At 48.3% G+C, this 72089-nt stretch overlaps 1 protein-coding gene across 1 annotated transcript; it reads right to left on the bottom strand.

Moving 5' to 3' along the window:
* Positions 1 to 18742: 18742 nt before the first annotated feature.
* Positions 18743 to 65890, bottom strand: ZBTB40 (zinc finger and BTB domain containing 40). The gene is made up of 18 exons (XM_069742414.1): positions 65771 to 65890; positions 58696 to 59708; positions 56285 to 56418; positions 55453 to 55660; positions 44485 to 44627; positions 44211 to 44403; positions 43588 to 43724; positions 33298 to 33496; positions 33003 to 33136; positions 31791 to 31959; positions 30218 to 30664; positions 28807 to 29013; positions 28430 to 28594; positions 28057 to 28271; positions 27797 to 27974; positions 20515 to 20601; positions 19347 to 19573; positions 18743 to 19238 (listed from the first exon to the last, which is right to left on the bottom strand). Exons 2-18 carry the CDS (start codon positions 59660 to 59662, stop codon positions 19014 to 19016), a joined length of 4035 nt encoding a protein of 1344 aa, XP_069598515.1. The 5' UTR covers positions 59663 to 59708; positions 65771 to 65890; the 3' UTR covers positions 18743 to 19013.
* Between the last annotated feature and the right edge of the window lie 6199 nt (positions 65891 to 72089).

Genomic DNA, 72089 nt, shown 5'->3' with positions numbered 1-72089 from the left:
ACTCGTCGTAAATGACTGCTAGCCAGATATGGCGAAACAGGAAAAGGCGGCCGCCTACTCTGCTGGTGTCTTCCGGACAAGGTTGCGAGTCATTTAGTTGAAGATCTTTGGGCTCTGGATCCCCTAGATCTAGACTGCATGGGGTGGCCCCTCCAGGAGTGGTTGGGCTTGTACGAGGCCTGTGGACTTTTGTCTCTGACAGCGCGACGCCCCAAACTGCGGGAACTGGCCATAGAGGACCATCCGTAATTTTTGCGAAAGGACCGAAAACAAGCCTGCGGCTGTCGGCGGATCGGTTGCCTAAATCTCTGCTGGGGAGGGGATTTACTCTTCCCTCCAGTAGCATCCAAAATCAGTTGGTCCAGCTTTTCACCGAATAAGCAGCCACTGATATAGGGAAGGGACGTTAAGGACTTTTTAGATGCAGAGTCTGCTCGCCAGTTCCTCAGGCATAGTGCCCTTCTAATCGCCACTGTGTTTGAAGTTGTAAGAGCAGAGCAATTAGCCGTGTCCAGGGAAACGTTAACTAAGTAATCACCAGCCAAAGAAATTTGATTAGCCAACTCCACTATATCGGAAGGGAGATCACTCTTCTGTAAGGCCTTATGCAGAGAATCTGCCCAAAAAGTCACAGCTTTGGCTACACAGGTAGCTGCAAAAGAGGGAAAAGTGCCAAGCCTGATGCCTCAAAAAACCGAACGGGCGAGGCTGTCAATCAGGCGATCTGTGGGATCCTTGACGGATGATCCGTCTGGCAAGGACAGAAGAGTTTTGGAGGACAAATGGGAAATGGGAGGATACACTGGAGGGGATTCTGTCCATTGTTTGCGGAGGTCAGGAAAGAAAGGATATCTTGACTCCAGAGATCTCTGACCTGCAAAGCGTTTTTCCGGACGCTCCCTATGTCACCGAACTATGTCCTGGAACTCTGGGTGATTGACAAACACCCTATAAGCACGCATGGTTCTTTTGAAGTACACCACATTATCTGTAAGGGAAGTTGCGGGTTCCTCATCGACCTGCAGTGACTGGTTAATGGCCTCATTGAAACTATCTAGAGTAGTCTGATAACCTGGCGACTCTAGATCAAGGGGCCAATCAGACTCAGGTTCAGAGTCATGGTCGCTATAGGTGCCTGAAGAGGGAGAGTGGGAAGCAGAGCTAACGGATGCCGAGGCACCGGAGGGCCTGGGGACGAGCTATGTACATGCTTCCTAGATGTCCGTTTGTGTCTTGAATGAGAACGGCCCCTGCAGGCAAATGGTTTCCCTGCTGTAGGGGAATTTTCTTGGGCAGGTGGATTAGTGGTCCTGCTCCTGGAAGGATTCTGGAGGGACTCAATCACTTTAGTCAAGGAAGCCATAGATCGCGAGAGTGACAAAACCCACTCAGGGGGACTGGTCACCGTGGGCTCGGTCATTTTTGGGTGCATTTGGGTCACAAATATGACAGAGCGGAGCAGTATGCCCGCTTGGTAGCGCAGCCTGACAGGAGGTACAAGAACTGAAAAACACTATGTGTTTTCGAAGACTTTTTGGAGGTTTTAGGTAGAGACATGTTGTACCCTGTTACATCCCTGCAGTACTTTTGGAGGTTGTCGGCTGAAAAACCAGCGGAGCACTTTGTGTGCAGCTGAAATATTAGCCGAGCAGTTTGTGTGCTGGCTGTCTCAGTGTGGCTATATAAAAGGGGGGACCTGCGGTAGTGTGGTAGAGCACTTACCCAGGCCCTGTGCTCGTGTCTCAGCGGAGCAACGCTGTCCCTGGTGTAGTGGTGTGGTCCCTTCAGCATTAGAGGGGCTGAAGATGGCTACCGAGATTAGGAGGGCGCTTCTCGCAGTGTATGAGAAGTGCCAGACCGGTGGGTGGGGCCTTGGGCGTAATGCACGCTGTGGGCAGAGTTTTTCAAACTGCGGCCTAGTTAAAGCCGAAGCCGGGGGCTAAATTAGCTGAGCCAGGCCATGAGAAGCGGCTGGGTCCGCGATGCGCTCATGAGCCCCCCACAGAGAACTCACCGCTGAAGGTGGAGAATGGAGTCCTGTCCGGCGAAGGTAATAAGCGGGGGATGGTGCAGGAACACTCGATCCACCATCCCCTTTGATGGGGAGGTGGAGAGGGACCGTCCAGGTCCATGCAGCACCACTGACGGTGGTGGTGCAGAGGGGACAGCCGGACACCATGGGAAGAGAGCCTCTGTGTAAGGGTTTGTTCCCCTAGGATTTCACAGGGCTGTGGCATCCCACATCGCAGGAGAGGGTACGGGGAGGCGACACTCGCCGTGCTTGCCTGTTGATGTTTGGGGGGAAATCGGCCCCTTGAAAAGGTCCGTCACCCCAGTCTTCTCTTGCACCAAAGGTTAAAAATATCAAAATAAAAATGAAAAGAAAAAAGTGTGGTCTGAATAACAGACCCCAGTTTGCCTCCTACGGACACTAAGCTTGAACTGGTTCTATCCGGAGCCAGTGGGTGGTGTATACTGCAGAGGAGGAGCTAGCCCTTTTTGTATTTACTTTGTGTCAGCCTCCTAGTGGCAGCAGCATACACCACTGTCCTGTATCCCCCAATGTGGCGAAGGAGAAAAAAAACTATCTCAGAATGAGTCAGAAAAAACAGAATAAAAAAGTTTTAGGTGTGCCTCCTATGCGACACTAAGCTAAAACTGGAGAAGGCTGACCCCGTCCAGGGGTGTATACTGCAGAGGAGGAGCCACGGTTAATCTTTTTCAGATTATGCATAGTGTCAGCCTCCTAGTGGACAGCAGCATAACACCCATGGTCCTGTGTCCCCCAATGAGGCCACAGAGTAAAAACAATCTCAGAATGAGTGGGATAAGTTGAAGCGTTCCAGAGCCATAACCTCATAAAATGAGGTCAGAATTGTAAAAATTGGCTTGGTCATTAAGGTCAAAATGGTCTTGGTCACTAAAGGGTTAAATACAGTATGTCATGGATCCCTTCTCCGTGGTGTCACTAATTCATCACATGCGCGCTCTCAGCACGTGACTTAGATTAACCCTTGCAGGCACAACCCATCTCCCCACTCAGTCCAGCATTCAACCTCTGTCCTATGCAGTAATGGGAGCATACATCACACACCGACCCAGGCCACACACCCACTCATACACGCTGCCACCACTCTATACTATACGGGTTTTGCATGTTTGTATTGCTTGCAGGACCTGCGATCAGATCATGTGATTTGAAGTTTTCACTGTGATTTGCTAAAGCATTGTATATATACTTCCTCTGTATTTGTGTGTAGATAGCCATGATGAAGATCTTTTAGATCGAAACGCGTTGCTATTAGCAGGTTTTTGTCGCTGTTCACATTCCCTTTTGTGCAGGGATGATTTTTTAAGGATATGGATCAATAAAGGACTTTTAATCGGAAAGGAGCTGGAACAATCTTCACATTTCTTACGTCTTCACCTGTTGCTACGTCTGGGTCAGGACGGGTTCACGTGCTCCTGTGGTCTTATGGTGAGCTGACTGGGCCTTCGGCCCCTGTATTTTTCTATTGATACATATTGACCCTTGCATATGACACACACTGCATACTTGTAATGACCTGGGGAATCATATTACCAGGTGAGTTTTACCATATAGCAAACATGGTAAATAAAATATGCCCCCAAAAATTGTGGATTTGTACTTTTTTTTTGCAATTTCAACAAACTTGGATTTTTTTTCCCCCTTTTCAGCTACGCTATGTGATAAAATGAATGGTGTCATTCAAAAGTGCAACTCATCTTGCAAAAAAAAACCAAGTCTTCATATGTCTATATGGCCAGAACAATAAAGTTATGGCTCTTGAAAGAAGGGGACGAAAAAAAGAAAATGAAAAACAAAAAAGCGGAATATTGGCAGGTACTGAAGGGGTGAAGACATTTTTGCATTTAGTTGGAAATCTTCCAGGGTATATTTTGTACATAAAGTTTAGTTAAAGAAGTTATTCAGCACTTCAATTTTTGCCAGGTAGAAGCAAGGCAAAACGTGCGTCGGGGGAGAGGGGGAGCCAGCGTGGAGTCTTTTCTTATTTACCAGCCTTGCTTGTATACACAGGTAAGATGTTTATTTTCCATAATCTTGTTGTCTGGCTGGTTTGTTTGTCCAGTACAGTATAGCTTTGAGCTAATAACCCTTTTATGGTGTTTTCCTTGCATTTAGAGAGGGATCAGGATAAAGGCCCCGTCACACATAGCGACGCTAAAGCGATCCCGACAACGATACGACCTGTCAGGGATCGTTGCTGCATCGCTATGTGGTCGCTGGTGAGATGTCAAACAGTGAGATCTCCCCAACGACGCAGCAGCGATGCGGCGACCTGTAGCGACCTGTAGAACGATGCTATTTCATGACGATTCAATGGGACCTCCTGTTAACGAGGTCGTTGATAAGGTGTCAAACACAGCGATGTGTGTTACCCAGCGGGACCTCAACGATCAAAAAATGGTCCAGGCCATTCCGACACGACCAGCGATCTCACAGCAGGGGCCTGGTCGCTGCTACGTGTCACACATAGCGAGATCGTTACTGAGATCGCTGTTGTGTCACAAAACTTGTTTATTGAATCATACTGTATTTGTTTAACTGGTAGTATTGATAATTTTATGTCTAGCTCTATTAAATATAGAGTAATGAATTTCGATAGCTGTAAGTAGATGTATGAACTATGTGAATTTTGATGATACTAATATGGATGGCACTATGTGTAGCCGTCTAAAGTATATAAGCAATCGATTTGAATGGCACTATGACATTTTGAGGGTACTAAATGCAGCTCCATGAATTATTCAGTAATCAACTTGGAAATTTCCTCTACTTCAATTACACTTTATTCAGTGTGATGTAGCGATGTCCTTGCTGTGCAGTGAATAGGCAGTGACCCATATAAAGTTCAAACAAAGTCTTGTTTATTACACAGCATACTCACAAACCGGAAAAGCAAACAAGTCCTTCGGTATGCAGCCGGGAAAAAAATAACAACAGTCCATAGTCCGCTGCCGTGAGCGTATTACACCCCCCGTGTACGCTGGGGTGTCTGGCTTTTCAGGCTCTGCCTGGCCCGTGTTTCTCCACACGGAAGGAGCTCTGCACAAGCCTCCTGCAAGGTCTGACTCCCAGACCAGACTGACACACCCAAACTCTCTTGCTGGGGTTTTTTTTTCTATCCCCCAGATTCTATGGCCATGGGCCACTATAAGATCTGGGCTGGAGGAAACGGACCGGCCCCACTACCATCCTGCAGTCCGTTTCAAAATAAAAGCCCATACCAGGTTTTCCTGAATAAATTCTGGGACAAATAACTTGACCCAGTTCACACTTACTTTTATTCTTCCCTGTGTCTCACAGGCAACCTGCTGTGAGCACAGGGCACTCCAGCGGATCTAATATGCTTCTAAGCACATCCTGGGGGACACATAGCGACCCTCGCATATGACACCGGTCACTGCCTCACATACCCCCCCCTCTGTTCAGACTTGTGGGGTTGAACATTTGTCAGCATACATGGTGCCCGTGACAGGGCATCTGCATTTCCCTGTGATTTCCCAGCCCGATGTTCCACAGAGAAGCTGAAATTTTGTAGGGACAAGAACCATCTGGTGACTCGGGCATTCCTTTCCTTTGCATTTCTCATCCAGACAAGGGGTGAATGGTCTGTTACCAACCGAAACTGACGCCTGAGCAAATAGTAGCGTAGGGACTCCAAGGCCCATTTGATCGCCAAGCACTTCTTCTCCACTACGCTATAATTTTTCTCTGCCGTGGTCAGTTTCCTGCTTAGATAGGTGACTGGATGCTCATCCCCGTTCACCTCTTGCGACAGCACCGCTCCCAAGCCTACCTCTGAGGCATCGGTTTGCACAATAAAGGTTTTCTTGAAGTCGGGGCTGATGAGGACCGGCTGTCCACACAACGCCGACTTCAGAGACTAGAACGCTTCCTCTGCTTGAGGATTCCACTTGACCATCACCGTTTTCTTCCCTTTTAACAGGTCCGTTAGGGAAGCCGATTTACCAGCAAAATTGGGTATAAACCGACGGTAATACCCAATGATGCCAAGGAATGCCCTCACTTGTTTGGAACTTAAGGGCTTGGACCAGTTTTGAATGGCCTCAATTTTGTTCACTTGAGGTTTGATAACCCCCCGGCCGATCACGTATCCCAAGTACCGGCTTCCGTGAGACCTATCGCACATTTCTTTGGGTTTGCTGTTAACCCTGCGGCTCTAAGAGACTCTAGCACTGCTTGTACCTGGGACAGATGGGTATCCCAGTCGGTACTAAAGATGACTATGTCATCCAAATAGGCCGATGCGTAATCTCTATGTGGTGCTAACACAATGTCCATCAGCCTCTGGAATGTGGCCGTAGCCCCATGTAACCCAAAAGGTAAGACAATGTATTGAAAGAGACCCTCTGGGGTTATAAAAGCAGTCTTTTCCTTCGCTGACTCTGTTAAGGGAACCTGCCAGTAACCTTTCGTGAGATCCAGTGTGGTGAAGTACTGGGCCTTCCCCAGTCTCTCAATTAGCTTGTCCACCCGTGGCATGGGATACAGGTCAAATTTTGATACTTCATTTAACTTCCTAAAGTCATTACAGAAGCATAATGACCCATCAGGTTTTGGTATTAGTACAATGGGGCTAGCCCACTCACTTTGGGACTCCTCAATGACTCCCAACTGAAGCATTTGCTTTACCTCGGCCGCGATGGCTTGCCTTCGGGCTTCTGGCACTCGGTACGGTTTCATCCGCACCTTTACCCGGGGCTCAGTGACAATGTCATGCTGAATCACTGAGGTTCGCCCCGGCAGCTCTGAGAATACATCCATATTCTGCTGTACCAAAGCTCGAGCCTCCCGCCGCTGCTGTTTTGTGAGGGCATCATTGACTTTTACCTCACACCTGGCTGTGTCCTTGGCCAGGGCCAGAGGGACCTCCGATTGTATGACCGTAGTTGCATCTGTGACCAAACATTCTCGGTCCTTCCAGGCCTTCAGCAGGTTTTCATGGTACAACTGCTCGGGTTTTCTTTTCCCGGGTTGGTACACTTTGTAATTCACTTCCCCCACCTTTCCCCGTATCTCATACGGCCCTTGCCACTTGGCCATGAGTTTACTCTCTGGGGTGGGCACTAGTACCAACACCCGGTCTCCTTCTTTAAAGGACCTGACCGTGGCCCTTTTATTATAGGTACGGCTCTGAGCGGCCTGGGCATCCAACAGATGCTCCTTTACGATGGGTTGCACGACTGCAATCCGATCCTGCATACTTGCTACATACTCGATAACACTCTTATGTGGAGTGGGCTCCTGTTCCCACGTCTCTTTGGCTACATCCAGCAGCCCCCTCGGGTGCCTGCCATACAATAGCTCAAATGGGGAGAACCCCGTGGACGCCTGCGGTACCTCGCGTATGGCGAACATTAAATATGGCAATAACATATCCCAATCCTTCCCATCCTTGGCGACCACCTTTTTGAGCATGGCCTTGAGGGTCTTATTAAACCTCTCGACCAACCTATCGGTTTGTGGATGGTACACTGACGTACGCAACTGTTTAATTTGGAGCAATTTACATAGCTCCCTAGTCACTTTAGACATAAAAGGGGTTCCCTGATCTGTAAGGATCTCCTTGGGAAGCCCAAGACGACAAAACATGGCAAACAGTTCACGGGCTATTAGTTTAGCCGAAGTGTGCCGAAGCGGTACCGCCTCTGGATACCGGGTGGCGTAGTCTACGACTACTAATATGTGCTGATGGCCCCGGGCAGATTTTACTATTGGTCCCACCAGATCCATTGCTATCCGCTCAAAGGGTACTTCTATGATGGGCAGAGGTACTAACGGACTCCGGTAGTTCGTGGTGGGTGAGGTTAGTTGACACTCAGGACATGTGTCACAGTACTTTGTAACCTCAGCGTAGACACCAGGCCAAAAGAACCTCTGTAATATGCGCTCTAACGTCTTTTTGGCCCCCAAGTGCCCCCTCAACATGTGAGTGTGAGCCATGTCGAGCACCGCCCGACGATAGGGTTGGGGCACTACCAGTTGTTCTACCACCTCATCCCGGATTTTATCAACCCTGTACAGTAACTCCTGGATGACCGCCATCCGGGGAAACTCCTTTTCTGCACCAGGTTGTTGTGCCACCCCATTTACCTCGATTACTCTTTCCCTTGCCCGGGTCAGAGTGGGATCCTGGAGCTGGGAGGTCCCAAACTTACCAGGTGACACCTCCAGCTCATGAATTGGTGGATTCTCTTCCACTTCCCCTGCCAATACCTCTAGGGGAAACCTATCGGGATCACACACTGTCCCTATCGTGGCGACCCCTACGGCAGGTATCCCTGACTCGGGATCTTCGGGTTCTGCACCCGGAATGCTTTTTACCCTGAGAGGGTTAACTCTGGTCTCCCAGAGGGACCAGAACAACGGTAAGTCTCTACCCATCACAGTCCCATACGGAAGAGTTTTTACCACTCCCACCACATGGTTTATCTCTCCACATGGGGTGGAGAACGTGACCTCCGCAGTCGGGTACTCTCGGAGGTCCCCATGTATGCACACTACCCCCACTTTCCGTCCAATAGGACTGTCCCCAGCAACCAAGGACCCGTGTACCAGGGTCACCAAGCTCCCCGAGTCCAAGAGAGCATCCGTCTGGTACCCATTAACGAGCACTCTGCACAGCTGAGGTTCGGTACCGGCAGGGTCTGTAGTGGCAATGCAGACTGGCTGGGCATACATAGACACGCGGCGGGTATACCCGCAGTCTATGGGTTCTGTTGTTAGGGGACAATTAGCAACCACATGTCCAGGTTCTTGGCACCGCCAACACGTAACGACTGTGGCACGAGGTAACCTTGGAGCCAGTTTAGGGGACACAGGTCTGTGGTCACTCTCTTTCCGAGAGAACCCCTCAGCACGGACTCGGTCCGGTCTTGTCCCAGTGGAGGGCCGTGGACTTTTCTCAGACTCCTGAGCTGGCGGAGCCTTACGTGACAGCCGAAGCGGAGCAGTGTCCCGTATAAAGTCCTGGGTGGCCTTATATCGCTCTATCAGGCCTACAACCTGGTCTAGGGTACCCGGGTCCCCTTGACCCACCCAACGCTGAATGGCCGCTGGCAGAGCCCTCACCAGTCGGTCGACCACCACCCTCTCCACTATCTGACTTGTGGATAAAGTCTCAGGTTGGAGCCACCGTTTCACAAGCTGCAATAAGTAAAAAATCTGAGACCGGGCAGGCTGGGCTTCCACAAAAGTCCAAGAAAACACCCGTTGAGCTCTCACATAAGTATTAACCCCCAGTCGGGCAAGGATCTCACCTTTTAACTTGGAATAGTCCTGGGCATCCTCCCGACTGAGGTCAAAGTAGGCCTTTAGCGCATCACCCCTCAAGAACGGAGCCACAACTTCAGCCCACTGTGCTGCTGTCAGATTCTCCCGTTCTGCCGTGCGCTCATAGACGGTGAGGAAAGCTTCCACGTCATCTTCCGGACTCAATTTCCTCAAAGCAGAGCGGACCTTGTCACGGGCATCGCGACGTACCGGGGTCGGTGCTGGAGGTGCCTCTCGCAGGGCTGTAATTTGCTGCAGCAACAGATTATTAGTTTGTTGCTGTTGTTGCTGTGTGAGGACTAGCTGCCTCAGGATCTCCTCCATTTTGTCTGTAGGCCTGAGTTGCAATGTAGCAGGCTTAATAACAGACATGCAAATGGCGTTGGGGTATGCCTTAATTCACACTGCTCCGCATTCTCCAACCAAATGTGATGTAGCGATGTCCTTGCTGTGCAGTGAATAGGCAGTGACCCATATAAAGTTCAAACAAAGTCTTGTTTATTACACAGCATACTCACAAACCGGAAAAGAAAGCAAACAAGTCCTTCGGTATGCAGCCGGGAAAAAAAATAACAACAGTCCATAGTCCGCTGCCGTGAGCGTATTACACCCCCCCCCGTGTACGCTGGGGTGTCTGGCTTTTCAGGCTCTGCCTGGCCCGTGTTTCTCCACACGGAAGGAGCTCTGCACAAGCCTCCTGCAAGGTCTGACTCCCAGACCAGACTGACACACCCAAACTCTCTTGCTGGGGTTTTTTTTTTTCTATCCTCCAGACTCTATGGCCATGGGCCACTACAGGTCCTTCTCAAAAAATTAGCATATAGTGTTAAATTTCATTATTTACCATAATGTAATGATTACAATTAAACTTTCATATATTATAGATTCATTATCCACCAACTGAAATTTGTCAGGTCTTTTATTGTTTTAATACTGATGATTTTGGCATACAACTCCTGATAACCCAAAAAACCTGTCTCAATAAATTAGCATATCAAGAAAAGGTTCTCTAAACGACCTATTACCCTAATCTTCTGAATCAACTAATTAACTCTAAACACATGCAAAAGATACCTGAGGCTTTTATAAACTCCCTGCCTGGTTCATTACTCAAAACCCCCATCATGGGTAAGACTAGCGACCTGACAGATGCCAAGAAGGCCATCATTGACACCCTCAAGCAAGAGGGTAAGACCCAGAAAGAAATTTCTCAACAAATAGGCTGTTCCCAGAGTGCTGTATCAAGGCACCTCAATGGTAAGTCTGTTGGAAGGAAACAATGTGGCAGAAAACGCTGTACAACGAGAAGAGGAGACCGGACCCTGAGGAAGATTGTGGAGAAGGACCGATTCCAGACCTTGGGGAACCTGAGGAAGCAGTGGACTGAGTCTGGTGTGGAAACATCCAGAGCCACCGTGCACAGGCGTGTGCAGGAAATGGGCTACAGGTGCCGCATTCCCCAAGTAAAGCCACTTTTGAGCTACAGAGAAGCAGCACTGGACTGTTGCTAAGTGGTCCCAAGTACTTTTTTCTGATGAAAGCAAATTTTGCATGTCATTCGGAAATCAAGGTGCCAGAGTCTGGAGGAAGACTGGGGAGAAGGAAATGCCAAAATGCCTGAAGTCCAGTGTCAAGTACCCACAGTCAGTGATGGTGTGGGGTGCCATGTCAGCTGCTGGTGTTGGTCCACTGTGTTTCATCAAGGGCAGGGTCAATGCAGCTAGCTATCAGGAGATTTTGGAGCACTTCATGCTTCCATCGGCTGAAATGCTTTATGGAGATGAAGATTTCATTTTTCAGCACGACCTGGCACCTGCTCACAGTGCCAAAACCACTGGTAAATGGTTTACTGACCATGGTAATACTGTGCTCAATTGGCCTGCCAACTCTCCTGACCTGAACCCCATAGAGAATCTGTGGGATATTGTGAAGAGAAAGTTGAGAGACGCAAGACCCAACACTCTGGATGAGCTTAAGGCCGCTATTGAAGCATCCTGGGCCTCCATAACATCTCAGCAGTGTCACAGGCTGATTGCCTCCATGCCACGCCGCATTGAAGCAGTCATTTTTGCCAAAGGATTCCCGACCAAGTATTGAGTGCATAACTGAACATTATTATTTGTTGGTTTTTTTGTTTGTTATTAAAAAACACTTTTATTTGATTGGATGGGTGAAATATGCTAATTTATTGAGACAGGTTTTTTGGGTTATCAGGAGTTGTATGCCAAAATCATCAGTATTAAAACAATAAAAGACCTGACAAATTTCAGTTGGTGGATAATGAATCTATAATATATGAAAGTTTAATTGTAATCATTACATTATGGTAAATAATGAAATTTAACACTATATGCTAATTTTTTTTAGAAGGACCTGTATAAGATCTGGGCTGGAGGAAACGGACCGGCCCCACTACCATCCTGCAGTCCGTTTCAAAATAAAAGCCCATACCAGGTTTTCCTGAATAAATTCTGGGACAAATAACTTGACCCAGTTCACACTTACTTTTATTCTTCCCTGTGTCTCACAGGCAACCTGCTGTGAGCACAGGGCACTCCAGCGGATCTAATATGCTTCTAAGCACATCCTGGGGAAACACATAGCGACCCTCGCATATGACACCGGTCACTGCCTCACATCAGCCATAACCTCTCTTTACATCTATGAGATAAAATTATCAGTAACTCAAAATTGGCAAATAATATTCAATATTTCTTAAATTCACGCCCTGCGATATCCATTATTTGAGCTGTCCAACCCTTTTGCTTTCGCTTGAGGCACCTTTTTAAAGATTCATCCTGTATGGTTTTATATGCTTAAAACAATAAATTATTGATTTTAAATAATATTGTTTAAGCACGTCTTGATGGCTACGTGTTACCCTCTCCAGGTTTGAGAGATGGCTTTGTGTTGTATGCTCAAAGTGTGCGGGCCATCTCGCACCATATTTCCCTATGACTACAGTAGATGACGTCGTAGAGGGGGGAAATAAAACTACACTAAATGTCATTTTAATATTGTACTACCTTATCTGGGATGTGGTGTGTGAGACATGGTCAGACACATCCTGTTTAATTTATGAAGAAGGAGCTCAAACTCACAAAGCCTATGTAGGCAATGCAAGAACGTAGAGGAAGGCCTCAGAAAACATGTTCCCGTTTTTAAGGAGTGGTACTCAGAGACTGGTAAACCCTGTGAACTGTAGAGTCAGGCCTCATGCACATCCCGTATGAAGGAGGGAATCATACACACCTTGGAAAAACTAAGAGCGAGGGTCGCATGTACACCCTGTGAAGATTTTTGGCAAGGCCCACCTGTTTACCCTCTCAATATTTTGATCTAAGGTTGCCTGTTTACCTTCTAAAGATCTGAAACAAGGGCCGCCTGTTTACCCTCTCAACATTTCGAGTGAGAGCTGCCTGTTTTCCCTCTCAATATATTGAGCAAAGGTCGACTGCTTGCCCTTTTAAAAATTTGGCGCAAAGGCTGCCTGTTTACCCTCTTAATATTTTGAGTAAAGGACACCTGTTTACTCTCTCTCAAGATTTTGAGCAAGGCCCGTCTGTTTACACCGCAAAGATTTTGAGCGAGGGGCGCCTGTTTATCCTCTCAAGATGCTGAGCGAGGGCTGCATGTTTATCTTCTCAAGACTTTGAGCAAGAGCCACCTGTCAGATGTTCCCCCCCCATCTGGCACTTGGCCTGGAAATGTTGCAGTTTAGGCTTGTGGACGCTGAGGCTTTCCAAAACCTCATGGCGGTGGCTGTCCCTCGGTTCTCAGTTCCCAGGCGCATTTTCTTTCCACTTAACAATCAACACGTGGACAAGTGCTTCTGGCCAGGGACGCTACATTTCCCCGACTTTATGCTCAGTGCTGAACCTTGCGGAGGCTGGGACCGAGTCGGACCCTGGGACGGCACACATGCTACCGAAACTGAGGATTGCGGGCCTTCCACCCCTCCATCTCTGAATGCTCATCTTGAAGCATGTTGTCCATATCAGTCGCAAGAAGTGATGAGAGAGTATACTCGTTACTTGAGATTTCCCGAGCATGCTCGGGTGATCTCTGAGTATTTGGATGTGCTCGTAGATTTAGTTTCTGTTGCTGTAGCTGCATGATTTGCAGCTGCTTGACAGCCTGAATACATGTGAGGATTGTTCAGGCTGTCGAGCAGCCGCAAATCATGCAGCTACGGCGACAGAAACTTTATCTCCGAGCACATCCAAATACTCGGAGATCACCTGAGCATGCTTGAGAAATCTCGTGTAACAAGTATACTGGCTCATCACTAGTCCTAAGTTGAAAGCACTGCAGAACTGCCACGGTGAAGTGGCAACAGGCTGTACTGAAACTAATTTGTTTCGGTGACAAACAGCACACCGCCGGACAGTTATGGAAAGGTATAATAGACCAGACAGAGCTGTGGCTTTGGCCGTTGAACATACAACCAGGCATGGTGGTGTGCGATAATGGCTGTAACCTGGTGGTGGCTCTGAAGCTTGGCAAACTCACACAGGTACCAAGCCTGGTCCACGTGCTCAACTTAGTGGTTCAGCGATTTCTGGGGCCCAGGATGAAGGACATTACACTATGAAGGGGCCCAAGATGGGGAACATTTCACCTGGAAGGAGCTGAGGATTTGGGACATTATACTTGGAAGGGACCCAGAGTGGGGGTCATTACACTAGGAAAGGGCCCAGGATGGGGGACATTATAACTGGATGAGGACATTGTACCTGGATGGAACTAAGGATTAGAGACATTATACCAGGAAGGGGCCCAGGATGGGGGACATTAGTACAGGATTGAGGATATTATTACATTAGGTGGTTGAGGAGTGGCAACACATTTTTATAGGATCTACAAAGCTACAAGGGTCCATACATCTGACTAACATGCAGATGGGGCCCCAGGTCCAAATTTTGCATCGTGGCCCACTGGTCTCCAGGGTGTCCACGGAGTGTGGTAATTGTAAGGAGCCTGAAACAACAGCAAAGTCATGTCATACAAAAGGAAAAGCTTCCAAATCCGTTACCAAAGAAACCAAACACTTTTACGTTAAAAAGTTTATTACTTATAAAGATGACTCTGTATAATCTCATTCTAATATACAAACGACACAGAAAATAGCAATAATTTCTAAAGGGGAAAACACAATCTGTGCGTGGAATCTGTGTTGTTAGATTAACAGAGGTCTCTTTTTTTTAAGCAAATTTAAATCATTTTTCTCCGGCAGCGACGTGAGTGATACACGAGGATATACACTTTATATGGACACATTTTCTGAGTGATTGATAAAATCTCTCAGATATTGCGCTCTATATAATAACGGCTTGTCAACATTTAAAAACCTGAATTTGTAGCTAGAAAGTGTTTATTTTTTGCAGAGTTCTTCCACAGGAAGAAACAAGAAGAGATTTAGAAGAGTAGAAACATTCGCCATTGCCCGGATTCTGCTACATTAGCGGCGTTATCTACATCTTCCCACTTTTAGTATCGCGCTCCTTCCTGTACAGACTTAAAGTCCCCATCAAACATATTAGTCGGCTGAAAAAAATCATCCTTCTACCCCAGATACAAGAACGCTTGGCTGAGCGCCCCAATGTTTTCTGTAAGAGGCGCAGATTAAATAATCCGTGGCAGCGGCTTATGTTTAAAATTCAACAGGGCGTAGGCTTCTCTCCCTGACTTTACCTGGAGGCCCCCCATAAAGATTATACAGGCGGCCGATCCCATTGATGTCTGCAGGGTAGGTAGATTTTAGTCTAAGGTGTACGGGGAGGGGGCACTTCTTAATGTCAGTCCATAGTACAGCTCTGTCTGAGTATATGCATAGAATGGCATGAGGACCTAAGCTTTTATTTTTTCTCATTGCACTTTAGAGTTTAAAAAAAAAAAACAGGCAAGGAGCGACTCCTGCGCAGAACTGTTTTCATTTCAAAGAGTAACCGTCGTTTTAATTTTTATTGTATAAATCAATAGTACACGTGAAAATAAGCAACTTTGTAACATATCTTATCAGAGAGATCTGCTTGTTTCTCCTCCAGGACTCTGCTTGTTTCTCCTCCTGGATTGATCATTCATTCTCAGTTCATGGGTAAAATCTGTGTTCAATGAAGACAGAGTTTTTCATTACTGAGATAGAGGAGTTGGTGCTTATAAAGTTCAATGGAGAACCGTCATTTCAGAAGAACTTTCAGCAGAATGTCGGTCTCTGCCTCTAGCTCCTCCCCCCTCCATAGAACTTTATGAGCACCAACTGTCATCTATCTTAGTAATGGAAAAAAATCTGTCAGTTTGTACCCATGAATTGAGAGTGTAAGAAAAAAACAGGAGGAGAAAAATGAAGATTTGATAAGATATATTGCAAAGTTGCTTATTTTCATGTGCATTATTGATTTAGGGAATAAAAATAAAAAACGACAGTTATTCTTTAATCAATTCTGTGCCAATTAATGGGACAAGAGTCGGAAGATTATCGAATACAGAGCTCCACATCACAAATGCATTAAAGGGATAAGTAACCTTTACGTTCATTCCCACGTCTGTCTGTCATGGTCCGATTAGGGATCGGCTGCAGGGGTCCTGACCTGATTCTGACATCCTATAGGTAAGGAGACCCACAGCCGGTCAGTGAATCACAGACTGTGTGATTGTAGCATTAAGAATATTTTTCTCAAAGGATCATATTGTAAAAAAAAAAAAAACCCTTAATACTTACTTTTACAATTTCCCCACATTTTCATATTACCAGTTGTTGGGGTCCAGAGCCGCCCCAATTAGGGGGTAAATAAGCATTTATAATTACATTTTATTCAGGTTGTTTTTTGCTGGTCATCCTGCCTCTTAACAGAGTATTTAAGGATTTTTTCACGCCAATAGCAGTGCAAACAAACAGCACATTACTTCTGAAGCCCAGGATTTTATGGATGCAGCATTAGTTAGTAATGGGAAAATGGAGTTTATTTTTTTTAATTAAAGGGATCCTGTCAAATTGTATATGCATCTGATCTGTGGACACCATGCTATAGAGAAGCTGAGAATGATGTAAAGGAGTGCAGGAAAAGATTCAGTTCAACATGTATGTTTCTCACTGAAATCCCAGGTGTTTGTATGCATAAGAGTCGAGTGGGCGGTCCTACTCGATACGAGTCGAGTGGGCGGTCCTACTCGATACGAGTCGAGTGGGCGGTCCTACTCGATACGAGTCGAGTGGGCGGTCCTACTCGATACGAGTCGAGTGGGCGGTCCTACTCGATACGAGTCGAGTGGGCGGTCCTACTCGATACGAGTCGAGTGGGCGGTCCTACTCGATACGAGTCGAGTGGGCGGTCCTACTCGATACGAGTCGAGTGGGCGGTCCTACTCGATACGAGTCGAGTGGGCGGTCCTACTCGATACGAGTCGAGTGGGCGGTCCTACTCGATACGAGTCGAGTGGGCGGTCCTACTCGATACGAGTCGAGTGGGCGGTCCTACTCGATACGAGTCGAGTGGGCGGTCCTACTCGATACGAGTCGAGTGGGCGGTCCTACTCGATACGAGTCGAGTGGGCGGTCCTACTCGATACGAGTCGAGTGGGCGGTCCTACTCGATACGAGTCGAGTGGGCGGTCCTACTCGATACGAGTCGAGTGGGCGGTCCTACTCCATACGAGTCGAGTGGGCGGTCCTACTCCATAAGAGTCGAGTGGGCGGTCCTACTCCATACGAGTCGAGTGGGCGGTCCTACTTAGGGATTGACAGATGTCTATTCATGCAGTCATAAAGGGAAGACTGTCAACCACTAGTAGGACTGCCCACTGGCAAGGTTTAATAGGAAGGCAAAGATGGCAGACGTGGGGTGCGTCACTTGACTTCAATGCATCATGGAAATCTATTGCCATCCCACAATCACAATGAAGGGGAGTCCGAGGAGGGGCAGAGAAAACCCTCTGTGTATAACTTCTTAGATGCCATTTTAACTGTTAACCACAGTATCTCAGGGATTAAAAAGTCAGGATGGGAGATATCTCTAGTACTGGCCGCTGCAGTAGTCAGTAGGGTTGAGCGAAACGGATCGTTCATTTTCAAAAGTCGCCGACTTTTGGTAAAGTGGGGTTTCATGAAACCCGACCCGATCCCTGTGTGGGGTCGGCCATGCGGTACGCGACTTTCGCGCCAAAGTCGCGTTTCGTACGAGAGAGAGAGAGAGAAGTCGCGTTTCGTACGAGAGAGAGAGAGAGAAGTCGCGTTTCGTACGAGAGAGAGAGAGAGAGAGAGAGAGAGAGAGAGAGAGAGAGAGAGAGAGAGAGAGAGAGAGAGAGAGAGAGAGAGAGAGAGAGAGAGAGAGAGAGAGAGAGAGAGAGAGAGAGAGAGAGAGAGAGAGAGAGAGAGAGAGAGAGAGAGAGAGAGAGAGAGAAATAAAAATTCCCATTGACTTTGCATTGGGTTTTGTGTTTCGGTCGATCCCCGACTTTTCGCCATAATCGGCCGATTTCACTCAACTCGACTTTAGAGATAGTCGACTTTCGCGAAACCTGACTCGACCCTAAAAAAGTAAAAGTCGCTCAACCCTAGTAGTCAGTACCCTACAGCTGACCCTTGCTGAAAATGGGACAGGTCCTGTGCTGTACATTTATCGTGCTGTGAGCTAGTGCTGGAAATATACACAGATGTCACCCATGGGATATCCGATCTGGACAATCACTCTCATCAGATGCACTGCAGGAACCTTTAGGTGTTTGCACATTGTGCGCCATTATATAGTGTCCTTGCAAAGAAATAAGATGCATGAAAATAAATACATGACCATAACAAGTAATCTATAGCTGGAACTGATCTAGGAGACCTACTCTATGACGTCCATATGCCCTAATCAAAACATTTCCTTTAAGAAGCCGCAGGCTAAAGCTGCTTGTTAATAGGCTGAACTTAAAAGGGATAGTGCGGGCTTCTGGTGAAAGCCTGCAGTTACTATGTGTATGCAGACTATCGAGTACTTGCAGCGTGCAGGTCGCACGCAGTCAGAATTCTTCGGTTGCCAGTGACAGCAGGCGGTCACGTGATCGCAAGTATTTGATTTGGATGCATGTGGTCACATGTTGACTAGACGTGCGCAGCATAGCTCAATACAAAAGAACTGAGCGAGGCTGAGCATGTCTAGTTGGAATGTGGCAAGAAATATACAAGTTGTATATTTGCGGTCACTTGCCGGCACCGGACAATCCTGACAGCATGTGGAGCGCTCGCTGTAAGGATCGAGCAAGCGTGACTGCAGACTCATCAGAAGATCGGAAAACCACCTTTAACATCCGTCTCATCGGCTTGTAAGTTTGTAACCAAAGTAGCTCTGCATTTACAGGTAATTCTCCATCCTGGAAGCTTTCAGCATTGCAATTAGGTAAAAAGAGCGGACGTCCATATCAGGGTTCCCTCAGCCACCGCTGTATTATCATCGGACACCGCATACAACTCTTGTAATGAGCATTAGCTGTACTTGCGGCCAATGGGCCCAGACCCTAGACAGCAAAGGGGAATTAAGAAATCAGCAAAAGATGCACAACGGAAAAAAATAAATAAGAAAAAAGTGGAACTGAAATAAAATCATGAAATGAACACATGAAACTTAGAATTGGTTTAAAAAAAAAAGCTATAGATTACTAAGAATTAGTCCGTGATGAAGGCAAGTCAGGATTAGCTCGAAGTTCTCTGCGTCACTCCGGGGACGGCGTCGCCACATATGAGCGTGACTGTTCCATCAAACAAATCCTCCATGCTGACGGCCACGAGTTCTGTGCCAGCGGCTTGGCTGCTCTGTGAGTCTGGTAGAGCCACGATCACCTGAGAACCTGCCAGTTGTGACTCGTCTAAGGTTATTACTTGCTCTCCTGCTGCTACTTGATCCTCCGTCTGGATAACCTGCAGAAGGCAGACAGCGAGCGGTTACTTAAGGTGCAAACACTCCTGTCTAATGGATCCCATTACTCATATTGTATGCAAAGGGAAAATAAAATATGGAAGAAGTACCTGCACAACTTGCGTATTTGCTGCCTGAGCTTCCGCCAGCACAATGTCAGGATGGTCCGTTTCATAGTGTTTCTCTAGCTGAGTCTGCGACGTGAAGAGCTCTCCGCAGAGGTCGCAGCCAAATGTGTTCTCCGTCTCGTTGAAGTGGTCGGTGGCCACGTGGTGCTGCAGGGCGCCCGGGAACTGGAAACACTCGCTGCAGTAAAGACACTGGAATGGCTGGGTCCCTGATAAAGAGAAGGATTATTAGAGATAGAAAATCTGATGGATTTATAATCTCTCTGCCCTGATTTAAACCCTTTTTCCCACTCTTGTTTTTTTTTAACGATGCAACTAATTTTTATTCCATACATCCATGGTTGTACAACAAATCCAGGTAGATGGCCAACATACAATGTCCTCAGTCCACAACTACCTAATCTGAGATCGGTAGTTCTACTGGCCCCATACCAGGCGATACCCACGGTCTCATAACTTTTGTTGGCCCACAGCTTTTGGTATCGCCAGCCGGTATAGTGTGCAGTCGCAGCCTATGTTCCTCCAGGTGATAGAAATCATGATTGTAGCTCATGGATATCGCTCCAGCCGGCAACCGATGTCCAAAACTCCATAGACCATCCATCCCAGCTTGGATCCTCTCCCTTCGAAGTCCCTCCAACAACTGCTTGCTATTTAACTCCTCTTCTTCCAAGAGCCATATTTTTTTTATTCTTCCATCAATACAGCCATACATGGGTAGTTTCTTCCCCCATTATTTGAATGATACCATTCTTTGCAAGTGGGGTGGAATCATACCCTCCTCTCTCCGAAAAATAAATAAAATAGCAATTTTGTTGTCGCTTTTTTTTGGGGGGGGGGGTTGTTTTTATAATGCTTACCTTGCGGTAAAAGTTACCTGGAAAGTTTTCTCTACGGGTCAGCATAGTTGTGGTCTGTAACGTACTATTAATACTTGTATACAGATATTAAAAGTGATAGGGGCAACATCACCATTAGCAGAAGGTTAGGGTGACCTATAATGATGATGTGGCGACAGATTATCCCTTCTCGATGCGGCAGCATTTCATGGACAAGTAAGGGATTTTGAACAGGTTTCTCCCTATTCATGGCCATTTTCCCAGTGCTTGGGGGGTTCTTTTATACATGAAGTGCTCACATAACCACTTACCTGAGTGCTTGCACTTGATATGCACTTGCAATGCAGCCGATGACGGGTAAATCTGCTGACACTTCTCACATTCATAAGCCTTATTATCTGAAAAGGGACAGTATGCCAAAGACGTCAGGTTACCCTAATTCTATATGTTCCACACGCCACTGGAGCTCTTTATAATGGACCAGTTATCGTTTGTCTGCACTAGTAAACGATTGTATTGCCCATATAAGAAGAAGAGTTGTTCATGTTTTACTACAAATCAACATTGTTCTGTTCCTCTTTTAGTCTGCCTGGAAATGCATAAGCCCACCATTACTTTTACCATACCCCCGACCATTGGACACTGTCAGCACTGATTGGACGGTCAGAGTACAAGGGCGCCCCACTGACACGGAGAATGGTAGATCCAGGTTGTCAGTCAATTCATACATTTCGAAAAGCAATACCAAGAGGTGCAGTACAACGCGGTGTTGTAAGAAAAGATGCTGCAGCAATAGTATTTTCAGGGGAAACAGACATATTAGCTCCTATTTAATATATTTAAAGGCTGCCCAAGGACATTAAAGGGTATTGTTTTGTAATCAACATTAATCACCTATCCACGGGATAGATCGTAAATAGGGATTCTTGCGTACTCACCGTAAAATCCTTTTCTCCGAGCCATTCATTGGGGGACACAGACCGTGGGTGTATGCTGCTGCCACTAGGAGGCGACACTAAGTGATACAAAGAAAGTTCTCTCCTCCCCTGCAGTATACACCCACCTGCTGCTCGGAGAAAAGGATTTTACGGTGAGTACACAAAAATCCCTATTTCTCCTTCACATCATTGGGGGACACAGACCGTGGGACGTCCCAAAGCAGTCCCTGGGTGGGTACAACATCAGACCAGGCCTTGTGTAACCGCTACTTACAAGTGCGCCACCGCGACCTGCAAAGTCCGCCTGCCCAAACTCACATCTGTGGAAGTGTGCGAATTATAGTGCTTCAAGAATGCATGCGGACTGGATGAATCCGCAAGCTTGCAGCCGCGCTTGCCGACGTCTTGTGCCTAGAGCCCTCAGACAGGGAGATAGGCTGACATCTAACACAGAAGGACTCCAGGATGGTGAAAGGCTAACATGGCCGATGAAACGGCTAAACCCTTCCTGTGACAGTCAGGAAGCCTTCTTCTTACAGTCAGGAAGCCCAAATAAAGTGTCCATCCTTCGGAAGGACGCCGTCCTCGATACGTACCTACTCGGAGCACTCATTTCACCCAGATTATGGAGAACCCATTCCGTTTTGTGGACTGGAGCCGAAAGAGATGAGGGAAGGACGATGCCCCTGTAACAGTGGGAATACAATACCACCTTGGTAATAAGGGAAGGGGATGGCCTGAGGATTGATGGTGATAAGGAAAAAAAGTCTGACAGAACAGAACGGCAAGCTCTGAAGACTCATCAGGATACAAGATCGCAGAGAAAAAAGGGGGCGACCTTCCCTAATAGAAAATCTGTCCGGATCAAAAAAGGAGTCTACTGTAAGACCCCCAGGACCATTAAGGTCCCAAAGATCCAACGGTATGCGATATGGAAAAACCACAGGTGAAGACTCCCTGCGAGGAAGTCCATATTTGCAGTTTTGTTGCAATAAGATGGAAAAATACTAGTACCACAAACGAGAAATCCTGACATGGTCAGTGCGGATCTCCCAGGATCACTGGGGCCCTTCCTGCTTCCAAAAAGATCTCGGAAGTAGTGAAGAGGGGTTATGGAAATTGGTACCATGGAAGAACAGAGAATGCACTGCGATGGCTCTTGGATCTTGAGGCCGAACCATGAGCTTGCGCACATTGGCGTTCAGTCTGGACGCCATCTGACCTACATCTGGAGTACTCCAGTGAAGGCAGATCTGATGGAAGACTTCCAGGTGAAGTTCCCTCTCACTTGAGGAGAAAGCCTGACGGCTGAATAGGTCTGCCGCCAAGTGTTCTTCTCCAGGGATATGTACTGCCGAGATCACCGAATGATAGATCTCGGCCCATCAGAGAATGTGAGGTACCTCGGCCATGGCGCTTGACTGTGGGTACCTGCTAGATGATTGACATGGCACAGCCGTGGCATTATCCAATTGAAGTCGGATGGGATGACCCGCTTGAAGGCAGTGGATCTGCTGTAGGATTAGCCGTACCGTTCGGATCCCAAGAGCAATGATCGGGAGAAGAAGACTGGCATTGGTAGTCCCTAATAACCATTGGACAAGGAGAAGGCCCTGGGTGAGGAAGCTCAGGGACTACCCTCTGAAAGCCTGATTGACTTGCTGAAAACGAGCGGAACGAAGGAAACGGTTTCCATTGTCGTCACCATTTTTCTTCAGAACCCTCCGGGGGAATCGAATGAAATGAGGGGATGAGTGATCAAGTACGAGAGCTTCCTGTTGAAGGACTACGACCTTGACTCGAGGGAGAATTACCATCCTTCTTGTGCAGGATCATCCTCAAAAAGGATCTGCTGGGCTGGAAATGAGGAGAACTTGTCTAAGTTTAGCTGCCAGCCCAGGTGAGAGGGTATCGCAAGTGATATAGACGACTCAGCGTAGTCCTGGAAGAGCGGCTAGAAAGTCGACCAAATAGGGCAGGACGACCATGCTTCTAGGGTGCCAGAGGAACATAACAACCGCCATGACCCTTGCGAACACTCTGGGTGCGGTAGCAAGGCCGAAGGGCAAGGTCATGACTTGAAAATGCTGTTCGCGAATGGAAAAGCCAAGAAATTTTTAAAGAGGGGAAAAATAGGAATGTGAGGGTAAGAATCCTGAATGTCGATGGATGCCAGGAACTCCACCTTTTTCTGTTGAAGTAATGGCTGAGCGGAGGAACTCCATCCGAAAAAGGAGGACCTTGTCAAAGGTTGTTAGAAGTTTGAGGTCCAGGATCGGTCTTACTTTTCATTCCCCCTTTGTGGAACCAAGATCCCTTAGATCTAGACTGTCCTGGACAACCCTTCCACTGCTGGTTGGATCTGTAGAAAAAAAAAATATGATCCCTTGTTAGTCTCCTGCTCAAAAGATTTGAATGGCCAGCTGTACTGTCTTCAGGGAAAGGTTACTGGTGTGAATCAAAGTAGTTAAGGTCTCCGACCAGGAGACATTGCTCAAGCAACCCATGCGGCGGCTAAGGAAGGGTAGAGAGCTGAACCTGAAGCCGCAAGACGGAATGAACCAGATTTGCTATCTGACAGTCCGTGGTATTTTTAATAGATGATACAATCGGGCAGGGATACTGGTAGGTATACCACAGGAGATTCTACCTGGTTAGTCTGCCAAGTGGCAGAATGTGGGGCTGCATCCAGCAGGTCAGGAAAAAGCAGTCTCTTGCCATCGTCGCTCTCTTTTGATGGTGCAGAGTAGAAAATTAGGAACCCTCGATCCACCATCCTCTTAACAGGGAAGTGGAGAGGGATCGTCCGCCTTCTTGCATCATCTGCTAAATAGTGGTGATGCAGAGGGGGGAGCTCGGACGCCAAAGAGGTGGCTCTGTACATCCACAGAGTTCAGGTCTCTGGGTGGACAGGACAGGTTGTCTGGTGTTAGGCCTGGATGCAGTAGAGGATACATGGAGGCGACACTCCATGTGCTCGTCTGTTGATAGTGTGGGGAGATTGGAGCCCTTTAAAGGACCCGTCACCCTTAAAAATCAGACCAGGCATGGCATCCCACATAGAGGCTCATGTCCAGTGAATCGCTTATCCGGACTGAATGGCAAATGCTCTACGAGGGAGTTTAGTCTCCTTATGAGGGACACTGTGTAGTCTAGAGCAGAACCGGAGTCCTCGTCAATGTACAGAGATTGGCTGATGGTATAAATAGGCGAGTCCATCGTTTACTGAAGCTCTGGCAAGTCCAAATCCAAGGCAATATCCGATCCATATTCAGAGCCTTGTTGTTATTAAATCATAGGGGCGAGAGATCATGAAATGAAAACTTCCGTTTTCTAGAATACTTGCGGCCTCTGCTAGCCGACGGCTCCCATGTAGGCGAGGGACCATGTATATCGGTCCTACGAGCACTCCAAACACAGAGGGTTCACAGAGGGATTCAATCTCCTGGTCAGAGAAACCATGGATTGCGGTCAGTGACGAAGTCCACTGAGGGGAACTAGGTACTCTGGGATCAGCGGCGGAGGGCTCCTAAGCTCATTTAGGTGACCGGCTTCGGATTGATCATGTGCCCTTAAGACCAGGGAATACTGGTCGCGTGCCTTTAAGACCAGCGAATATTGGTCGTGTGCCTTTAAGACCAGGGAATACTGGTCACCTTTTGATGTAGAGTTGTTGTGCCCCTTTAATGCAAAAACCCTCGCCCCTGTGCGAGCCGGCCGGGTGGACCAAGATGGCCACCAGGAGTTGCAGATTTGATAAAATCTCGCAGAGAGCAAGAAGCGCAAATTTGGGGGGGGGGGAGAAGAGGAGCCACGGGCATGTGGGCGAAGCCTCGAGACTTCCATGAATAGGCCCAAGCCGAGGCCTAAATTTCTGCAGCTGGCAGGTGACACCAGCGGTAGAAGTGAGGGGCATTGTAGTGGAGCGCTCTCGTGCCGGGCGAGAAGCGCCAGAAAAGTGGGCGGAGCCACCTTAGCGCGCCATAGTGTGGGCGCAGCTTCCGGGATGTGGCCTACACATCGGCCAAAGCCGGGGGCTAAATTTTTGCAGCCGGCCGAAGCGTTACTTCAGGGAGGTGGGCCACAGGGAAGTGGCTGAGGCTGCCTGTCAGCATGTGGATATCCCGCTGCAGATGGATCCACTCACCATTGGTGCGCATCCCGGCATGGAGCCGCTGCGATTGTGGGTTTCAGCGCTGTTCTGCTGCAGGTTGGGTATTGCAAAGTGGACGGTGCAGGGATAAACCTCAATCCACCATCCCTTTGTTAGGGAGGTGGAGAGGAACCGTCCGCCTCCTTGTGCCATCCGCTTTCACAGTGGTGGGACAGTGGGGTCTGCTCGGACACCATAGAGAGGGGCCTCTGTACATCCACGGAGTTCAGTCCGGGTGGACAGGGCCAGTTGTCCCGCATTAGGGCTGGCTGGGGAAGAGGAACGTGGAGGCGACACTCCATGTGCTCGTCCGTTCAGGGTGCGGAGAGATCGGCGCCCTGAAGGGACCGGTCGCCCTTAAGAATCAGCTCAGGCATGACATCCCACGTCGCAGGAGAGGATACGGAGAGGCGACACTCTCCGTGCTCGCCTGTTGATGGTTGAGGGAGATCGGAACCTTGAAAGGATCCGTCGCCCCATTCGTCCGTGGAAAAAATAAAATCAAAAATGTAAAAAGTAAAAATAAAATAATAAAGAGTTTTGGGTCTGAATAGCAGAGCCGTCCGTGTGCCTCCTACGGACACTAAGCAAGAACTGGTTAGCTGAGAGCCAGCAGGAGGTGTATACTGCAGGGGAGGAGCTGAGAGCCAGCAGGAGGTGTATACTGCAGGGAGGAGCTGAGAGCCAGCAGGAGGTGTATACTGCAGGAGAGGAGCCGAGAGCCAGCAGGAGGGTGTATACTGCAGGGGAGGAGCTGAGAGCCAGCAGGAGGGTGTATACTGCAGGGGAGGAGCCGAGAGCCAGCAGGAGGTGTATACTGCAGGGAGGAGCTGAGAGCCAGCAGGAGGTGTATACTGCAGGGAGGAGCTGAGAGCCAGCAGGAGGTGTATACTGCAGGGAGGAGCTGAGAGCCAGCAGGAGGGTGTATACTGCAGGGGAGGAGCCGAGAGCCAGCAGGAGGTGTATACTGCAGGGGAGGAGCCGAGAGCCAGCAGGAGGTGTATACTGCAGGGAGGAGCTGAGAGCCAGCAGGAGGTGTATACTGCAGGGGAGGAGCTGAGAGCCAGCAGGAGGTGTATACTGCAGGGAGGAGCTGAGAGCCAGCAGGAGGGTGTATACTGCAGGGAGGAGCTGAGAGCCAGCAGGAGGGTGTATACTGCAGGGGAGGAGCTGAGAGCCAGCAGGAGGGTGTATACTGCAGGAGAGGAGCTGAGAGCCAGCAGGAGGTGTATACTGCAGGGGAGGAGCTGAGAGCCAGCAGGAGGGTGTATACAGCAGGGGAGGAGCTGAGAGCCAGCAGGAGGTGTATACTGCAGGGGAGGAGCTGAGAGCCAGCAGGAGGGTGTATACTGCAGGAGAGGAGCTGAGAGCCAGCAGGAGGTGTATACTGCAGGGAGGAGCTGAGAGCCAGCAGGAGGTGTATACTGCAGGGAGGAGCTGAGAGCCAGCAGGAGGTGTATACTGCAGGGAGGAGCTGAGAGCCAGCAGGAGGGTGTATATTGCAGGGGAGGAGCTGAGAGCCAGCAGGAGGGTGTATACTGCAGGGGAGGAGCTGAGAGCCAGCAGGAGGGTGTATACTGCAGGGGAGGAGCTGAGAGCCAGCAGGAGGGTGTATACTGCAGGGGAGGAGCTGAGAGCCACCAGGAGGTGTATACTGCAGTGGAGGAGCTGAGAGCCAGCAGGAGGCTGTATACTGCAGGGGAGGAGCTAGGAGCCAGCAGGAGGGTGTATACTGCAGGGGAGGAGCTGAGAGCCAGCAGGAGGGTGTATACTGCAGGGGAGGAGCTGAGAGCCAGCAGGAGGGTGTATACTGCAGGGGAGGAGCTGAGAGCCAGCAGGAGGGTGTATACTGCAGGGGAGGAGCTGAGAGCCGGCAGGAGGGTGTATACTGCAGGGGAGGAGCTAGGAGCCAGCAGGAGGGTGTATACTGCAGGGGAGGAGCTGAGAGCCAGCAGGAGGTGTATACTGCAGTGGAGGAGCTGAGAGCCAGCAGGAGGGTGTATACTGCAGGGGAGGAGCTGAGAGCCGGCAGGAGGGTGTATACTGCAGGGGAGGAGCTAGGAGCCAGCAGGAGGGTGTATACTGCAGGGGAGGAGCTGAGAGCCAGCAGGAGGGTGTATACTGCAGGGGAGGAGCTGAGAGCCAGCAGGAGGGTGTATACTGCAGGGGAGGAGCTGAGAGCCAGCAGGAGGGTGTATACTGCAGGGGAGGAGCTGAGAGCCAGCAGGAGGGTGTATACTGCAGGGGAGGAGAGAACTGTCTTTGTATCACTTAGTGTCGCCTCCTAGTGGCAGCAGCAGCATACACCCGCGGTCTGTGCCCCCCAATGAGGTGAAGGGGAAATATATGATCGCTGGTGATCCAGGTGATGAGAGCTGGTGTCCTCAATTCCCCCCCCCCCCTCATAATTCTCACAGCGTTTGCACAAGTTCACAACCACCTAAGTCACACAAAGGACTGAGGGACCCCCAGCACAGGTTATAAACTAGAATATTTCCTTACCGTTCACGCACTCGCCGGGATGTTCGATCTTCGTGAGGTTCTGCACAGTAGACGAGTTGGCAAAGACCTTGTCGCAGGAGCTGCACTGAGCGGACGAGAACTTGGAAGAACGATGATTCTGCGCAGCAAACAGATCTGGATGATGGGTGCGGTTGTGGTACCACAGGCCAGACAGTTGCTGTGAAAGTGAAGGCGACAGCATTACAGGAGAGAACCTGGTGACAGCGGCAGGCATCCGGCGAGAGCCTTGGATCACTCACCTGGTACGCCTTGTCGCAGATCTCACAGTTGTACGGTTTTCCTCCCACGTGGGTGACTATGTGGCGCTCTAGCAGAGAAGGGGCGCTGAATATCTTTTCGCAGGACGGGCAGGGGTGGTATTCCTTGGAATGTACTATCTGGATGTGCTGTCTGTTCTCTTCTAATGTAGGAAAACTCATTCGGCATTTCTGACAGTCGTACGGATCTTCAATGTCTGAAAAGATCCATATACACAACAAATGACAAAATACAGGGCAGGTTGTACAATAATGGCATGAGAAGTCTAGAAATCATAATGCTCCAATAAACGTTGAAAGAAACAGCAGATTAAAACCCATCTTAAAAAGATTGTAATGAATGAATGGAGCTTACTATGGAAGGTCCGTAGGTGTATACTGAGCCCATTGGCTTGGCTGAATCCTTTCCCACATTCACGGCAGACGTACGGCTTGTCTCCTGTGTGAGTTCTCACATGTCTAGTCAGCTCGATAGATTGTGCAAATACGGCATCGCAATACTGGCAGACGTACATTTTACCTGGGATGGAAGGACAGAGCCATGTTAAAAGACAGACGTGTGCTCCTTCATTCATCGGCAGCAGCACCGCCTTGCGGTAAATCCGGAAAGTTGCGGTATTCTGTTCAATCACACAGCAGCAGCGCTCTCCAGTTACACTACAACTCCCAGCACACCTGGGCAGCCACAGGAGACGATGTATGTGCCTGTAAACAGGCCAGCCGGTATCATACCTTCAGAATGCTTCTTCTTAGTGTGGTAGGAAAGTGCGGCGGCCTGGGTGAACGTCATGTGGCAGTGCTTGCACACAAAGGGGCGCTCTCCCGTGTGCAGCCGCTGATGATTCTTCAGAGTGGAGTTTGCCGCAAACTTGGCGCCACAATCCTCACAGGAGAACGGCTTCTCGTCAAAATGCTCTGTCCGTTTATGGTACTGAAGCCCTGAGGAATAGCAGGTTACCATTTACTGAACATCATGGTTTAGCGGGTAAGACAGGACTATTTTCAGTTATACTGCAGCACTTAACGAGGACACGACTGGCCCGTGATTTGCCTCATTTATATGAGCAGAATCCAAAGTTTAATATTTTTTTTTTTTTTATATCAAGTTACAGCGGCTGTTTTTTTTTCCCCTCAATTTCTCTCTAAAGCTAAATTCTGCTGCTTTTGCAATTAAAAGGGGATTCTCCAAGAAGGTAATAACATGTCTCTCGTCGTGTAATATAAACTGCAGCCTGTCCAAGTCACGTGTCAAAACAGGCCGCCATCTGAAGAAACACAGCTCCTGAGACCTGTGTCTCGACTGTCAGAGGAGGATTGTAAATGGAGGTGAGGACAAGGGCTGTGACACGAGAGGAAATAAATCTTCTTGCTGACTGACTGCACATTATTTCTGTTCATATCACAGCCCTGCTCCGGCAGCTCACTGGTATGTGTGATTACGATACAGCTCCTCTGTCATTTGAGACACAGATCTTGGGAGCAGTGCTGTAGTGCAGTGTTCAGACTGCAGCCCGTCGTGACACAACAAGGATTTCAATAACATAATGGGGGGAGCCATCTTATCACACAGTTAAAGCCTCATTTGAAATGCAGCTTTCCAGTCATATGTGAAACAAACGAACGAGTTTCATTACTGTGTCAGATTTTCATCCATTTTTACCAATTCGTTTTTCACATATGCAAAAAACATTTAATAAAAAAACCCCTTAAGCTTCCCCTAGCCATTAAACAAACGAATGGCATCTATGTACTTTTCTTTCTTTTTTTTTTTTTTTATAACAGACCTATTGACTGGCATTGGAGTTTGATTGGTAACTTGGATCAAAGATAGACACAGCTCCTGTTCTTTTCTTTGCGGAGTACAAAAAACTGCATGGACTAGAACGGGTCCATTTTCAATCCATGAAAAATAAGCATGAAAAAAATGGATATCTGAATGAGGTCCAACAACAAAAAAGATAAAATTTCCGTAAAAAAATTATCTAAAATTCTATTTCATATAATTAGAACTCAGAACTGACAGAAAAGTGATGATAAACTTTCTGTAAGTAGATAAACTATAGTATTTGTAAAGTTGCCCCTCTATGCATGTGGATTCCTATACTGGACATTTACTTTTATGACTTATACAAACAATTATTACCTGACGGATGAGCAAATTCTTTCCCGCAGATGTCACACGTCACCAGCATTTTCTTTCTCCCTTTGCTATTCCGGGACATCGGACAGCCGTGCGCTTCCTCCCGGTGCTGGTCCAGCTCCCTCTTGGAGGCCTGCACCACGTTGCAGTCTTTGCACTGCAGGGGATTTCTTTTTGCCATTCGGCAGCGCTTCATGTGCACCTCCAGACGGCAGCGGAACAGGAAGATTTTGTCGCAGGATTTGCAGATAAAACTCTTTTTTGAGCCCCTCTCTTGAGCGAACTCTGCTCTCTCTTTTTCAGAATCATCTTCGTCATTCTCATCATCTTTTGCTTCGTCTTCCTCTTCGTTTCTGTCCCCGATCTCTTCCATAGGTTCTAGTTGACATTCGTCGTTTACCCCCCACTTCATAGCGTTCAAGAAACTGCACTTGCCATCCACCTGAAAACCTTAAAAGAAAGAAATGTACCTAAAATGATAAAGTAATAACAGGAGGAAGGAAATTCAAGGGAGTGTAGAAGAAATCATGGTGGCTTTCTTCTATATACAGTTTATGTAAATACTTTTATGCAAAAGGATACTAGGAGCGATATTTTTCTGGTTAGGCAATAAAGGTGTCACTACTAGACTATTTTTTCATTTTTAGGCATAAAAGTATTTACATAGATTTCTCAGGCTAAGTATGGATTCACATTGCATTTAGGCACTCGATCACTGGCCCCATTGGGTCTAAGTCCCAACCCCCCTCAAAATGGAATTCGAACGTATGCGCCGACGGGACCAGAGACTTATAATGGTGCCAGCATCATTTTCTGAAGGGTATGCCTACTGGAAGCAGACACTCAGACGTAGTGGATTTCTTTTTTTCCCCCCACACCAAGTTTTACATTTACAGGGGTACTCTGTGTCAAGGCGCTATCACTCATCTCCAGGACAGATGATCGCATCCGGATTAAACCCCTGCACCGACTGCAGAGGACAGTACATATCAGAGTTTGGCTCCGTCATTTCAACTGCGAGAAAACATCCTTTGAAAAGCTGTCTGTGGACTATGTCTGGTGCCAAGTCCAAGAAATAGGTCCCAGGTGGTTTATCCTCACCCCAATCCCCTGGACTGACAGACCTCTCCTTATATACACATACAAGGGGAAAGACATCTCAGCCATTGGGAAGGGGATAGGGAGAAGGTGCTGGGGGCCGACCTCTTGCGCTAGTCGCCTGAGTGACATGGTCCCTGAACGGCTTTTTTAAACTGTGGTTTCTCTGAAACTTGGTGGCACTTCAGTGTGAATCAAACGCGGCCGAAATGACGGAGCCAGACTCTGATTCGTGCTGCCCGTAACGCTCGATAATCAGCTGTCTGCTGGTCTGTGTCCCCCAATGAGGTGAAGGAGAAAATCAGCTGTCTGCTTCTGTTTTTATTAAGGCTCGAGAAAAAAAAAACCAAAAAAACGGATGAGACAAAAACATTTTTTACTTAGCAGTTGAGTAATTAAAATGGGTATTTTGCAATTTTTTCCCCTTTTGATTGCAGGTGATAAGGAAGGACAATACAAAGCAATATAAAGCACTCACCAAGATCTTCTAACTCTTTCATTAATGGCTGTAAGTCGGGGGCAGAGTCCTGGAGGATGCACAGCAGCTGGCAGAACTTCAGGACAGGCACCGTGTGCTGCAGAGCAGAACTCAGGAGCAGCCTTGCTGACAGATCCTCATTATCATTCTGCTGAGGAATGTTTAACATCTAAAAGAACAGAAAGTAAGAGGTTAAATACTACACAGCACAGTTAGCAGGTATCGCTCATGTGTCCAGGCCTGACACGTCACCTGCCGATCAGGTATGTGCAGACGGGACGTTAGAACCGAGTGGGCACACGACAAACCTTCTAATCCTTTGTATAGTGGTCACCCTAGATGGTTACAAAATAGGTCAAATAAATGTTTTTGTAGCCTTAAGGTATTGATAACTTACCTTTTGGCTATGTGCATACGTTCAGGATTTATTGCAGAAAATTCCTGAGAAAAATCTGAAATTTTCTGCAAGAAATCTGCATGCGTCTTTACACAGCGTTTTTGGTGCGTTTTTTTCCGGACATTTCCCAATGCACTACATAGTGGGAAATCCACAAAAAAAAAAACCGCAAAATTAATGAACATGCTGCGTTTTTTACCGCAATGTGTTTTTTTTTGCAGAAACAAAACGCATCATGTGCACAAAAATTGCGGAATTCATTCCAAATGATGGGATGCATAATGTATGCTGGTTTTTTGCGGTTTTATAGCGTTTTTATAGCGAAAAAACGTGAAAAATCAGCAACGTGTGCACACAGCCTTCGGCAGGTTTTCTAGGTGAGCAATATAAGAGCACAAAGCTTACTAAAATGTCAACGCCTCGGCCAATGCCAGACAACAGGAGCAGCAGAGGAGACTCAACGGTTGATCCAGGGAAGGAGAGTACAGAGCGGTTCGTTACAGAAAAAGTGCTATATTATTCCACATAGGAAGATGGTGTAAGAAAGCGAAGCTAGATGACTTCACTCTATGTGATTGTTTCATTATACCGGAAGCTTTGAGGGAACGAAACAACGCAAATGTGATCAGAGACGAAAGTCTCCCTGGTCCGAATATTTTATAATCAGCCTGAAATACACCAGTATATCAGGAGTTTCCCTTCACTTCTCTCCTCATTGCAGAGATGGGATCACAATTATAATTCAGGTCATAAAGAAGTGAATAGGGAACGCTTCAGAAACACAACATAACAGCGATTACCAGACAAGCGTTTACCTGTTTTACCAAGTCGTTCAGACCCTCATCATTGGGTGACACAAAGCTGAGGACATCGCAGTGTCTGAAAGTTTGGGCTATTAATTCGCTGTGGCGCACCAAAATCTCAGCCAACTCGTTCTCTCTGTTCATCACTGTGAAGGAAAAAAATACAAGGATCCTCTTTGACTTCATCAGGAGGAAAAACAGTTTATACCATAAAAAAGCCCCACAAAATTTCAGGACATGTGGTGACCAGGGACAGGTGCGCTACTCTGAGCATTTACTACCATGCATTGCATTGGACTCTTCCTACCGCTGTGGAAGAAGACATCAGCTCCCGGTTCTTTACGGATCTCGTCCATCAGAGACCTCACTGCCGGGCTTAACTCCTGCATCGAAAACAGCAGCTGCCAGATGGCCCCAATGGATAACGTCTGCTCTTCACACGCACAAGACACCAGTATGCTGAAGACACGAGTGCTGCAGTTCTTTCTCACAATATTGTCCACCACCTGAAACAGGAGATGCGCTGATAACGGCTTGAAAGTTTCACGTTTACCCCCTTAAAGCAGTAAATTTTGGCTCTACAAGTCAGTATGATTACAGAAATATTATATACGGCCTTGTTTTACAAAAATTCTGTATTAGTTATATGTACCTAAGATGTTATAAATGCTTTTTATTGCATTTTACTCGGAAGTGAGCCGACTGAAAAATAGGGATTTTTGTGTACTCACCGTAAAATCCTTTTCTCCGAGCCATTCATTGGGGACACAGACCGTGGGCTGCTGCCACTAGGAGGCTGACACTAAGTGATACAAAGAAAGTTAGCTCCTCCTCTGCAGTGTACACCCTCCTGCTGGCTCTCAGCTAACCAGTTTGGTGCAACAAATGCAGTAGGAGATCAATAACAGCATAAACATGTCATATTATATATGAGAGTATAGCAGATCAGATTGAGCTTACGGAATGTCATTATGAGAGTAGATCAGATTATAAAAACAAGCATAAGCCAATACCAGGGTGGGAGCTGTGTCCCCCAATGAATGGCTCGGAGAAAAGGATTTTACGGTGAGTACACAAAAATCCCTATTTCTCCTTCGCCTCATTGGGGGACAAGACCGTGGGACGTGCCAAAGCAGTCCCTAGGTGGGGACAACATCAGGCCCTGTGTAACCGCTACTTACAAGTGCGCCACCGCGGCCTGCAGAGTCCGCCTGCCCAGACTCACATCTGTGGAAGTGTGGGAATTATAGTGCTTCAAGAATGCATGCGGACTGGATGAATCCGCAAGCTTGCAGGCGTGCCTTGCCGACGCCTGGTGCCTAGAACCCTTGGAGACAGGCTGACATCTAGCACGGAAGGACTCCTGGATGGTGAAAAGAATCCACCATGCTATCATGACCGATGAAACGGCTAAACCCTTCCTGAAAACATCAGGAACCCTTCCTCTTACCGTCAGGAAGCCCAAATAAAGTGTCCAACCTTTGGAAGGATGCTGTCCTCGAGACGTACCTACTCAGAGCACTCACTTCGTCCAGAATATGGGGAACTCATTCCATTTTGTGGACTGGTGCCGAAAGAGTTGTGGGAAGAACTATGCCCTCATAACAGTGGTAATACAATGCCACCTTGGTAACAAGGGATGGGGATGGCCTGAGGACAACCTTGCCTTGAAGGTAATAAGGGAAAAAAGTCTGAAAGAGCAGGGAGCTAGCTCCAAAGACTCGTCAGAGTGAGGATATTGCAGAGAAAAAAAAGGGGAGAACTTCCGATAGTAAAGTCTGCCCGGATGAAAAGGAGTCTACTGTAAGACTCCTAGGACCATTAAGGTCTCAATGATCTAACAGCATGCGATAGGGAAGAACTACATGTGAACACTTTCTGTGAGAAAATCCCTACTTGCAGTTTTGCTGCAATAAGGCGGGAAGATACTATCTCCACAAACAAAAACTGACATGGTCAGTGCGGATCTCGGAAGATTACTGGGGCTCTTTCTGCATCCGAAAGGCTCTCGGAAGTAGTGGAAGGGGAGTTATGGAAACTGGTACCAAGTCAGAACCAGAGCATGCAGTGCGATGGCTCTTGGATCTCGAGGCCGAACCACGAACGCGAGTACATTGGCGTTCAGTCTGGACGCCGTCCGATCTACAACTGGAGAGCTCCGGTGAAGGCAGATCTGATGGAAGACCTCGGGATGAAGTTCCCACTGACTTGAGGCGGAACCCTGACGGCTGAATTTGTTTGCCGTCCAGAGTTCTACTCCTGGGATATATACTGCGGAGATCACCGAATGATAGGTCTTGGCCCATCAAAGAATGTGAGGTCCCTCGGTCATGGAGCCTGACCGTGGGTACCTGCTAGATGACTGACGTAAGGCACCGCCGTGGCATTATTCAATTGAATTCGGATAGGGTGACCCGCCAGAAGGCAGTGGACCTGCTGTAGGACTACCGTTCGGATGTCCAGAGCAATGATAGGGAGAAGAAGACTGGCATTGGTAGTTACTAATAACCAGTGAACCGGGAGAAAGGCCCTGGATGAAGAAGGAGCTCAGAGACTATCGTCTGAAAGTCTGTCAGACTTGCTGAAAACGATCGTAGCGAAGGAAACCGCTTCCATTGTCGCCACCATTTTTCCTCAGTACCCTCCTAACAAATCGAATGAAAAGAGGGGATGAGTAATCAAGTGCACGAGCTCCCTGTTGAAGGGCCGTGACCTTGTCACGAGGGGCAATTACCATCCTTCTGGAAGTGTGCAGGATCATCCTCATAAAGGATATCTGCTGGGCTGGAAATTAGGAGAACTTGTCTAAGTTTAGCTGCCAGCCCAGGTGGGAGGGTATCGCAAGTGATATAGACGACTCAGCGTAGTCCTGGAAGGGCAGCTAGACAGTTGACGAAACAGGGCAGGACAAGCACGCCTCTAGGGTGCAAGAGAAACATGACATCCGCCATGACCCTTGCGAACTCTCTGGGTGCGGAAGCAAGGCCGAAGGACAAGGTTGAGACTTGAAAATGCTGTTCACGAATGGAAAAGCGAAGGAATTTTTGAAGAGGGTAAGCATCCCGATGTCGATGGATGCTGAAAACTGCACCTTTTTCTGTTGAAGTAATGGCTGAGTGGAGGAACTCCATCCGAAGGAGGAGGACCATGTCAAAGGTTGTTAGAAGTTTGAGGTCCAGGGTCGGTATTACTTTTCGTTCCCCTTCTTGGAACCAAGACCGCTTAGATCTTGTCAGTCTCCCGCTCAAAAGATTTGATTCGCCAGTTGTTACTGGTGTGAATCAAGGTAGATAAGGTCTCCAGCCAGGAGACCATTGCTCTAGCAATCCATGCGGCGGCTAGGGAGGATAGAGCGTTGAACCCGAAGCCGCAAGTCGGAACAAACCAGATTTGCTATCTGACAGTCCGTGGTATTTTTAACTGATGATACATCGGGCAGGGATACTGGTCGGTATACCACAGGAGATTCTACCCGGTTAATCTGCCAAGTGGCAGAATGCGTGGCTGCATCCAGCAGGTCATAGTCTCTTGCCATCGCCGCTCTCTTTTGACGGTGCAGAGATAAAAATTAGGAACCCTTGATCCATCAACCTCTTACCAGGGAAGTGGAGAGGAATTGTCCGCCTTCTTGCATCATCCGCTAAATAGTGGTGATGCAGAGGGGAGTGCTCGTACGCCAAAAAGGGAGCCTCTGTACATCCACAGAGTTCAGGTCTCCGGGTGGACAGGACAGGTTGTCTGGTGTTAGGCCTGGATGCAGAAGAGGATACACGGAGGAGACACTCCGTGTGCTTGTCTGTTGATGGTGTGGGGAGATTAGTGCCCTTTAAAGGACCCGTCACCCTTAAAAATCAGGCCAGGCATGGCATCCCACGTAGAGGCTTCTGTCCAGTGAATCGCTTATCCGGACTGAATGGCAAATTCTCTACGAGGGAGTTTAGTCTCCTTATGAGGGACACTGTGTAGTCTAGAGCAGAGCCAGAGTCTTCATCAATGTACCGAGATTGGTTACTCTTCTCTGAATTTCTGGCAAGTTCAGTCAATATCCGATCCATATTCAGAGCCTTGTTGTCATCAAATCATTGGTGAGGGAGCAGGAAACAAAAACTTCCGTTTTCTAGATGCCTGTAGGTCCTGCGAGCACTCCGAGCCACAGAGGATACAATCTCTTGGTCAGAGAACCATGGATTGTGGTCATTGACGAAGTCCACTGAGGGGAACTAGGTACTCTGGGATAAGCTGGGGTCGGCGGCGGAGGGCTCCTTGGATTGATTATGCGCCCTTAAGACCAGGGAATACTGGTCATTGTGCCTTTATACTTGTCGAGGGACTGGTCAGGTACTGATGTAGAGTCGATGTGCCCCTTTAATGCAGAAACCGTCGTCCCAGCGTGGGCCGGCTGGGTGGACCATGATGGCCACCGGGAGTTGCAGAGTTGATAAAAATCTCAGAGAGTGAGAAGCGCCAATTCGGGGGGGCGGAGCCACGGAAACGATGTTGAATACCGTATATACTCGAGTATAAGCCGAGATTTTCAGCCCAAATTTTTGGGCTGAAAGTGCCCCTCTCGGCTTATACTCGAGTCAAGGTGGGTGGCAGGGTCGGCGGGTGAGGGCGCTGAGGCATACTTACCTGCTTCCAGCGATCCTGGCGCTCCCCCTGCCGTCCCATGGTCTTCGGTGCTGCAGTTCTTCCCCTCTTCAGCGGTCACGTGGGACCACTCATTAGAGAAATGACTATGCGGCTCCACCTCCCATAGGGGTGGAGCCGCCTATTCATTTCTCTAATCAGCGGTAACGGTGACCGCTGATAGAGAAAGAAGCTGCGGCACCGAAGACAGCTGTCCGGGAGAAGGAGCGGGACGCCGGGAGCAGGTAAGTATTACATATTCACCTGTCCCCGTTCCAGCCGCCGCTCCATCTTCCCGACGTCTCTGCGCTCTGACTGTTCAGGTCAGAGGGCGCGATGACGCATATAGTGTGCGCGGCACCCTCTGCCTGATCAGTCAGAGCGGAGAGACGCTGGGACCGGACGCTGGGAGCTGCAAGCAAGAGAGGTGAGTATGTGTTTTTTTTTTTATTGCAGCAGCAATGGCACAGCTTTCAATGGAGCATCTATGGGGAGATATGAACGGTGCAGAGCATATATGGGGCACAGCTATGGGGAAATATGAACAGTACAGAGCACTATATGGCAGCTATGGGGAGATATGAACGGTGCAGAGCACTATATGGCAGCTATGGGGAGATATGAACAGTGCAGAGCACTATATGGCAGCTATGGGGAGATATGAACGGTGCAGAGCACTATATGGGGCACAGCTATGGGGAGATATGAACGGTGCAGAGCACTATATGGCACAGCTATGGGGAAATATGAACGGTGCAGAGCACTATATGGGGCACAGCTATGGGGAGATATGAACGGTGCAGAGCACTATATGGCACAGCTATGGGGAAATATGAACGGTGCAGAGCACTATATGGCAGCTATGGGGAAATATGAACGGTGCAGAGCACTATATGGCACAGCTATGGGGAGATATGAACGGTGCAGAGCACTATATGGGGCACAGCTATGGGGAGATATGAACGGTGCAGAGCACTATATGGCACAGCTATGGGGAAATATGAACGGTGCAGAGCACTATATGGCAGCTATGGGGAAATATGAACGGTGCAGAGCACTATATGGCACAGCTATGGGGAAATAATGATCTATTTTTATTTTTGAAATTCACCGGTAAATGCTGCATTTCCACTCTAGGCTTATACTCGAGTCATAAGTTTTCCCAGTTTTTTGTGGCAAAATTAAGGGGGGTCGGCTTATACTCGGGTCAGCTTATACTCGAGTATATTAGGTAGGCCCGAGCCCGTAGCCGGCAGGCGACACCAGCAGTAGAAGTGAGGGGCGTTCCAGGCGAGAAGCGCCAGAAAAGCGGGCGGAGCCGCCTTAGGGCGCCATAGTGCAGGCGAGGCTTCCGGGATGTGGCCTACACATCGGCCGAAGCCGGGGCTAATTTTTTGCAGCCGGCCGGAGCGTTACCTCAGAGAGGTGGGCCACAGGGAAGTGGCTGAGGCTGCCTGTCAGCATGTGAATATCCCACTGAAGATGGATCCACTCACCATCGGTGCGCGTCCCGGCATGGAGCCGCCACGGATGAGTGCAGGTCAGGTATTGCAGCGTGGACGGTGCAGGGATAGAGGGATAAACCTCAATCCATCATCCGTTTGTTAGGGAGGTGGAGAGGAACCGTCCGCCTCCTTGTGCCATCCGCTTTCACAGTGGTGGGACAGTGGGGGCTGCTCGGACGCCATAGAGAGGGGCCTCTGTACATCCACGGAGTTCAGTGCCCGGGTGGACAGGGCCAGTTGTCCGGCATTAGGCCTGGCTCCAGGAGAGGATACATGGAGGCGACACTCCATGTGGTCGCCTGCTGCTGGTATGGGGAGATCGGGACTGTGAAGGAACCGTCGCCCCGGAAGTGAGCTCAGGCATGGCTTCCCACGTCGCAGGAGAGGGTACGGGGAGGTATACTCGCCGTGCTCGCCTGTTGATGGTTCGGGGGAGATCGGAACTTTGAAAGGATCCGTCACCCCCTTCACTCCGTTAATTAAAAAATAAAAATTTACAGAAAAGTAAAAAGTAAAATAAAAACGTTGGGGTCTGAAGCAGACCCATGTGCCTCCTACAGACACTAAGCAAGAACTGGTTAGCTGAGAGCCAGCAGGAGGTGTATACTGCAGGGGAGGAGCTGAGAGCCAGCAGGAGGTGTATACTGCAGGGGAGGAGCCGAGAGCCGGCAGGAGGGTATATACTGCAGGGGAGGAGCCGAGAGCCAGCAGGAGGGTGTATACTGCAGGGGAGGAGCTGAGAGCCAGCAGGAGGTGTATACTGCAGGGGAGGAGCTGAGAGCCAGCAGGAGGTGTATACTGCAGGGGAGGAGCTGAGAGCCAGCAGGAGGGTGTATACTGCAGGGGAGGAGCTGAGAGCCAGCAGGAGGTGTATACTGCAGGGGAGGAGCTGAGAGCCAGCAGGAGGGTGTATACTGCAGGGGAGGAGCTGAGAGCCAGCAGGAGGGTGTATACTGCAGGGGAGGAGCCGAGAGCCAGCAGGAGGGTATATACTGCAGGGGAGGAGCTGAGAGCCAGCAGGAGGTGTATACTGCAGGGGAGGAGCTGAGAGCCAGCAGGAGGGTGTATACTGCAGGGGAGGAGCTGAGAGCCAGCAGGAGGTGTATACTGCAGGGGAGGAGCTGAGAGCCAGCAGGAGGGTGTATACTGCAGGGGAGGAGCTGAGAGCCAGCAGGAGGGTGTATACTGCAGGGGAGGAGCTGAGAGCCAGCAGGAGGGTGTATACTGCAGGGGAGGAGCCGAGAGCCAGCAGGAGGTGTATACTGCAGGGGAGGAGCCGAGAGCCAGCAGGAGGGTGTATACTGCAGGGGAGGAGCCGAGAGCCAGCAGGAGGGTGTATACTGCAGGGGAGGAGCTGAGAGCCAGCAGGAGGGTGTATACTGCAGGGGAGGAGCTGAGAGCCAGCAGGAGGTGTATACTGCAGGGGAGGAGCTGAGAGCCAGCAGGAGGTGTATACTGCAGGGGAGGAGCTGAGAGCCAGCAGGAGGGTGTATACTGCAGGGGAGGAGCTGAGAGCCAGCAGGAGGGTGTATACTGCAGGGGAGTAGCTGAGAGCCAGCAGGAGGGTGTATACTGCAGGGGAGGAGCCGAGAGCCAGCAGGAGGGTGTATACTGCAGGGGAGGAGCAGAGAGCCAGCAGGAGGGTGTATACTGCCGGGGAGGAGCCGAGAGCCAGCAGGAGGGTGTATACTGCAGGGGAGGAGCCGAGAGCCAGCAGGAGGGTGTATACTGCAGGGGAGGAGCTGAGAGCCAGCAGGAGGGTGTATACTGCCGGGGAGGAGCTGAGAGCCAGCAGGAGGGTGTATACTGCAGGGGAGGAGCTGAGAGCCAGCAGGAGGGTGTATACTGCAGGGGAGGAGCCGAGAGCCAGCAGGGGGTGTATACTGCAGGGGAGGAGCCGAGAGCCAGCAGGAGGGTGTATACTGCAGGGGAGGAGCCGAGAGCCAGCAGGAGGGTGTATACTGCAGGGGAGGAGCCGAGAGCCAGCAGGAGGGTGTATACTGCAGGGGAGGAGCCGAGAGCCAGCAGGGGGTGTATACTGCAAGGGAGCAGCTGAGAGCCAGCAGGAGGTGTATACTGCAGGGGAGGAGCTGAGAGCCGGCAGGAGGGTGTATACTGCAGGGGAGGAGCTGAGAGCCAGCAGGAGGGTGTATACTGCAGGGGAGGAGCTGAGAGCCAGCAGGAGGGTGTATACTGCAGGGGAGGAGCTGAGAGCCAGCAGGAGGTGTATACTGCAGGAGAGGAGCTGAGAGCCAGCAGGAGGTGTATACTGCAGGGGAGGAGCTGAGAGCCAGCAGGGGGGTGTATACTGCAGGGGAGGAGCTGAGAGCCAGCAGGAGGGTGTATACTGCCGGGGAGGAGCTGAGAGCCAGCAGGAGGGTGTATACTGCAGGGGAGGAGCTGAGAGCCAGCAGGAGGGTGTATACTGCAGGGGAGGAGCCGAGAGCCAGCAGGGGGTGTATACTGCAGGGGAGGAGCCGAGAGCCAGCAGGAGGGTGTATACTGCAGGGGAGGAGCCGAGAGCCAGCAGGAGGGTGTATACTGCAGGGGAGGAGCCGAGAGCCAGCAGGGGGTGTATACTGCAAGGGAGCAGCTGAGAGCCAGCAGGAGGTGTATACTGCAGGGGAGGAGCTGAGAGCCGGCAGGAGGGTGTATACTGCAGGGGAGGAGCTGAGAGCCAGCAGGAGGGTGTATACTGCAGGGGAGGAGCTGAGAGCCAGCAGGAGGGTGTATACTGCAGGGGAGGAGCTGAGAGCCAGCAGGAGGTGTATACTGCAGGAGAGGAGCTGAGAGCCAGCAGGAGGTGTATACTGCAGGGGAGGAGCTGAGAGCCAGCAGGGGGGTGTATACTGCAGGGGAGGAGCTGAGAGCCAGCAGGAGGGTGTATACTGCAGGGGAGGAGCTGAGAGCCAGCAGGAGGTGAATACTGCAGGGGAGGAGAGAACTTTCTTTGTATCACTTAGTGTCGCCTCCTAGTGGCAGCAGCAGCACACACCACGGGCTCTGTCCCCCAATGAGGCGAAGGAGAAACTGCAATACTTTACAGTATGAGTTGAAGGGTTTGTCCACCAATAGGACAACCCCTTCTAAATCTAAATGTTTGGCCACGAAAAAATAAAAAAAAGCCTATACTCCCCTTCTGTGCTGTCGCCGTCAGCACTCACGGTCCTGGGGCTCTTGTGCGGTTTTATGACACGTGACTCCAGCGCCCAATTAGCGCTGGCGTCACTGTCTCCATCGTCATGCGAATCGAACATGAAGAGAAAGTCGGAGATCAGCCGCAGCCCGGACTTTCTCACCGTTCAACTGGACAAAAGGCGAGGACAGTGGCGCCAGCGCTGGTTAGGCGCCGACGTCATGTGTCACAACACCGCACGAGAGGCCCGGGACCGCATGTCCTGACACTGCTGGAATGGCGCCGGCATGGGAGGAGAGTATAGGCTTTTTTTTTTTTTTTTATTTCATCGGGGCCAAACATTTAGATCGAGAAGGGGTTGTCCTAGTTGTGTTAAACCCCTTTAATTAATTTTACATTTTGATACAGTGGACATTTATGAATACAGAGATATTGAATATGCTTTTTCTTTACTTTCAGATTAGGAGAAGGTCAAGTCAAAATGAAGTTTCTTTATAGGCCTCTGACAGGGTGGCATATATTGGCATAGCGTTGTATCATCTATTCGGGAATGTACATCTATCTTATACCGTGTGGTATACCTTTTATATAATGGTGCCAATATCATGGCTTATCTCAGAGTCTTCCCTGCTAGGAGGGTTTACCCTCTGGCAGAAGAGCCTGACACTTTATGCAGAGAGCCTAAACCAGTGCATTTTTACATGGCTGCCATTCAATAGCCTGGGCACAATCTGCCGAGATTTTATTAGGTTACGTTCACATTTGCGTTGTGCGGGGCTGCGTCGGCGACGCAACGCACAACGCAAACAAAACGCATCGTTTTGTGACAAATGCGTCCTTTTTTGGCATGATTTTGGGCGCAAAAAAATGCAACTTGCTGCGTCCTCTGCGCCCTGACGCTTGTGCCAAAAAAGACGCATGCGTCACAAAACGCAAGACAACGCATGTCCATGCGCCCCCATGTTAAATATAGGGGAGCATGACGCATGCGTCGCCGCGGCTGCGCCCGACGCAGCCCCGCAAAACACTATTGTGAACGTACCCTTAATGAGAAACCTACAGTAGACTGAAGTGCCGTCAGGATTACAAGTGAGAATTCCCATGGGCAAGGACGGCGCGGGTTCCCCTCCACTAGAAGAGAAATACTCTGTGCTTTCTGTCCTGATGATGTGGCCAGAATACTAATGGATGGAGAGAGCGCCATCACACCAGCACAGCCCCTCTGCCATCCCCAGACAAAATACAAGTGCCAGAAAATGCACTGGAGTTTTGCAGCCTTTGATTGGACAAATACACACATGACTAATTATTTTGGACGACGTCGCACCTCTTTTTCAAAATCTGTTATGTTACTTGCTGATGACAGTGAGCCGAGAATCAAGTCGGCAACATTAACTACTTCGGATAAGTTTTCCTGATATTGCTTCAGCAGCTCTGCCCCGTAGTCGGCCATGCTCATCTTGCCTAAAACAAGCAGAGTAAAACCAGTTTGCATAGAAAAAAAAATCCTAAATCTTATAAATTAAGACATCTTAAGTTTTTAGCTACAACTTCGGTACCGTGAAAAAATACAAGACATCAAATTATATTTAACCCCTTCATGATCAGGTTTTCAACTTTAGTTTATTCCTCCTCTCCTAACACGTTTAATTGTCTGCTGACAATGCTGTACAAGACTATTTTTGGAGAAAAAAGTTGTAACTATTAAAATGATTAAAATGGTAAAAAAAACAAAGAAAAACAACAACAACAACAAAAAATTTGGATTTGGAATGGTTTTATATGGAGGCTTAATGTAGTTGTAGTTGTTTGGATACTATAAAGAGTCTGTCAATTAAAAGCTGCAGTCTGGAACCTGCAGCTTCAACTCTCAGCATGTCCTCACAGTGTGCGGCTATAAGGACGTGCTGAGAGTTTATGGCTGGAAAACTCAATAAATAGGTTTCATACCTTTAAAGGTGGATTTTTTACTGTGCGGCTCCAGAATATCGAGCAGAGCGTGCAGATCTGGGAAGGCTTCTCTCACCGCTTGTAGAAGTTTGATCAGACTATCAGGGCTCAAAGTTTTGGTCTCGGACGCTTTTCTCAGGAGTTTATCCATGGCCTCCTTGTGTGATCCGCTTTCACAGCAGTCCGTGATCACCTGTCAGTACAAGGGAAGCATATCATTGAGACTGGCAGAACCGAAAAAGGCAAAGCTGTTCCACTGTGAGGGAGCAGTTACCTTTCTCTCGATATTGGTTAGGAAGTCCTCCTCTGCCGTATCCAGACACTCGATGATGGGGCTGAGCTCAGTAATGCACTGTATCAGCTCTTCTCTGCGCTCCATCAGGAGATCAAACAAGGTTTTCTCTCTTTCCACCAGTTCTGTAGATATGGAGACAAATCATACTAGACCTGTATGCAGGCTACTAATGGGGGGGGGGGGGGGGGGGGGGGTTCAGTTTCAGGAAATTAAAGCTTCATTGTTGTATAGTGTTCTGCAACTTTCTAAAATACTTTTCAATATTGCTCCTCATTTCAATTGCAAGATGTCTGCTTCCTTTCAGCTACTAGAAAGATCACAATTTACATTTAGCCACTGGAAACCAGTATATAGCTGACGCTTTGCTACATCGGTTTCCCACCTTGGCAAACCTAAACAGGCTGAGGTTCGTATGGATACAGCTTACATCCGCTGATACAGTGTAACAAGCCTTTGTGACTAGAGAATTTCCTATGTGGATTATTTTATTTTGTATGCATTTTGCTTAAATGGGATACAAGTGTAAAAAAAAGTCTTAGCTGTGCAAAGCATCCAGTTTGATAAAGTTTATAAAGTGTTCCCACCTATTGACAACAAGCCCAGGAATGGAAACGGTGAAGGTGCGAAACAACGTGTGTAAGAAATCTGCATGGCCGGATACCCATTAATCAGAGTGATCACATATCCTACCGATAGGTCATCAGTTTAAAGGGAACACCACAAAACCCTACATATGGGCCTGCTGCTCATTAAAATGTAAATCCGCTGACGCCTTTATATTTTCTATTTGTTGCTGCGTTAAGGAGAAAACAGTGCTTTTATTAATGTGCAAATAATGCATCAAGCGCCCTGGGTGTGAGAGCGCACTTAAGAATCCTCTGCCCATCAGAGATGGCCTCAGAGGAGTGCAGATTGGGAATGAGCTGTCTTATGGGGGAGGGGGGCTGTTGGGGTAATGTTGGGGTTTATTAAAATAAGAAAATGTGCATGTAACATATTGTAATGTAAATGGCATTCTGATGTTCTTCTTTATATTGTTAATAAAAATCTATTTAAATAAAAAAAAAAAGAATCCTCTGCCCATTGATGGTTTCCCTGGCCATCACCAACCGCTTTAAGCCGACTGATAGCTCACGGTGACATCAGGCACCAGGATAGGAAATCAGACAGTGAGCCATCAATCAAGCTAAAGAGGCTGGTGCTGAGCCGAAAACAACCTGGGGAGGCAGAGACTAATTAACCCCTTCATGACCCAGCCTATTTTGACCTTAAAGACCAGTGTCCCTTTATGAGGTAATAACTCAGGAACGCTTCAATGGATCCTAGCGGTTCTGAGACTGTTTTTTCGTGACATATTGGGCTTCGTGTTAGTGGTAAATTTAGGTCAATAAATTCTGTGTTTATTTGTGATAAAAACGGAAATTTGGCGAAAATTTTGAAAATTTCGCAATTTTCACATTTTGAATTTTTATTCTGTTAAACCAGAGAGTTATGTGACACAAAATAGTTAATAAATAACATTTCCAACATGTTTACTTTACATCAGCACAATTTTGGAAACAAAATTTTTTTTTTGCTAGGAAGTTATAAGGGTTAAAATTTGACCAGCGATTTCTGATTTTTACAACGAAATTTACAAAACCATTTTTTTGAGGGACCACCTCACATTTGAAGTCAGTTTGAGGGGTCTATATGGCTGAAAATACCCAAAAGTGACACCATTCTAAAAACTGCACCCCTCAAGGTGCACAAAACCACATTCAAGAAGTTTATTAACCCTTCAGGTGCTTCACAGCAGCAGAAGCAACATGGAAGGAAAAAATGAACATTTAACTTTTTAGTCACAAAAATGATTTTTCAGCAACAATTTTTGTATTTTCCCAATGGTAAAAAGAGAAACTGAACAACGAAAGTTGTTGTCCAATTTGTCCTGAGTACGCTGATACCTCATATGTGGGGGGTAAACCACTGTTTGGGCGCACGGCAGGGCTTGGAAGGGAAGGAGCGCCATTTGACTTTTTGAATGAAAAATTATCTCCATCGTTAGCGGACACCATGTCGCGTTTGGAGAGACCCTGTGTGCCTAAACATTGGAGCTCCCCCACAAGTGACCCCATTTTGGAAACTGGACCCCCCAAGGAACTTATCTAGATGCCTAGTGAGCCCTTTAAACCCCCAGGTGCTTCACAAATTGATCCGTAAAAATGAAAAAGTACTTTTTTTTTTTCACAAAAAATTTCTTTTCGCCTCAATTTTTTCATTTTCACATGGGCAATAGGATAAAATGGATCCTAAAATTTGTTGAGCAATTTCTCCCGAGTACGCCAATACCTCATATGTGGGGGTAAACCACTGTTTGGGCACACGGCAGGGCTCGGAAGGGAAGGCGCGCCTTTTGACTTTTTGAATGGAAAATTAGCTCCAATTGTTAGCGGACACCATGTTGCGTTTGGAGAGCCCCTGTGTGCCTAAACATTGGAGCTCCCCCACAAGTGACCCCATTTTGGAAACTAGACCCCCCAAGGAACTTATCTAGATGCATACTGAGCACTTTAAACCCCCAGGTGCTTCACAGAAGTTTGTAATGCAGAGCCATGAAAATCAAAAATAATTTTTCTTTTCTCAAAAATGATTTTTTAGCCTGGAATTTCCTATTTTGCCAATGGTAATAGGAGAAATTGGACCACAAATGTTGTTGCCCAGTTTGTCCTGAGTACGCAGATACCCCATATGTGGGGGTAAACCACTGTTTAGGCGCATGGCAGGGCTCAGAAGGGAAGGCACGCCATTTGGCTTTTTAAATGGAAAATTAGCTCCAATCATTAGCGGACACCATGTCGCGTTTGGAGAGCCCCTGTGTGCCTAAACATTGGAGATCCCCCACAAATGACCCCATTTTGGAAACTAGACCCCCAAAGGAACTAATCTAGATGTGTGGTGAGCACTTTGAACCCTCAAGTGCTTCACAGAAGTTTAGAACGCAGAGCCATGAAAATAAAAATAAAAAAATTCTTTTCTCAAAAATGATTTTTTAGCCCGCAATTTTTTATTTTCCCAAGGGTAACAGGAGAAATTTGACCCCAAAAGTTGTTGTCCAGTTTCTCCTGAGTACGCTGATACCCCATATGTGGGGGTAAACTACTGTTTGGGCACATGCTGGGGCTCGGAAGTGAAGTAGTGACGTTTTGAAATGCAGACTTTGATGGAATGCTCTGCGGGCGTCACGTTGCGTTTGCAGAGCCCCTGATGTGGCTAAACAGTAGAAACCCCCCACAAGTGACCCCATTTTGGAAACTAGACCCCGAAAAGAACTTATCTAGATGTGAGGTGAGCACTTTGAACCCCCAAGTGCTTCACAGAAGTTTATAACGCAGAGCCGTGAAAATAATAAATAAGTTTTCTTTCCTCAAAAATAATTTTTTAGCCCAGAATTTTTTATTTTCCCAAGGGTTACAGGAGATATTGGACCACAAAAGTTGTTGTCCAGTTTCTCCTGAGTACGCTGATACCCCATGAGTGGGGGTAAACCACTGTTTGGGCACATGTCGGGGCTCAGAAGGGAAGTAGTGACTTTTGAAATGCAGACTTTGATGGAATGGTCTGCGGGCGTCACGTTGCATTTGCGGAGCCCCTGGTGTGCCTAAACAGTAGAAACCCCCCACAAGTGACCCCATTTTGGAAACTAGACCCCCAAAGGAACTTATCTAGATATGTGGTGAGCACTTTGAACCCCCAAGTGCTTCATAGACGTTTACAACGCAGAGCCGTGAAAATAAAAAATCATTTTTCTTTCCTCAAAAATGATGTTTTAGCAAGCAATTTTTTATTTTCTCAAGGGTAACAGGAGAAATTGGACCCCAGTAATTGTTGTGCAGTTTATCCTGAGTATGCTGGTACCCCATATGTGGGGGTAAACCACTGTTTGGGCACACGTCAGGGCTCGGAAGTGAGGGAGCACCATTTGACCTTTTGAATACAAGATTGGCTGGAATCAATGGTGGCGCCATGTTGCGTTTGGAGACCCCCTGATGTGCCTAAACAGTGGAAACCCCTCAATTCTAACCCCAACACACCCCTAACCCTAATCCCAACTGTAGCCGTAACCCTAATCACAACCCTAACCCCAACACACCCCTAACCCCAACACACCCCTAACCCTAACCACAACCCTAATTCCAACCCTAACCCTAGCCCTAAGGCTATGTGCCAACGTTGCGGATTCGTATGAGATTTTTCAGCACCATTTTTGAAAAATCCGCGGGTAAAAGGCACTGCGTTTTACCTGCGGATTTTCCACGGATTTCCAGTGTTTTTTGTGCGGATTTCACCTGCGGATTCCTATTGAGGAACAGGTGTAAAACGCTGCGGAATCCGCACAAAGAATTGACATGCTGCGGATAATACAATGCAGTGTTTCCGCGCTGTATTTTCCGCACCATGGGCACAGCGGATTTGGTTTCCATATGTTTACATGGTACTGTAAACCTGATGGAACACTGCTGCGAATCCGCAGCCAAATCCGCAACGTGTGCACATAGCCTAATTCTAAAGGTATGTGCACACGCTGCGGAAAACGCTGCGGATCCGCAGCAGTTTCCCATGAGTTTACAGTTCAATGTAAACCTATGGAAAACAAAAATCGCTGTGCACATGCTGCGGAAAAACTGCACGGAAACGCAGCGGTTTACATTCCGCAGCATGTCACTTCTTTCTGCGGATTCCGCAGCGGTTTTACAACTGTTCCAATAGAAAATCGCAGTTGTAAAACCGCAGTGAAATGCGCAGAAAAACCGCAGTAAATCCGCGATAAATCCACAGAGGTTTAGCCCTGCGGATTTATCAAATCCTCTGCGGAAAAATCCGCAGAGGACCAGAATACGTGTGCACATACCGAAACCCTAACCCTACCCCTAACCCTACCCCTAGTTCTTACCCCAACATTAGTGGAACAAAAAAAAAAAAAAAATTCTTTATTTATTTTTTATTGTCCCTACCTATGGGGATGACAAAGGGGGGGGGTCATTTACATAGTTACATAGTTATTAAGGTTGAAGGAAGACTATATGTCCATCTAGTTCTACCCATAGCCTAACCTAACATGCCCTAACATGTTGATCCAGAGGAAGGCAAAAAAAACCCATGTGCAAAGAGTAAGCTCCACATTGGGGAAAATAATTCCTTCCCGACTCCACATACGGCAATCAGACTAGTTCCCTGGATCAACGCCCTATCAAGGAATCTAGTGTATATACCCTGTAACATTATACTTTTCCAGAAAGGCATCCAGTCCCCTCTTAAATTTAAGTAATGAATCGCTCATTACAACATCACACGGCAGAGAGTTCCATAGTCTCACTGCTCTTACAGTAAAGAATCCGCGTCTGTTATTATGCTTAAACCTTTTTTCCTCCAACCGCAGAGGATGCCCCCTTGTCCCTGTTTCAGGTCTATGATTAAAAAGATCATCAGAAAGGTCTTTGTACTGTCCCTTCATATATTTATACATTAAAATAAGATCACCCCTTAGTCTTCGTTTTTCCAAACTAAATAGCCCCAAGTGTAATAACCTATCTTGGTATTGCAGACCCCCCAGTCCTCTAATAACCTTGGTCGCTCTTCTCTGCACCCGCTCTAGTTCAGCTATGTCTTTCTTATACACCGGAGACCAGAACTGTGCACAGTATTCTAAGTGTGGTCGAACTAGTGACTTGTATAGAGGTAAAATTATATTCTCCTCATGAGCATCTATGCCTCTTTTAATGCATCCCATTATTTTATTTGCCTTTGTAGCAGCTGCCTGACACTGGCCACTGAATTTAAGTTTGTCATCCACCCATACACCCAGGTCTTTTTCATTGACGGTTTTGCCCAGAGTTTTAGAATTAAGCACATAATTATACATCTTATTACTTCTACCCAAGTGCATGACCTTACATTTATCCCCATTAAAGCTCATTTGCCATTTATCAGCCCAAGCTTCTAGTTTACATAAATCATCCTGTAATATAAAATTGTCCTCCTCTGTACTGATTACCCTGCAGAGTTTAGGGTCATCTGCAAATATTGAAATTCTACTCTGAATGCCCCCTACAAGGTCATTAATAAATATGTTAAAAAGTAGAGGGCCCAATACTGACCCCTGTGGTACCCCACTGCTAACCGCTACCCAGTCCGAGTGTGCTCCATTAATAACCACCCTTTGTTTCCTATCCCTGAGCCAGCTCTCAACCCACTTGCACATATTTTCCCCTATCCCCATTATTCTCATTTTATGTATCAACCTTTTGTGTGGCACCGTATCAAAAGCTTTTGAAAAGTCCATATACACTACATCCACTGGGTTCCCTTGGTCCAATCTGGAACTTACCTCTTCATAGAAACTGATCAAATTAGTCTGACATGAACGGTCCCTAGTAAACCCGTGCTGATACTGGGTCATGAGGTTATTCCTCTTCAGATACTCCAGTATAGCGTCCCTTAGAATGCCCTCCAGGATTTTACCCACAGTAGAGGTTAAGCTTACTGGCCTATAGTTTCCGAGTTCAGTTTTTGTTCCCTTTTTGAATATTGGCAACACATTTGCTATACGCCAGTCCTGTGGCACAGACCCTGTTATTATGGAGTCTTTAAAGATTAAAAATAATGGTCTATCAATGACTGTACTTAATTCCTGCAGTACTCGGGGATGTATCCCATCCGGGCCCGGAGATTTGTCAATTTTAGTGATTTTTAGACGCCGCCGCACTTCCTGCTGGGTTAAGCAGGTGACATTTAATTGGGAATTTTTATCACTAGACATTTTGTCTGCCATGGGATTTTCTTGTGTAAATACTGATGAAAAAAAGTCATTTAGCATATTGGCTTTTTCCTCATCCTCATCCACCATCTCACCCAGACTATTTTTAAGGGGGCCAACACTATCATTTTTTAGTTTCTTACTATTTATGTAGTTAAAGAATATTTTAGGATTATTTTTACTCTCTCTGGCAATGAGTCTCTCTGTCTCAATCTTTGCTGCCTTGATTTGCTTTTTACAGAATTTATTTAATTTTCTGTATTTATTTAATGCCTCCTCACTACCTACTTCCTTTAATTCTCTAAATGCTTTCTTTTTGTCCCTTATTGCGCCCCTTACAGCTCTATTTAGCCATATTGGTTTCCTCCTATTTCTAATATGTTTATTCCCATACGGTATATACTGTGCACAGGTCCTATCCAGGATGCTAATAAACGTCTCCCATTTTCTCTGTGTATTTTTGTGTCTCAGGATATCGTCCCAGTTAATTGCACCAAGATCCTCTCTCATCCGTTGGAAATTTGCCCTCCTGAAGTTTAGTGTCCTTGTAACCCCTCTACTACACATCTTTTTAAAGGATACTATTTTTTTTATTTTGATCACTGAGATATAACCTATCTCAGTGATCAAAACTCACTTTGGAACGAATCTGCCGGCCGGCAGATTCGGCGGGCGCACTGCACATGCGCCCGCCATTTTGGAAGATGGCGGCGCCCAGGAAAGAAGACGGCCGGACCCCAGGAGGCTAGGTAAGTATAAAAGGGGGGAGATCAGGGCACGGGGGGGGGGGGCGTCGGAGCACGGGGGGGGGGATCTCAGTGCGGAGGGGTGGATCGGAGTGCGGGGGGGGGGGCGTCGGAGCACGGGGGGGGGGGGGGTGGATCGGAACACGGGGTGGGGGATCGGAGCACGGGGTGGGGGATCTCAGTGCGGAGGGGTGGATCGGAGTGCGGGGGGGTTTGATTGGAGCGCGGGGGGGTTTGATTGGAGCGCGGGGGGGTTTGATTGGAGCACGGGGGGGAGTGATTGGAGCACGGGGGGGAGTGATTGGAGCACGGGGGGAGCGGACAGGAGGACGGGGGAGCGGAGCACAGGACGGAGGGGAGCGGACCACAGATCGGGGGGCTGGGGGGGCGATCGGTGGGGTGGGGTGGGTGCACATAAGTGTTTCCAGCCATGGCCGATGATATTGCAGCATCGGCCATGGCTGGATTGTAATATTTCACCAGTTTTTTTAGGTGAAATATTACAAATCGCTCTGATTGGCAGTTTCACTTTCAACAGCCAATCAGAGCGATCGTAGCCACGGGGGGGTGAAGCCACCCCCCCTGGGCTAAACTACCACTCCCCCTGTCCCTGCAGGCCGGGTGAAATGGGAGTTAACCCTTTCACCCGATCTGCAGGGACGCGATCATTCTGTGACACAGCATATGCGTCACAGGTCGGATTGGCACCGACTTTCATGACGCATACGCTGTGTCACAGGTCGGGAAGGGGTTAAAGGGAATTTGTTGTGTCTAATAGCGCCATGATATAGGGTTAATCTGCTGGTTAACAGTATTAGAAAGGCTTTCAGTCATACAGGTGTGCCGACAGCACGGTGAGCGGCAGCTGTAAGCATGCCCCGTCACATTGCCCGACAACAAACTACCGGTTGCCACAAATTTGGCACGACACCCAGAAACCTTCCTAACGCAATTTACCTGCAGATTAACCCTACATCTACAGGTTAATAGCGTTAACTGAAATAACAGGTTCCCTTCAAGTGCTCTGTTAAGCACTTGCATATAAAAGAATACTCTGGATTACCCAGGAATGCAGCAACAGATAGCAGATATAATGGCGTCACTGGATTTACACTTCAAAGATCTGCAGGCCCATATATGCGGGTTTTGAGGTGTGGGGTGGCAAAGCTGATATTACAGACAGGTTCCCTATAAGAGAACACCAAAGTTCAAAATTACGACTCCTAAGTTGTTGTTTTTTCATTTCATCATCAGTTATTATTATTATTATTATTATTATTATTATTATACATTTTTATAGCGCCATTTATTCCATGGCGCTTTACATGTGAATACGGGGCAAATATAGACAAATACATTAAACATGAGCAGATAACAAGGCACACGAGTACATAAGGAGGGAGGACCCTGCCCGCGAGGGCTCACAGTCTGCAGGGGGTGGGTGAGGATACACTAGGAGAGGGAAGAGCTGGCTGTGCGGCTGTTCAGTAGGTTGAGGATCACTGCAGGCTGTAGACTTGTCGGAAGAGATGAGTCTTCAGGTTCTTTTTGAAGGTTTCTATGGTAGGCGCAAGTCTGATGTGTTGGGGTAGAGAGTTCCAGAGTATGGGGGAAGCACGGGAGAAGTCTTGGATGCGGTTATGGGAAGAAGAGATGAGAGGGGAGTAGAGAAGGAGGTCTTGGGAGGATCGGAGATCGCGTGTAGGTAGGTACCGGGAGACCATGTCACAGATGTATGGAGGAGACAGGTTGTGGATGGCTTTGTATGTCAGTGTGAGGGTTTTGAACTGGAGTCTCTGGGCGATAGGAAGCCAGTGAAGGGCTTGACACAGGGGAGAGGCTGGGGAATAGCGGGGGGACAGGTGGATTAGTCGGGCAGCAGAGTGTAGGATGGATTGGAGTGGTGCCAGAGTGCTAGAGGGGAGTCCAGAGAGTAGGAGGTTGCAGTAGTCGAGGCGGGAGATGATAAGGGCATGCACTAGCGTTTTTGCAGTGTTGCGGTCAAGGAAAGCACGGATCCGGGAAATATTTTTGAGTTTGAGACGACAGGAGGAGGCAAGGGCTTGGATATGTGGCTTGAAAGAGAGGGCAGAGTCGAGGATCACCCCGAGGCACCGGGCGTGTGGGACTGGGGATAGTGAGCAGCCATTGACATTGATGGATAGGTCTGGTGGAGGGGTAGAGTGAGATGGGGGAAAGATGATGAATTCTGTTTTGTCCATGTTCAGTTGTAGAAAGCGAGCAGAAAAGAAGGCTGAAATGGCAGACAGACAGTGCGGGATTTTGGTAAGCAAGGAGGAGAGGTCAGGTCCGGAGAGGTAGATCTGCGTGTCGTCAGCGTAGAGATGGTACTGCATACCGTGGGATTCTATGAGCTGTCCCAGGCCGAAAGTGTAGATGGAGAAGAGTAGGGGTCCTAGAACAGAGCCTTGAGGAACACCGACTGACAAGGGGCGAAGTGAGGAGGTGGTGTGGGGGAGGGAGACACTGAATGTTCGGTCTGTCAGATATGACGAGATCCAGGAAAGGGCCAAGTCTGTGATGCCAAGGGATGAGAGGATTTGTAGCAAAAGGGAGTGGTCTACAGTGTCAAAGGCAGAAGACAAGTCCAGGAGAAGGAGGACAGAGTAGTGTCGCTTGCTCCTGGCAGTTAGTAGGTCATTGGTGACTTTAGTTAGGGCAGTTTCAGTTGAGTGATGGGAACGGAAGCCTGATTGTAACCGATCAAAGAGGGAGCAGGAGGAGAAGTGGGAGGACAGTTCAAGATGGACGTGTTGCTCTAGCAATTTGGAGGCATAAGGGAGAAGAGATATTGGGCGATAGCTAGACACAGAGGATGGGTCGAGGGAGGGCTTTTTGAGGATGGGTGTGATCTTGGCATGCTTGAAGGATGAGGGAAAGACACCTGTTGTGAGTGAGAGGTTGAAGAGGTGTGTTAGGGTTGGGATGAAGACCGTGGAAAGGTTAGGGATGAGGTGGGATGGGAGCGGGTCAGTTATCAGTAATGTATGTTCCATGTGTAGCAAAATCCTTCCAGGAGGCTGAATACTGCAGTTTTTAGGTTTATTCTGCTCCTTTCTTGGATGATGTCACACCCGGTTGTTACTAGCCGAATCGCTCCAATGTTTGGGCAGATGGAAGTCATTTATCAATGCAAATCTATTGGGACTCAGAAGGAGGCCCTCATAAACTTACCTTAAGAGAGTAAAAATCTTCAGTGTGAGCTGCAGTCACAAGAAATCGGAGCGGGACTGCAGCAGCGTTGAAAACGGCAGACGGCAGCAACCGGTACGTATTTTACTACATTCACAAAACACACATCACACTACCGATACCTAACCGACAGCGAATGTAAAGTCGCTGGAATGAGAAGTTTTACATTCTTTTTGGCAATGGTTTCCTTACCAGTTTCCACTAACTGTTCTTCCTCCGAATCTTTTTCTTGTGGCTCGTTCTCACGCAACGCTTCATTTACGCTCGGATTGGTGTCTCGGCACAACTTGAGTAAAGCCAGGACGGTCTCCACAACAATGCTCTGGCCGTCTTTAACCTTCTCCAGCAGTTTTGCAAACGTTGAGGTCCCTTCTTCAGCTTGACAGCACTCCACCACAGCCTTTAGTGCAAAACACATGAGCAGAAAGCAAAACTTCAGGGGCTGCTGAGAATACACCTACGCTGTGCAGGCCCTGAAGACTGACCTTCTCTATCACGGCATGTGGAAACCACAAGTTACAGAGGGAAAGAATCAAGCTGTTCATGCAAAAAAACTGCAGGCTTAATGAAATTACCCCATAGAGCAGTGTTCCCCAACTCCGGTCCTCAAGAGCCACCAACAGGTCATGTTTGAGGATTTCCTTAGTATTGCACAGGTCATTTAATGCTTGCCTGTCCAGATGATGCAATTATCACCTGTGCAATACTATGGAAATCCTAAAAACATGACCTGTTGGTGGCTCTTGAGGACCGGACTTGGGGAACACTGCCATAGAGTGTACAAGACTGTACTGTGCAACAAGGGAAAAAATAGGCATGGATGTGGAAGGGATGAACGGGTAAGTGCACAAATCATCCAGCAGTGTTTCCCTTGGCAGCCAAGAAATAATGCTGCAAATATTACCCAGGAAGAAATCAGAACCCGTAAGGATCGTACTCATCTCGGCTGTGGTTTTCGCCATCATGTACAAGTGCACACACATCTCTTAGGGGGTGCCGCCACGTGGACTATAGGGGCTCTCACCTGTTTCTCTGCCTCATTGATTTCTTGACACCTGCTTAGGTTTTCTAAGACGCTCTGTGGGTCTGACAACGCCTCGCTGAAGATACTTTCATACCGGATAAGAAAATCCAACTCACCGGAAGTTTTCTCAGTTTCTAAATGCAAAACACACGTTGTCCAGATTAATGAACAGCAAACGACATTCAGAAAAATGGTTACCGGCTTGTTAAATGCATCTATGAGCAGTTATTGTTACGTCTTTCTTTAGCCTTCAACTTCAAGAAATGTTTTACAGGTACGAACCGACCTCTCCCAAGGGGCACCCCAAACTCCGGGTCAGGGTGCAAATCGGTCCGATATCAGACCGCAATGCACCGACTGGCCGCAGGTCTCCTCACTCGAGCGTGACAGCTTCATAAAAATATATCACAACAGTCACTTTGGGTCAGGAGATCCGTGGCCAGTCCGTGCACTGTGCTACGATCTTGGACCGGTTTGCATGGATGTCTGACTGCGCCCTCAAAGTCCAAAAAGTGGAGCAGTGGGAGCTAACCTGCAAATTAACAACACAGTAGCACTCAGATTCCTCTCTGCACCAGTTTTATCTATATCAACAATTTGTTTCAATGAGACGTAGTGTGCTTATATTTTAAAGTGAATTTTGCAACAGGCTGATATGAACTATTTGTCAAGTATAAGGCTATGTGCACACGTTGCAGATTCGTGTGCGGATTTTTCCACATCCTTTTTGCAAAATCCGCAGGTAAAACGCACTGCATTTTACCTGCGGATTTACAGTTGATTTCCTGCGGTTTTTGTGCAGATTCCACCTGCGGTTTTACATCTGCGGATTCCTATTGAGGAGCAGGTGTAAGCCGCTGCGGAATTCGCACAAAGAATTGACATGCTGTGGGAAATACAACGCAGCATTTCCGCGCGGTATTTTCCGCACCATGGGCACTGCAGATTTGGTTTTCAATAGGTTTACATGGTACTGTAAACCGCAGGGAAAACAGATGCAAATCTGCTGCGGATCCGCAGCCAAATCCGCAACGTGTGCACATAGCTTTACAGGACTTTCCCCATAGATAGAAATTCCTTGCTACTGCGCAAAGGGTTCATTTTGTTAAATATATATATTTTCACCGTTTATCTGACCACTCTACTAACTGCTGCAGCAATGATGTCCTGATCTCAGGGACGTGGGACTGCTGCAGCCAACTGCTCCTACATCCAGTGATTGGCTGAAGTGGTCACAAATCCCTGAGTCAGGACATCACTGCTGCTGCAGTAAGTGGGGACTGTCGAGGGACAAGAAAGCATTGGAGCGCGAGACAAATACTTGTGTAAGTCGGTCTCAATTTTTTTTTTAAAAAAAGCTCACCCTCCACCTTGCTCCTCATTTATGAACATAAGTTTAGCAGTGAAAGGCTCAAAATTAAAGGGGTTTTCTGGGACTTTAAAATCGATGGCCTATCCTTAGCATAGGTCATCAATGTCTGATCCATGGGGGTCCGATAACCGGCTCCAACGCTGATCAGTTGTTCCCGGTGTGAGTTGGAATTGCTCAGCCGCACATCTGTCCCATATTTCAATCAGTAGGGGGTGAATATACAGGACCTGGCTGCGGCCGCTGTGCTGCGTAGCTCCGTAACTAAGCAGTTCTGTCCACCGCTGCCGCCACCGGCCAGTAGGGGTAAAGGGTGTCACACTCCAACCGATCAGACATTATCTATCCTAAGGATAGGCCATCAGTGTTAAAATCCCGAACAACCCCTTCGGGAAGCAATAAGTAAGCGAGGAGACTAATAAGCTTGTACAATATGAACAGTAGATACACAACTTGCATATGGACGTCACCATCACGGAGGTGGTGAGGCTTAACTCAGGGCCTAGAGAACCACTTGAAAATATTACATTACCATTCATTCATATGAATGGCCGACAAGCAATACTGCTATTATGACCAGCCACAACTACACGCTGGCGGTATTAGCTTATTGCTGAAGGTTGGTGGGCTCAGCAGAGGTCATGATAAAGCATTTACATCTTATAAAGTGCAATCAATTAATGGTCGGTGGGGATTACACCTCTGTGGTCTCCAAAATCTTGGAATTGAAGAAAGTGGAATGACGACCCAGCGTTACACCCCATTTGCAAAGCTGTGCAGGGCAGCGTGATGTGCAGGGACCTATGCCCGGCTTCATTGATTTGCTACCGTTTCTCTGCACAGTCAGGAGCCTGTGAGAATTGCTGTGCAAAGAAGCAATATAGCGGAACACAGAGCAATACCAGATCTGTGTCCCCGTCATTCTCAGGATCAGATGATATGAGATGGAAACACTGTCCTATGGACCCTATAAACAGTCATTCTGTTAGATGACCGTCACATATGAATACACCCTGAATGCGTAAATAGGTCATAAGATTACCGGTATCATCGAGTCTTCTTTTCTTGGCAGCAGGCTCCGCGGTCTCCTCCGTAGCTGCTTTACCAACTTGTGCTGAGCCCCAGGACGTGGCTTTGGGACCTGTAGCTACAGGGTCAGCATCCACCTCTTGATCAGCAACTTCTTCCTCTGACAATTGCTGTTGGCAGATCTCATCTACGGAGGCGTCACTTGTTCTGCCTGCAGGTTTTTCAGGACTTGAAACATCATCGGGTTCCATGAATAAAGGTTCTGGATTTATCTGTGTTGGGGATAGAGTCCTTTCTGTACTAGAAGACTCCATAAAACTCTCCTCCACCATGTGATCGTGCAAGTCTTGTTCTGTGGAGCCATCAGGTAAGGTCAGGTACGCAGGCTGCAGATTGCTGTTGGCGTCCAACTTCTTGCTAAGCAAAGTGGGACTTGGAGTTTTGCTCACTTGTTGCTGCGCCTGGCCTAATAGGACGGAGGAACTTGCCGCGCTCATGGGGGACAACTTTTCAATAGCAATGGTTTCACTCGCTACATCACTCCTGGAGACAGCGGGTTTAACATCGGCCTTAACCAAGGTTAATGGCTGGACTGGGACTTCTTTCTTCTGGCTCTGGGTAGAGTGATTCATCAGTTCGGTCAGGAGGTTTTTACAGCTTACAGCCACGTCGAACATCTGAAGGCTGTCGGCCACTGAGATAATTTTGGTCAAGTTGTGCTTCCCTGGTGGTAACTTTCCTGAGTACATCATCTCTAGGAGCAGGGAGAACTCATCGGGGGTGACGACCGAGGCATCTATAGAGATGGTTTCAGTCGTTTCCAGTAGGGATTTAAAGAGCAAACTCGCAGCGGAAAGGACAAGTTTGTGAGCGCGGAAATGTAAGGAGCCGACAAATATTGTGCAATCACAAAACTGCTGCTCTTTGCACAAGGTGTAAACCTGCTGTAGGAGCTGTCTGCTGTAGTTAGGCAGCTCCATCGTGTAAAAGAAGAGCCCGCACCAATGTAGTTCGGGAGAGGAGAACCTATAAAACAGGAAACAAAAAGTATAAGATTTATGTATCAGCATTTAAAAATAGATATACAAGTAGCAGGATGAGTAAGGCCTCATTCACACGTCCGATTTCTCGTTTGTCTCATTGGGAAACACAAAACCATGGAGATAGTCTGCGGCCACTACTACTGCATATAAATAAAATGGTCTCCTCCCCAGCACATTATCCCTCGCCTGCTGGAGTCAGGCTTCCTCAGTTTAGTAGTGCAAGATGGAAGCAAGGGCTGTCTCAGACCGCTCTTGGGTTAGACGCTAATCATTTTGTTTTTTAGCTTTTCAGATGAATGTCTTTGGGTAATAAGGCTACGATCACATTTGCGTTGTGCGCCGCTGCGTCGGCGACGCAACGCACAACGCAAATAAAAACGCACCAAAACGCACGCAAAAACGCTGCGTTTTGCGATGCATGCGTCGTTTTTTGACGAAATTTGGACGCAAGAAAAATGCAACTTGTTGCGTTTTCTGCGCCCGACGCTTGCGGCAAAAAAAACGCATGCGTCGCACAACGCAGCACAACGCATGTCCATGCATCCCCCATGTTATATATAGGGGCGCATGACGCATGCGTCGCCGCTGCGTCGTCCGATGCAAACACGCAAAACGCTAATGTGAACGTAGCCTAACTGTGCAGTCTGTTCCACCCCCGTAGTAACGGAGAGTACAGGCAATTACGGTTCAGTCCGTATACTTTGCGTCAGTGTGGCCGGACCAACGTACCTTAGAACTGCCGGTAGTAAGGTGCTAGGGAGGAGGTCCGTAAGCCAACTAGATCTTCACCCCCGCCCCATAATGCCATCATGCATGGAGCAGAAGGTGAAGGGATCCAGATCTTCAGGACAGGTTATTGTAACCCTGTCATGAGCCCTTTCTTCACGCCTTCCTCGGCCCTCCGCTCCTACCTCACCTCTATTCCTTTTTTTGAGGTGGTAGTTACCAAAGGCTGTACGGCTTCAGGGGAGAGAAGGGGACTGTCACTGTGCGGGGCCAGGTGCTGTAGCGGACTGCTCTACTTGCCTATGTGAGCTCCCCTTGGCCTTATGTTAAGCAGGTTGGTGGGCTGGAGAAGTACCGTGCGGCTACCTGTGGATTTGTGGGCGTCTCTGTCCCTCTCTGTGGGCCGGGTGGTAGCAGGCAGGCCGAAAACCTGTGTAGCCGTAGGAGCGCTCGGCCAATTGGCTAGCAGAATGTTTCCAGACAATCATCAGGAGGGACGTTTCTAGCCAATCGATAGGCGTGTTACTACGTCAGCGCAGATGGCTTTCAGACAAATCAATGGCAGCGTCCAGGCATGCCGGGTTCCCCCCCTCTGGCTCTGCCCCATCCTCTTCCTGGTTTCGATACGGCACTTTTTCAGTGGCGTGGGGCACAGAAGAACCTCAGCGTCTTCCTCCTCGTGGGATAGCAAACTCACAGATTCCTGCAACGTGGATGTGGTAGGCTATTGGCTACTGGGGGCCGATACTAAGCACTCAGTTTTATGGAGTCTTCTATTTTCTGTCTTTTCTCCATCACTCATAATGTCTGAGTCTAGAGAGGATCGTGTACGGCCATTAGCGCAGTCTGCACTGGTCAGTTATTATACTTGTGTGACTTGCAATAGTGAGTTTTCCACCGGTCGGTCTGTGGCCTATTTAGCTGCCTGTACCCCTCCTGCTTCATTGCTGGTAGCCACCCCCATGACTATGACATCTGAAAAAAATATGGCCCCTCCTGACTGGGCTCGTGATTTAGCTCAGTCTGTGTCTGAATTAACCAGGGTGTCCAAAACGCTGGTTACAGTTGTGGAACGATTGCCAGTGACTACTAACACCCCAGGAACTACGATCATTGCTGACAGTGAATCGGATCCTCCAGCCACACCGAACCAATATGGCCGGTCATGAAGGTGTTCCAGATGGCTTTGGGTTCACACCGAACGAATATGGCCAGTCATGAAGGCGTTCCAGATGGCTTTGGGTCCACACCGAACCAATATGGCCAGTCATGAAGGTGTTCCAGATGGCTTTGGGTTCACACCGAACGAATATGGCCAGTCATGAAGGCGTTCCAGATGGCTTTGGGTCCACACCGAACCAATATGGCCGGTCATGAAGGTGTTCCAGATGGCTTTGGGTTCACACCGAACGAATATGGCCAGTCATGAAGGCGTTCCAGATGGCTTTGGGTCCACACCGAACCAATATGGCCAGTCATGAAGGTGTTCCAGATGGCTTTGGGTTCACACCGAACCAATATGGCCGGTCATGAAGGCGATCTAGATGGCTTCGGGTTACCTCCCTCGTTCAGGTCACCTTCACAGGGGGCACCTAGGTCCTTGACCCCTCCTCAAGGAATTTTCTCCGCTCAAAATCTAGTCCTGAGCACATTCTAGATCCACATAAGTTGGGAAAGCTGAGGGAGATGGTAGACAGTTTGGTGTCCCTGGGTCCATTCTGCCATCCGAATTTACGGGCACTCAATTTGACGGCGTGGCTGTTGAAGCCATGATTTTGAAGTCAGCAGGTCTGTCCGAATCAGTCACCCCGACTATGATTAGAGCTCGGAAGCCATCCTCATTGCGAGTCTACCATCGCACTTGGAGGGCTTATCTATGCTGGTGAGAGTCTACCAGTACTTCGTCAATGTCTTCTTGTTTGCCAGCGCTGCTCTCCTTACAGTCCGGATTGTAGACAGGGCTGGCGCTTAACTCCCTCAAGGGTCAAGTGTCTGCCCTGGCTATTCTGTTTCAGAGGGACTGGGTATCTAAAACCCAAGTTCAAATTTTTCTCCAGGGGGTGGTGATGCTCGTTAGGCCTCCCAATAGAACCCCCTAGATCCTTGGGATCTAAATCCTGTGTTGAAGGCTCTTCAGTCTCCACCTTTTGAGCCTAACAGAGAGGTATCTACACCAGGGGTATCAAACTGCATTCCTCGAGGGCTGCAAACAGGTCATGTTTTCAGGATTTCCTTGTACTGCACAGGTGATAATTTAATCACCAACTCATTATTTGTGTAGGTGATTAAATTATCACCTGTGCAGTACAAGGAAATCCTGAAAACATGACCTGTTTGCAGCCCTCAAGGAATGCAGTTTGACACCCCTGATCTACACTTTTACTTTCTTACAAGGTAGCTTTCCTTGTAGCCATCACTTCTATTAGGAGGGTCTCAGAGCTTGCAGCTCTGTCTTGTCGCGCTCCTTACCTTATTCTTCATCAGGATAAGGTAGTGTTGATGCCAGTTCCTTCTTTTCTCCCGAAGGTGGTCTCTAGTTTTCACCTTTAATGAAGACACTATTTTACCTTCCCTTTTATCCTGCAGCATCTCATCATATTGAGAAGGCTCTGCATAGCTAGGACGTTGTTAGAGCCGTATTGGTACTATTTATCGGGCACTGCCTCATACAGGTGTTCTAATTCCTTGGTTATTAAATCAGAAGGCCCTTGTAAGGGTCAGGCTTCTTCTAAAGCAACCATTGTCCGCTAGATCAAGGCAAGGCATAAAGGGCCGAGGCAATGGTGGCCCCATTTAGGATTAGGGCGCACTCTATGCGTTAGGTGGGAGATTCCTGGGCAGCTCATCATCAGGCATCGACCGCTCTGTAAAGCAGCTACCCAGGCATCGGTGCAAACATTTTTCTACGTTTTATAGGATCCACAGTTTCACCTCGGCAGATGCAAGTCTTGGTAGGAAGGTACTGCAGACAGACACTCAGACATTGTAGACTGCATCTGGGTGTCTGTCCATCTCTAGTAGGCGTCCACGCCCTAAAATGATGCACATTAGATCCCAAGATCGCTCTGCCGGCATCATTATAGTCTATGGCCCAGTCTGCACATACGTCCAAAACTTGTTTTGCAGGGTGATTTGGAAGCAAGCCCTGACAGGAGAAGCGCAAAGTGCAAGCACTGTTAGTAAATTCATCACCTATTCTCAAGGATGGAGGATAACTTAATGATTGTCGATGGTCCGCCCGCAGGTACCCGCCACTACTCCGAGAAAGGAGCGTAGATGTGTAAATCCGATCTCCACTCATTCTTGGGATTCATAGGTATCCCAGGAGTCGGAACTCAGTGATCAAAAAACCATCCCAAATCCTATGGCTAGGAGAACTTTCAATCGTGGTACAGCAACTTTTAAAGCCATTGTACCTATTTAATGCATGTGGACATGATGGAGGGAGGCTACCTACACAGCTTTTAAGACCCCAGATGCGACAAAAAGAGGGAGGTTTAAATGTGAACTTTGGCATTCACTTCTATGAGCCTGAAGGAGAGAACAGTTCTGTCAGTCTCATAGACATTATCGGAAAGACACGAGTTGGATTGAATAGATTTGCAGTGCTTGTTCCATCAGTAATCTGTGGCTGCTGTGCGATGAGAATCCCCTCCTACCTGACTGCATCCCGAGTTCCTCTTTTGATTACCTGGCCTGGCGCGACGACACATGTGCTTTACGCCGCTGCAATAATGTCGCGCCAGGCCAGCTAATCGTAATGAGAGCAGCGGATGCCAGGAGGCAAGAGGTGGTTCTCAGGGCTGCTGTTCAGCGACTGTGGCACAAATAGATGGACGTGGCAAATAGATTCACATCAACTCTAAGGTGATAAACTATTTAAAAAAAAAAAAAATAGGGACCCTTCTTCCCAAGTATTCGCTAAAAACAGAAACCTTCCATTATTAGGTTATTTATTGTGAAATGTGTATAGAATGAAAAAAGAACAAAAAAAAATAAAGTTCTGAATCTTGCAAAAAAAAAAAAAAACAAACAAAAAAAACATTGAAGGGATCCTTTCAGCTGCTATTAACCTGCAGCTATGGGGTTAATCTGAAGGTTTAGGGTATGTGCCCACGCTGCGGATTTTCCTGCGGATTTTTCCGCAGCGGATTTGGAAAATCCGCAGTGCAAAACCACTGTGGTTTTCACTGCGGATTTTCTTGCGGTTTCTCACCAGCACTTTCCTATTGGTGCTGGTTGAAAACCGCTGCGGAATCCGCACAAACAATTGACATGCTGCGGAAAATAATCCGCAGCGTTTCCGCGCGGCTTTTTCCGCAGCATGTGCACAGCGGTTTTTTTCCCATAGGTTTACATGGTACTGTAAACTTTGGGAAAACTGCTGCGGATTCGCAGCAAAATCCGCAGCGTGTGCACACAGCCTAATAGTGGCCGGCACCTGCAAGTAGTCGAACGATGCAGAGAGAAAATTAAGTTTATTCCCCCAGCAGCGTTCTGGTTCCAGTCACAGGGGCTGCACCGATGCTGGTTTAGTCACTGCTCTGAGAATACAGAGTCAGCCGTCGACTGACAGCCGGTGCCAGGACCGGCGGCTGTCAGTCAGGACCGGCGGCTGTCAGTCAGGACCGGCGGCTGTCAGTCAGGACCGGCGGCTGTCAGTCAGGACCGGCGGCTGTCAGTCAGGACCGGCGGCTGTCAGTCAGGACCGGCGGCTGTCAGTCAGGATCGGGGCACGGTTACAGCAGATGCTCTCTACAGTCAGAGCTTTGACTGAACTAACCCAGTTCCCTCAAATAGTAGCACAATTAATACTACAAATCCTCCTGTGTAAAACAAAGTCTTATACGGCCACATCAACAGCCCAAAACAGGATGGGCATCAAGGGGTTAAGGGGCCACTGACCCTAAATGTGACATCTTCTAGAACAGACCACAAGCTGCTAATAGGCAGGACCAGGAGGAGCAATATACACTGCCTACTTCCACTTCTGAAAATGTAGATGCTACCAGAGAACAATAGACTGCATTCAGTCTACAACAGCTGCAGGGAGGACTGACAGGGCCAGGAGCATCTCTCAGGTGTGACCATGCAGAACTGACCACTACAGGAGCACAACAACCAATCAGAACCCTTCTTTCATTTTCAAACCAGCCTTAGAAACATGAAAGCCGCGATCTGACTGGTCGCTAGGGGCAACAGCAGCCTGCACTTCTGTGCCGTACATAACATACATTACTGGAGCCGCCCGGCGAGCACCGCCATATACACCAACACCCGCTCACACACTACCTATGGCCGCCACCGCCGGACACTCACCCGCTGCCAGCTCCTCTATAATCTTCCTATTCTGACATCTCCTCCTTCATGTTGAACGAACGCTAGGCCCGAGAGTCCTTCCTTCCCCTTCGACCCCGGTAGAGGCGTCGGCTAAAGGACCTCTGCTGACGTCATGCCCATGTGACCGGAAGGGGCGGTGCCTCTTCCTCCATAGAGCAGACAGAGCGCAGACAGGAGGAAGCTGTGGATGTCATGGCGGATTTCGAGGAGTTTGTGCAGGATTTGGAGTGTTTTGGGGTCGTTCTCCATAGTCACAGATCAGGTAAGTGGGAGACTGCCTGGGGAGAAAGGGGTGATGCTGCTTGCATGGGGCTGCATGTGCATGCTGGACGCCCCCGTCTGCCTGGGGAGAAAAGGGTTACGTTGTTTGCGTGGGACTGCGTGCTGGGGGTCTGCCTGCGGAAGGGGGTGATGCTTGCGTGGGACTGCGTGCTGGGGGTCTGCCTGGGGGTGGGGGTGATGCTTGCATGGGACTGCACGCTGGAGGGGTCTGCCTGGGGGTGGGGGTGATGCTTGCATGGGACTGCACGCTGGAGGGGTCTGCCTGGGGAATGGGGTGATTCTTGCATGGGACTGCACGCTGGAGGGGCCTGCCTGGGGGTGGGGGTGATGCTCGCATGGGACTGCACGCTGGAGGGGCCTGCCTGGGGGTGGGGGTGATGCTTGCATGGGACTGCACGCTGGAGGGGTCTGCCTGGTGATGGGGGTGATGCTTGCATGGGACTGCGCGTTGGAGGGGCCTGCCTGGGGATGGGGGTGATGCTTGCATGGGACTGCGCGTTGGAGGGGCCTGCCTGGGGGTGGGGGTGATGCTTGCATGGGACTGCACGCTGGAGGGGTCTGCCTGGGGAATGGGGTGATTCTTGCATGGGACTGCACGCTGGAGGGGCCTGCCTGGGGATGTGGGTGATGCTTGCATGGGACTGCACATTGGAGGGGCCTGCCTGGGGGTGGGGGTGATGCTCGCATGGGACTGCACGCTGGAGGGGCCTGCCTGGGGGTGGGGGTGATGCTTGCATGGGACTGCACGCTGGAGGGGTCTGCCTGGTGATGGGGGTGATGCTTGCATGGGACTGCGCGTTGGAGGGGCCTGCCTGGGAAAATACTAAAACCCTATGTGTCATTTGTCTATACCTATGCCTATGGTAGATTTTGCCTATGGTAGATTTTTTTAGTCATATTCGTCTATACCTATGGTAGATTTTGCCTATGGTAGATTTTGCCTATGGTAGATTTTTTTTAGTCATATTTGTCTATACCTATGGTAGATTTTTTACAGTGTGCGGGAAATCAGCGATTCCGCAGAATTAATGAACATGTTGCTTTTTTTTCCGCGATTTGTTTTTTTTCGCGGAAAAAAATCGCAACATTTGCACAAGTTTTGCGGATTACATTGAAATGATTGGGAACCATATGTAAGCGTTTTTATCGCATTTTTATAGAAAAAAACCGCGAAAAATACGGAACGTGTGCACATAGCCTTACAACTCCCTTCTCTGTGTACTTGAACTGAGAGAGGGAGGGGGATGTTTTGAGTGAGATAATATTAAGGCTAGGTTCTCATTTCGTTTTCGGGTGAGCGCTAACAGACAGCGTTGCACGGCGAAATTAACGCCGTGCAACGTGTCCGTTAGCGCTCCCATTGCCAGCAATGTTAAAGCGCATTGCTAGTGCGTGCCATTTTCGGCACGCGCTAGCGATGTGCCGTTCTTTTGTGGCGCGCCTCGGACGCTGCTTGCAGCTAGCGCTAGCGGGGACATTTAACGCGACCCCTAAAAAGACATTGCGTTAGCGCAATCCACTAGCGCTTAGCGCTAAACGGATTGCCCTGACGCAATGAGAACCTAGCCTAATATTGTCTACCTTGAGATAGTTTATAAACCCTCCTCTCACACATCCAGTACCCTAGCAACCACAGAATGCAGAGTAAGTGGACATGCTGGCTGGGGCATAGAATGCAGAGTAAGTGGACATGCTGGCTGGGGCATAGAATGCAGAGTAAGTGGACATGCTGGCTGGGGCATAGAATGCAGAGTAAGTGGACATGCTGGCTGGGGCATAGAATGCAGAGTAAGTGGACATGCTGGCTGGGGCATAGAATGCAGAGTAAGTGGACATGCTGGCTGGGGCATAGAATGCAGAGTAAGTGGACATGCTGGCTGGGGCATAGAATGCAGAGTAAGTGGACATGCTGGCTGGGGCATAGAATGCAGAGTAAGTGGACATGCTGGCTGGGGCATAGAATGCAGAGTAAGTGGACATGCTGGCTGGGGCATAGAATGCAGAGTAAGTGGACATGCTGGCTGGGGCATAGAATGCAGAGTAAGTGGACATGCTGGCTGGGGCATAGAATGCAGAGTAAGTGGACATGCTGGCTGGGGCATAGAATGCAGAGTAAGTGGACATGCTGGCTGGGGCATAGAATGCAGAGTAAGTGGACATGCTGGCTGGGGCATAGAATGCAGAGTAAGTGGACATGCTGGCTGGGGCATAGAATGCAGAGTAAGTGGACATGCTGGCTGGGGCATAGAATGCAGAGTAAGTGGACATGCTGGCTGGGGCATAGAATGCAGAGTAAGTGGACATGCTGGCTGGGGCATAGAATGCAGAGTAAGTGGACATGCTGGCTGGGGCATAGAATGCAGAGTAAGTGGACATGCTGGCTGGGGCATAGAATGCAGAGTAAGTGGACATGCTGGCTGGGGCATAGAATGCAGAGTAAGTGGACATGCTGGCTGGGGCATAGAATGCAGAGTAAGTGGACATGCTGGCTGGGGCATAGAATGCAGAGTAAGTGGACATGCTGGCTGGGGCATAGAATGCAGAGTAAGTGGACATGCTGGCTGGGGCATAGAATGCAGAGTAAGTGGACATGCTGGCTGGGGCATAGAATGCAGAGTAAGTGGACATGCTGGCTGGGGCATAGAATGCAGAGTAAGTGGACATGCTGGCTGGGGCATAGAATGCAGAGTAAGTGGACATGCTGGCTGGGGCATAGAATGCAGAGTAAGTGGACATGCTGGCTGGGGCATAGAATGCAGAGTAAGTGGACATGCTGGCTGGGGCATAGAATGCAGAGTAAGTGGACATGCTGGCTGGGGCATAGAATGCAGAGTAAGTGGACATGCTGGCTGGGGCATAGAATGCAGAGTAAGTGGACATGCTGGCTGGGGCATAGAATGCAGAGTAAGTGGACATGCTGGCTGGGGCATAGAATGCAGAGTAAGTGGACATGCTGGCTGGGGCATAGAATGCAGAGTAAGTGGACATGCTGGCTGGGGCATAGAATGCAGAGTAAGTGGACATGCTGGCTGGGGCACAGAATGCAGAGTAAGTGGACATGCTGGCTGGGGCACAGAATGCAGAGTAAGTGGACATGCTGGCTGGGGCACAGAATGCAGAGTAAGTGGACATGCTGGCTGGGGCACAGAATGCAGAGTAAGTGGACATGCTGGCTGGGGCACAGAATGCAGAGTAAGTGGACATGCTGGCTGGGGCATATCTTAAGGTACCGTCACACTCAGCAACTTTGCAACGAGAACGACAGCGATCTGTGACGTTGCAGCGTCCTGGATAGCGATCTCGTTGTGTTTGACACGCAGCAGTGATCTGGATCCCGCTGTGCCATCGCTGGTCGGAGCTAGAAGTCCGGAACTTCATTTGGTCGCTAGATCGGCGCGTATCGTCATGTTTGACATCAAAAACAACTACGCCAGCAATGTTTTACATGGAGCGAGAACAATAAGCGAGTCGCCGTTACGTCACTGGATCGCTCCTGCATCGTTCTGTTTGACGTCTCTACAGCGACATAAACAGCGACGCTCCAGTGATCGGCTCGTTGTCTATATCGCTGCAGCGTCGCTATGTGTGACTGTACCTTACTGAAGTCAAGCTGCAACACCAGGCTCTCCCATCATCACTTTGGTAAGAATTACGAATAACGGTTTTAAGCTCCGTTTTTTTTATTGGAATTAGTTCATATTAGTACAACAACGTTATCTTCCAAGTTTCATTAAGATCATTTTAGGGATTCAGTCTTTATGCGCCATATTCTGCCATACCTATGCCTACAGTGTTATCACGGTTGGAAACGGAAAAACGATTTTGAGCTCCGTTTTTTTTATTGGAATATGTTCATATTAGTACAATGACGTTATCTTCCAAGTTTCATTAGGATCTTTTTAGGGATTCAGTCGTTATGCGCCATATTCTGCCATACCTATGCCTATGGTAGTTTTTTTTCTAAAGTTGAATGTTTTTAATCTATTTTTCCTTTCCACTTCACTATTTAAAAATAAATTAGCGGAGGTTAAACTTTAATTGCGTTTTCAACAAGGCAAACCCATACATTGCTATATAGTAACTTTACATTTGAAATAAACACTGAATCCCTAAGTATATCTTTATCAAAAATTTTTGCCTTAGGCCGACCTCACACCTGCGAGTTTTACGGACGTATGAGCGGTTCATAAAATACGGATTGCATACGGTACAATGCTTCTCTATGGCCCAGCTCCTATCAGCCGTGTTTTACTGATCCGTATTATACGGTCTTCTACGGCCATAGAAAATTATGGAAACAGGAACACATGGGCTACTTGCACAGTGAACAAGTCTGTAGGATCATGTTCACACACCACCAAGAAACCTGAAGACACAAAAGAGAATAGTAAAACCAAAAACACTCAGTTTGAAAAAATGTTGCAGTAATCCGCAAGTGCTAGTAAAAGATGTAAAAAACAGGGTATTTGGTTGATACGTTTTTTGCAAAAAATGTATACTAAGCTGCTCTACCAATCTTCACGGTATACCCTTATCAGAGCAGTCCTAACTAATGTATGCAATCCCTATCTGATGTATTTAAAAACCTGATCATCTGTATATTACCTGTGTGAACAGGGTTCAGAGAGGAAAAATCCATGTGTGCATACAGGGTAGAACAGCTATTGTGCAGATAGCCCAAGAGGAGTGGTGGAACTCCCCAGTCTTGTAGACACAAGAGAACAATTATGGAAACAGGAACACATGGGCTACTTCCATAATTGTTCTCTTGTGTCTACAAGACTGGGGAGTTCCACCACTCCTCTTGGGCTATCTGCACAAAAGCTGTTCTACCCTGTATGCACACATGGATTTTTTCCTCTCTGAACCCTGTTCACACAGGTTATATACAGATGATCAGGTTTTTAAATACATCAGATAGGGATTGCATACATTAGTTAGGACTGCTCTGATAAGGGTATACCGTGAAGATTGGTAGAGCAGCTTAGTATACATTTTTTGCAAAAAACGTATCAACCAAATACCCTGTTTTTTACATCTTTTACTAGCACTTGCGGATTACTGCAACATTTTTTCAAACTGAGTGTTTTTGGTTTTACTATTCTCTTTTGTGTCTTCAGGCCATAGAAAATTGCAGTATGCTGCGTTTGTCACCGTATTGCGCAAAAAATCCACTAATGAAAGTCTATGGGGGCCAGAAAAATACAGATTACCAACAGTGTGACTTGCGAGAAATACGCAGCGGTGTTAGAGAGAAAAGCCGGAAATTCAGTGCGGTGTACAGTAAAATCACACTGACAGCTTACAGTAGAATAGGTGGAATAAATGTGTACACATAGAATAGGTATATATATATATGTAGATATACTAGATGGTGGCCCGATTCTAACGCATCGGGTATTCTAGAATATGCATGTCCACGTAGTATATTGCCCAGTCACGTAGTATATTGCCCAGCCCACGTAGTATATTGCCCAGCCCACGTAGTATATTGCACAGCCCACGTAGTATATTGGCCAGTCACGTAGTATATTGGCCAGCCCACGTAGTATATTGCCCAGCCACGTAGTATATTGGCCAGCCACGTAGTATATTGCCCAGTCACGTAGTATATTGCCCAGCCACGTAGTATATTGGCCAGTCACGTAGTATATTGGCCAGCCCACGTACTATATTGGCCAGCCCACGTAGTATATTGCCTGTGACCACAACGTCATCACAGGTCCTGCGCTCATACCAACCCTGGGACCGGAAGCTGCCGTGGACTACAAGGGGCCCTCAGAAAGGTGAGTATATTTTTATTTTTTTAAATGTGACAAACCTGGCTGGGCAATATACTACGTGACTGGGCAATATACTACGTGACTGGGCAATATAGTACGTGGCTGGGAAATGTACTACATGGCTGGGCAATATACTACGTGGACATGCATATTCTAGAATACCCGATGCGTTAGAATCGGGCCACCATCTAGTGTGTGTGTGTGTGTGTGTATGTATGTGTGTGTGTGTGTAC

The sequence above is a fragment of the Ranitomeya imitator genome, chromosome 10 (genome assembly GCF_032444005.1).
Source record: "Ranitomeya imitator isolate aRanImi1 chromosome 10, aRanImi1.pri, whole genome shotgun sequence".
Taxonomy (NCBI): domain Eukaryota; kingdom Metazoa; phylum Chordata; class Amphibia; order Anura; family Dendrobatidae; genus Ranitomeya; species Ranitomeya imitator.
This window is presented reverse-complemented; position numbering and strand designations above follow the sequence as displayed.

Coding starts and splice junctions, on each gene's coding strand:
- ZBTB40 (XM_069742414.1), bottom strand. CDS start 59,662: ATGGAGCTGCCTAACTACAGCAGACAGCTCCTACAGCAGGTTTACACC. Junction 28,272..28,429: donor ACACCTACGGACCTTCCATA/GTAAGCTCCATT, acceptor GGATCTTTTCAG/ACATTGAAGATCCGTACGAC. Junction 20,602..27,796: donor TCCCGGCGAGTGCGTGAACG/GTAAGGAAATAT, acceptor GTCCCTTTTCAG/ATAATAAGGCTTATGAATGT.